The 72,089-nt window shown below is 42.9% G+C and overlaps 2 protein-coding genes across 2 annotated transcripts; both read right to left on the minus strand.

Moving 5' to 3' along the window:
• Positions 1-1,050: 1,050 nt before the first annotated feature.
• LOC147888331 (vesicle transport protein GOT1-like) lies at positions 1,051-30,575 on the minus strand. Its single transcript, XM_087392598.1, has 6 exons — positions 30,432-30,575; positions 30,065-30,156; positions 29,898-29,978; positions 29,675-29,772; positions 1,529-1,610; positions 1,051-1,360 (listed from the first exon to the last, which is right to left on the minus strand). The coding sequence occupies exons 1-6, from the start codon at positions 30,460-30,462 to the stop codon at positions 1,322-1,324; spliced, it is 423 nt and encodes a 140-aa protein (XP_087248724.1). The 5' UTR covers positions 30,463-30,575; the 3' UTR covers positions 1,051-1,321.
• A 31,864-nt stretch (positions 30,576-62,439) lies between these two features.
• Positions 62,440-63,661, minus strand: LOC147888332 (uncharacterized). Its single transcript, XM_087392711.1, has one exon. The coding sequence runs from the start codon at positions 63,596-63,598 to the stop codon at positions 62,885-62,887; it is 714 nt and encodes a 237-aa protein (XP_087248837.1). The 5' UTR covers positions 63,599-63,661; the 3' UTR covers positions 62,440-62,884.
• Between the last annotated feature and the right edge of the window lie 8,428 nt (positions 63,662-72,089).

The following is a 72,089-nucleotide window of genomic DNA, read 5'->3' on the forward strand; positions in this document are numbered from 1 at the left end:
AAACAAATGCACAAAATTAGTGCCTAAAGTTGGTGAGGGTCAAAACTTTGAAGTAAAGATAAAAAAATTAGGGCCCAAGGTACCCAAAGATGAGACTTATGTCTTTGAAGCAATACAACCCATTACCTAATGGAAAATAATCTTGTCAAATTTGACAAAGATGTACCCATAATTTCAATCACGTATCTAGTAACGCATGTCTACCTAGTACCACATAGGTACCTAGGTTAACAATGATACAAGGTCACTTTGAAGCAATGCAACCAATTAGCAAATGAGTAACCAAACTTTCCAAATATGCACCCATAATCTTCAATGACTTATCTAGTAGTGCTTGTCTGTACCTAGTACCACATGTACATACTTAGGCTCATAATCACAAAGCTCAAAGCCTGCGTGGACATTTGTGCACACATTGCAATTTAGACTTCTAAGAAAATCACATACACCCTAGCATCTAGCCACCGCGTAATTGTTTAATGCATGTTCTTGTGAGCTATAGGATCCAACTACTCTCTAGTTTCTACCATCATCAAAGATAAAGCCTTGCACTATGATATGCCTTGCCATCCATCCTCTTTGGCAACTAAGCCAACAATGTAATCAAGGCAAATGTGTAGGGATAGTTGAGGAGCTTACACAAGCTCAACTCAAGAATTAAGGCAATTAAATTAGCTGAAGTCAAGGCTGCCAGAAAGGATGGAAAATGGGCAGTTTACCGTGAAGGCGTAGCCCTAATCAGAGAGTTTAAATCAAAACCAAAAGACTCTCTGTCTTAAACTGATGTATGGCTGATTACTCTTTCAGACTATTATGTAGGTACTCTAAATAAATTGGGGTTGCTTTTGCACTCCTTGGGAGTTGCCATGCGCCCTCCCTAAACCAGATGTACTAGAGGGTTTCTTGCTGTCCCATAGACCTTTTGGTCACCAGTGGACGTTAATAGACTTTCTTTCTTTCTTTCTTTCTCTCTCTCTCTCTTCAGCTTCTAACGAAAGCATCTAATAAGCCTTTACCAAATAAGCTTTAAATCTAACATGACTCTCTTAGGTATTATTGTATGTATTCAGCTGCACCAAAAATTCAAACTTTTGTTTGAAAGACTTTCAAATACTTACAAAATTACAAAAAACAAAAAATGATGCTGCACAAAGAATAAGAGTGACTTCTTGACTGTGTTTATGCTCGTGTCTTTTTGGGTTCCCGAACATAACCACTTGACAATCCCCAATATACTTCGGTAAGCTGCTCACCTCCCAGCTCATTCTAATCATTAAAATTATTTACACTAGTTGCCCACTCTTGTGAGTCCCATGCACCACTAAACTGGTACTCGGCGCTGCCGAAAACGATTAAAAAACTGCAAATGCAATATCCACATTAACTTAGCAATGCATGCATCAAACCTTGCAAATTCAAAGACAGTACTAATGCAATAATGCATGTTAAGATAAAAAACAGACTCCAGGGGCCTTTTTCAGACGAACACACTGACAGTAACACTAAAACAAAACGTGCAGGTGCTCACTGATAAAAAGAAAGGCTGCTGAAAAAACCAGCCAATCACTGGAATTTTGGACAGGAAAACCATCACTGTGGGCATAAAACCACTGCACAAACAACACAGCAGATTGTCAATACTTCCGTGCACTGTAATTTAAAACATGCCATCTTTTCAACCTCTGTACTGTCTATCTAAAGGTCCAGACAAGATACCACACTAGCATAATCCATTATTCTGATGTTAGAAAAAGTATGCTCATACTACACCAAAAGTTCATGCAAATAAAATCCTCAGCCATCAGGCCCTCCAAAAGTCTCTATCAAATGTCACAAGGGTCATGATGTCAACCGTATGCCTCCAGAGCTTCGTTAACACGTGCTGAGGTACTTTGCTAGTTGTCAAAGTCATCTAAACCTCACTTTATTTGAAAAAACTTGGGATATGTTTAAGGATTATATCTAAGAAGAATAGGAGATGCTGAGAATGTTGGAAACCTAAGGTCAATGTCCCAAATGAGGAGTACAATGGAGCTTGATACCTACAAGATGTTGGGGGTAGATTGTGCCACAAGGGCAAGGGACAGCAAACAGGCTGCAATGTGGTACGTCCTCGTGGGGCAGCCACATCGGCCGCCAAACCCACCAGATCCGGCTGTCCTACAGTCCTGCATTAGCGCTGTGAATATGCCCATCACGGGCAGGCTGTGGAGCTGAAAGATACTCAATGAGCCCATCGAGCCAAGGGGGGCCTACTTGGGAAGGCCCTTGCACATCCGGGGATGGACCTGACCAGTCGGCAACAGCCTGGAGCTGAGCAAGATTGAAAAGCAAACCCTAACTGACTCCCCTTTTCATGTCTATCCACATGTCCTCAGCCCCGGCCCGAACCACTACATAACGCCTTTCATGTAGGCCAAGTTAGGTGTGAACTAACCCTCATTAGCTTGGGATGTCACATACACTTTCAGCACAATCCAATTCCCAATGAGGAATGGACTCTTGTGAAGGACAAAAGAAAACAGAGTATGCACCGAAAAACGTTTGCAAGTGAGCTTATAGGAGACAAGAAAAGTACCCCATCCACGCACATCCACCTAACGCACCATCTTTCAAGCCCAGACCCTGTGACTTGTTTTTGAGATCCATATACGTGTTGTCATTATTTCTTGTTCTCACATTCATGGAGAAAAATCCGAGTGTTCATGTTATCTGTGGGTGGAGCCCATCATTCCACTGTGTGGGTAGTGAGGTATATGCTGCCCTTTTATCTCTAACAATCATCTCCCTCTATGAGATGTAATAAAAACCATCAATGGATAAAGCATACAAGCACCACTCCAGGCACGCATATATACTCCCTTTTTTACACTTTCCTGTTTAAAAAGAGTCCTTAGGCTAGACAAGATACAAACCATAAAAAGCACCTTCCGAGAATGAAACCTTTCTCTAACTAAAACACAACTTTAATATTCAATTCGCAGCAAATCTGAGCAATTACCATTTCAAATACTCGCAGAAAAGTCAGTTCAGCAAGAAAAACTTAACGTTGAAGCTGGAACTTGAATCGCAAAAGAGGAAGAGAAAGAAATTTTATTAGAGTCTTCGGAAGACCGATGGGTCTATGAGACTGAAAGAAAACCTGATACAAATCACAGTAAGGGTGGAGCTACTAAAACGAGCATCATCACCCGTGCTGAATCCCAGGTCTGATCATACATAATCAAATACATCTGAGTATGACAATGAAAAGAAAAAAGACTGGAGCGGAGAGGAATCCTCTGTATGTCATGTCACCCTAGCTGGTGCATAGCCGGAGAAAGAGCACAAGGTGCCACACTAGGGGCCAAAAATAACCCCCCTTTCTCCCCCGAAGGTCTTTATTGCAATAGAAACTGTTACAAGCTTGCTCACAGGAGAGCATGAATCTCTTACAACTTGGAATCTCCATCCGAATTCCATACAAGGAGCAAGATTGCTCCCTCATTTTATAAACTTGGCACACAACCGAAAAACTAGGCTTTTTTAGCCAAAATAAGCCAGCTTTTCCTAGAAACCAACAGCTTTCTCATCCAAATAGGCGATCTCCTTGCTTTTAGCTCCATGGGCACTTTCTCCCCAAAGTTGGATGCTCCATATCTGCTCTTCTTTCGTGGCACCTGATTTTTGTGCTTTTCCTCTTACAACGAGGGCCTTTTTGCCCTCTCCAAGGTCCTACCACAATATCCAACACACTTTAACCCATCAAAGGTTAGCTAATGCATGCATTCTGGTTCTTGGACTAACCCTAGTCCCTTGTGGGCATCCCCACAGAGCTTACTAACCAATGTAAAACAAAGGAAGTAAACTTGCTCTAGTCACCTGGGAGAAGTAGAATTGCGTGACATCCACCTCGACTTCTAATTAGTTGTCCTCAACTGAACAGGTTCCTATAAATACTATACTATGAGAACAACTCCTCATCCACCTACTTGGCATCTAGTGCCAAGAAGCTCTTGAGCTTCACAAGATATCTGCTAGTAACCTTGTCTCTAAGCACTTTCTTCTCTGTGTGGTACACAGTCTGTTCTTTCTTGGCAAAAATCCATGCCTTGCTTTCTTGGCAAACTCATGCCTTTCTTTCTTGGCAAATGCATGCCTTCCTTTCTTAGCAAATACCTGCCCTGCTTATTCTTGGCAAATCCATGCCCCTTTTCCTTTCCTGTGGAGTTGATTGCTGCTTCTTTGGCTAACAAAACCCCTGCCTTCTACAATTATGCCAGTGGAGGAAACCCATCAGTGCTTCCAAAAGATGCATACTCTACTTTTGCCTTAACACCTTCCTTACACAATGATCCTGGAATAAAACTAGCTGTCTCTTCCGAGGGTTATGATTCTAAAATAAAACTGGCTTCTTCCAAGGGTTCTGTATTTCCCCTCAACTTCTTTAGCTGGAAGTTCTTCTTTTTGCTTGTCCATATCAGCCGTATGAATGAGCATAAAAGCTCCAAATTCATCTCCAATTAGTAAGTCCCAAATAAAGGGAGCCATAGAATTGAATAAACACTTGGCCAATGAAAATCGCATCTTTCAAAAGCAATTTTGCTTTTTGTGATAGACCTCTCTAGAATAGGAGAATGACTTTGGACCACAAAAGCATTGCTTTGCTTTTCATGACCAAACTGCCCATAACATCTTTGAATCCACTTTGTCCAATGTCAAGCTGACCTTAGACGATCTTAGAGATGGAAACACCATAAAGCACGCAATAAACCTTGTAGATTTTCTTTGCTTTCTGAGAATGATGTAAAACTTGTGGACAATGGTGAGAAAGTCTGATATCCACCCTTACCACGGATCATACAAGGTCCAACTGTGTATTTCTCTCCCTGAAAGATATCCATACTCCTTTGTAATGGCAAAATTGCAAGTCCATAATCTTGGCGAAATAGAAGAAACTGGTTCCATAATATAATTAAGATATTATAACTAAAACTTCCAGAGCTTGAGATAATATAACTCGAAACAAATAGCTGTGTGAAAACTGTTTTGACACCCTCTTAACTGAAGTCTTGGCCTTGAGATAAACTTTTCAAACCATGCTTGAACTATAAAAATTCTCTGTTCTTGAAACAATCGGCCGACTACACACAAGGGTCAAAAGAAACTAATCAAAATTAATAAGCATTAATATACTTAGCCTTTTGATATTCTTTCCAAAATATTGTTGGTCACACTTAGTTGAAACATCATGGAGATTCCCATGAGTCGATCCATGCTATAAGTAGGAGAATTCTGGCATGAAAGAGATTTTGCCTAGTATCATAGGAAAACTCAGACATATGGTCATCCTCGTGCTCCATCTCCATACCAGAAATCAGCATGCCTGATCTCCAACTTGCAGAGTTATTGGTGAAGGATAAGGTCCCATCTACCCATCTAGCTTTACAGATCTCCTCTTACTGGGTCGCTTAGTGCTAGAACTTCCACATTCAGTGAATTCAGCAGGCCAAAAGATTTCGGTTTACTTGTTGATCCACAAAGTAGTCTGAGCAGAATTTAATTCGCAATTCTGCTAATCTTGATTACTGGCTCTTTGTCAAGAAATCAGTATAATATTCAATTGCTTTTTTGGACAGCTCCAAAAGCCACAGTAAGAAGCTCACAATTCCAATCACTTAGGCTTGGCACTGGGGTACATGCTGATGAAGAATCAATCCTCCTCAAAGCATCATCAAATGATTGGGACTGCAAACAGGTGAGAACTTGCCACAAGAAATCCGCCAAGAACTAGAAATGGCCAGGAGCTCTAAATCTACCTGAGTTTGCGCTCTCTTTCTTTGCTGATCACAGGGGCCAGATGGCGTTGACACAGTTGAGTGGAAGCCTTGGACTAAATCACTGCTCCTTATCCAAATCACTGTGCAAGCTTACGGGTATCTTGATTGCTGGAAGAAAAAACTCTCCTTGATTCTTGTTGGTGGCGCCTTTTAATTCTTGGTCGCAGCAGATCTCCACAACGCTTTGGAGCATAGGATTGTCATTACCATGGAAAGTAACGATGCCATGCTCTGACACCACTAAAACCTTTCTCTAACTAAAACACAGTTCAATATTCAATCTGAGCACTTAGCACGCCAAAAAAGATTTCGAATACTGGCTGGAAACTCAGTTCAGCAAGAAAAACTTAATGTTGACGCTGGAACTTGAATCGCAATAGAGGGAGAGAGAGAGAGAAAATAGCCCGTCTTTTCCTAGAAAGCAATAGCTTTCTTATCCAAATAGGCAATCTCCTTGCTTTTAGCCTCATGGGCCCCTCTTTCAGGCTGCTTGCTCACTTGCCGTGTGCTTTCTTGTCACAATCCCAGCACTCCTGAAACTTCTGATCTGCAAGCAAACACAAGAACACACCAACGTCAGAAAACTGAGCAAGCTGCTCACCACCCAACCATGACATCTACGAGATGTGATCTCGAATCAGGAGATGTCCCCTCCGAGCCACAAGTTGAGCTACTGGCACGAACTCCCAACCAGATCCCAACCAGCCTGGTGTCCCATACCACCAGGTGGCGCTGTGAAGCCTGGGATCTGCTGCTGGGCCTTGGGCTACGCTATGATGCAGGCGCGCGTCCGCGACTCAATCCAGGATCAGACCTAGCACCTGGGAACGAAACTTGCTCCCATCGGCTCTCTGAGAATTGAACCTCTGGCCCCCTTATATAGACTCGGGCCCCAAGCGCCAAAAATAGCAAAGACCTCTAATTGGTTCGTACCCTTGCCACTCAACCCGAGAATCAAGCCTGCCTAACTCTAAGCCTCCCCAAGCTACCTGAGCTAGTCTTGTGTACCCAGTACACGTCAGATACCAATCTGTGCACATGACATACTTCCCGTCCTCTAAGAACTCATTCCTGAGTTCGCTAAAAAACCCGGGAATGTTCTCTGGAGGTTCTGTAATGTCTCCCATGTTGCATCCTCCTCAACACGATCCTTCCACTTGATCTTGTATTCCGTGATAGTTCTATTACGAATCTGTCTTTCACGAAATTCAAGAATACACTCAGGTTCGTGTGGAATAAAAGTTAAATCTGTAACTTCTATTATCTCTTGAGGAGACACAAGTTGATCATCCGCACCCAGTAACTCTTTCAGTCTACTGACATGAAATACTAGATGTACTTTAACATCAGGAGGCAATTCTAGTTTATATGCAACTGGTCCCATTCGTTTAATAACCTTGAAGGGACCACAGTATCTGGGGAATAACTTCGGAACCAAACCAGAACTTAGGCTCTTGGATTCCTTGGGAATTCGCAGATATGCCATCGTTCCTTCAGAGAACTCTCTAGGTGAACGATGTCTATTAGCATAAAATCTGTCCCGATCTTGGGCACTTCTAATAGACTCCTTGGCAAACTGCAACATTTCCTGCATGTCTAGCAAGAAGGTCTTTGCAGCATCATTTTGGATTCCCTTTAACCCAACCATAACTAGTGACTTAGGTTGAAACCCGTACATAAGCATAAAAGGACTGTAACCAGTACTCGAATGCTTTACACTGTTATAAGCAAATTCTATCATAGGTAGATAATCTTCCCATGAAGACTGTCTCTTAGAAACATATGCCCGAAGCATATCTTCAACCAATTGGTTGACCTTCTCTGTACTACCATCGGATTGTGCATGATCTGAGGAACTCATACTTAGAGTAGTTTCTAACTTCTCAAAAACAAGCATCCAAAAGTTACTTGTAAACTTCGAGTCCTTGTCACTGACTATGTCAGAGGGCAAACCATACAACTTAAACAAGTGGTCCACAAACTCGTGAGCCAGCTGAACAACTGAAATAGTTGTTCTAATAGGTAAGAATCTAGCCATTTTGGTCAGACAGTTGACTATGACCCAAATGGAGTCATGACCCTTGCGCGTTCGAGGCAAACCAGTAATAAAATCCATGGAAATACTTTCCCATTTATTACGTGGAATTTGCAATGGCTGTAATAAACCCGCGCTTCTAAGGCGTTTTGCCTTAGTAACCTAACAAACCCGGCAACCTACTACATAGTTTTCAATAAATGCACGCATCTTAGGCCAATAAAAGGTATGCTTCACATGGGACAGAGTCTGATGTATACCCGGATGTCCAATACTAGGGGCATCATGACACTCCCAGAGAATCTTGGATCAAGGTTCCAGAACATCTGGCACACAAATATTTCCATTCCGGAACAGCAAGCCGTTCCTAATCATCCACTGACCTCCCGCCGCCTGTACCGTAGGTGGCACAATCCCTGAGTCCTGGTCAACCATGGAGCTCCCATCCTGGACTCTCTGCCAATAAGAACTGAAATGACTATCAATTGCGCAAAGCCCTCTCAAGGATTGAAATAGGTCTGAGGATATTTCCGTAAATGACATAGCATTTACAAACTTGACTCGACTTAAGGCATCCGCCACACTATTCAACGAACCCTTTCGATAACATATTTCAAAATCAAAATCTTGCATTAATTCTGCCCATCTAGCTTTCCGTCCCCTCAATTCAGACCCATCACACACATACTTAATTGACTGATGATCAGTCAATACAAGAAACTTCGAACCATACAAGTAGTGTCTCCAAACCTTCACTACATACACGACTGCATAGAGTTATTTTCTAGTGTGGGCCAATGATATTGGATGTCGTCTAGCTTCTTACTCTCAAAAGCTACAGGTCTGCCCTCTTGGAATAAAGCTGCCCCAATCGCAAAATCGCTCGCATCAGCCTCTAAAACATAAGGCCGGGTAGGATCGGGTAATGCAAGAATAGGTGCTTCCTTGATAGCTAACTTCAAGGCTTCAAAAGCCTTGTTCAATGCATCATTCCAAGAGATCGGTTGCGTAAACTTGCGTCCACGACCTTTCAATATGTTTATCAGGGGTGCCGTGATGTGTGAATAATCATGCACAGACTTCCGTAGAAATACCGTAAATCCTAGGAAAGAACGAAGTTGTTTCACAGTCTGAGGGATCGGCCATTCTAAAACCTTCAGGATACGATCCAGATCAATGCTAATACCTTCAGAAGAAATCTTGTGTCCTAAGTAAATGATCTCCTTCATAAAGAAGTCACATTTACTCATCTTGGCATAGAGCTTATGCTGTCTCAGAATAACTAAGACAATCCGGAGGTGTCCTATGTCATCCTCGAGCGTTCGGCTATATACCAAGATGTCATCTAAGCACACTACAACGAATATGCCCAGAAAATCTCGGAACAAATCGTTCATCATTTGCTGGAAGGTGGCAGGAGCATTGGTCAAATCAAAAGGTAATACAAGAAACTCGTAGTGGCCATACCTAGTTCGGAATGCGGTTCTATCTATGTGTTTAGCATAGATACGGATTTGGTGATAACCCGTACGCAAATCAATCTTAGTGAAATACTTCGCTCCGGCCAAACGGTCTATTAGATCATCGGAACGAGGTAGAGGGTATCGATTCTTAATTGTCACTTTATTCAATCGTTTATAATCTATACACATTCTCCATGTAGAATCTTTCTTCTTTCTTGAGAGAACAGGTGCTCCCCAAGGTGATTTACTTGGGTGAATATAGCCCATATTCAAGTAATCCTATAGCTGTGAAGCTAACTCATTCAAACTGGCTCATTCTATAAGATGGAACACTAATAGGCTGAGCCCCAGGTATTAAGTCTATGCAATGATCTACTGCCCGTTCTGAAGGTAAACCTTCCGGCAGTTGAGCAGGGAATACATCCATGAAATCATCTAACAACGTTCTCAATTCACGGTGTTCAAAGACACTTAAATCATTCTTGTTACTAACAGAGACAACAAATGAAGAAAGGGGAATCAAAACACACTTATAGACATCATAATGAGAAGTGTTTAATATATTCCGAAGCTGCATCACACATACAATAGGTCCCTGAGAAGAGGGAATATTATCACACTGAATACAAAATTAGGTGTCCTTATCCAAAAAAGAAAGAGTATGTTCCTTCCATCCAATCCGAATATCGTGGGTTTTAAACCACTCTATTCCGATTAACAAGTCCACATGCTCCAAGTGCATGACATAGCATGTGAAGATCCACACTTTTCGAAAATGGAAATGTGTGCAATGCATGCAGAATTTGAATGCCGATTGGCCCTCCAATGGGGAAGAGCGCCCTCGTGAGAGTACTTGTTTCTTTTTCGACCTACATGCAAGGTGGGAGAGAGATGAAGGATGAATGCAATCTGGTAGAAAGAATGCTACGTGAGATTTACAATGAAAGGGTGATACCCTTTCATTAATGTCCCTTGAGATCACTCAAGTTCCATCTTCCCATTTACACCTACCCTTAGCCTATGACCCATGCGCCTACCATTCAATGCACTCTAATGCACCCTTTCCCTTTCCTATTGCCCCTAGGACCTAGACACGTGTGTGCACATCTTTATTACTAATCATTGGCCAATGTTACATAGTTTTTGGCGGTACTATTTACACCGCTTGATCGATCATAAATACAAACATATAACCGCACCATCAAATTGGCGCCTAACAATAATAAAGTTCTAATGACTATTAATTAACTAAATAATCATTTCTCTTGTCATGACACTCCCTCCTGCTTGAATGAGCAGAAGTCCTCTTTTGGATTATTGCTTGTCTCTTCCTCTTATGTGCACTTTCTCTTGTTACTTCTGCCATTGCATCGCCTCTTTGTAATCTGCGAGTATCTGTGGAAAATCTGTAAAGAATTCTTCTTCCATCCATTGTGCATCACTAGCTGGCTGGTTTTTAAACTTCAGTAAATACATATATCTCTTCTTTCCACGAGTACTCTTCTCTTTATGGTACACGATCTGTTCCGGAGTAAGAACTTCAGTCCCATCTTCAAGTTCAGGTTCTTCTTGATGCTGAATATCCAAAAACGCAGAGGTATCGCCATGGTATCTCTTCAAATTGCTCACATGAAAGATGTTCTTCATACGCCAGTGGGCTGGTAACTTCAGCTCATACGCTCTGGATCCTTCTTCTGGATATAAAGCTGCTGAAATTTGAAATGGACCATAAAACTTCGGTGCTAGCTTGACATGTTGGGTACTTCCTCTCACTGATTTGATTCTTCTTTTATCAATCTTCAATAAAACCCAATCATCCTCCTTGTAATAAACTTCTTTTCTTTTTTTATTGGCTGCCTTGGATTGTTGAACCTGGGCCTTCTTAATATGTTCTTTTACTTGCTCAATAACCTGTGACATATCCTCAGCAAACTGGTCAGCAGCAAAAATTCGCTCCCCCAAGTGTGTTATTGGAGTGGGTAAACATTGCCCATAGATGATTTCAAATGGGGCTTTCTTGGTGGAAGTATGTACAGTGTTATTATAAGCAAACTCTAACATGGGTAAGAACTCTGGCCACCTTCTAGGTTGGTCATGGACATAAGCTCGAAGTAAAGTAATTATGGTTTGATTGGCATTCTCACTTTGTCCATCTCCTTGAGGATGGAAGGCTGTAGTAAATTTCAGTTTGGTTCCAAGATTCTCTAATAGAGCTGTCCAAAAGTTGCTAATGAAACGGCCATCATTATCGGATACAATGGATTTTGGTAACCCATGTAACCTGAAGATTTCCCTAATGAATAACCTTGCTGTTTCAGGAGCAGACAACTCTTTTTTACAGGGAATAAAATGAGCTTGTTTACTCAGCCTATCTATAACAGTGAAAATCTGCTCAAACTGACCAACCTTGGGGAAACCAGACACAAAATCCATTGTAATGTGTTCCCACCTTTCCGAAGGAATAGGCAAAGGCTGCAAAAGACCAGCAGTCTTACTTGTGTCAGATTTAATGCGCTGACATACGTCACATTGTTGAACAAAGGTCGAAACTTCTTTGCGAAGTTTAGGCCAATGGAAGTATCTCTCAATATTGTCAATGGTCCCTCTAATGCCTCTATGTCCAGAATATGGACTCGCATGTAACTCACTCATGACTAGATACCGAAATGTTTTGGGTACACATATGGCACGTCCCAAAAATAAGTATCCATCCACGATGGAATAAGCCTCTAAATCCCCAACCTCATTACGCTGAATCTTCCCATAAATGTCAGCGAAGTCCTCATCTAAAGGATAAGCTTCAACCATTGCTCCTAATGATTTCTCCTTAATCACAGAAACGTGATTAACTTGGGGCCGTCTACTCAAAGCATCAGCTACTAAATTCTCCCTTCCTGGCTGATATTCGATATTTGGTTGCCCAAAGGATTGAATATATTCAGCCCATTTGATTTGTCTTGAAGAGACAATGGGTTGAGAGAACAAGTGCTTGATACTTTGATGGTCAGTCTTAGTCTTGAAAGCAGAACCATATAAATAATGCTTCCATAACTTTAGAGCATGAATGACTGCCAATAACTCCTTCTCATACGTGATATATTTCAATTCAGCCCCTTGAAGTTTTCTACTCTCATAAGCAATGGGATGCCCTCCTTGCATCAACACTGCCCCAATCGAGGTACCACTTGCATCCGTACATACAACAAAGAACTCTTTGTCCATGTCCGGAAGTGTTAACACTGGTGCAGTCACCAATGTTCTCTTAAGCTCCTCAAAAGCTACTTGGTGAACCTCTCCCCACTCATACAAGGAATGCTTCTTCAACAAATCTGTTAGTGGGGAAGCAAGACGTGCAAAATTCTTAATGAATCTGCGATAATAACTACACATCCCTAGGAAGGATCTCAGCTCATGTATGTTTTTGGGTATTGGCCATTCAATTATGGCCTTGACCTTTTTAGGGTCAACCCGAATTCCCTCGGCAGACACAATGTGTCCCAAATACTCTATTTCTGTCTTGAAGAACTCACTCTTCTTGGTATTTAGGAACAATCGATCCTTCCTTAGGAGCTCCATCACCTTAGCAAGGTGATCCTTATGCTCTTCCTCATTCTGGCTGAACACTAAAATGTTATCGAAAAAGACTATGACAAATTTTCCCAAGTAGGGTCGCAAAACCCTTCTCATCAGCCTACTAAAAGTGGCTGGAGCATTAGTTAGGCCAAAAGGCATGACCAAAAACTCATAATGTCCAGTGAGAGTGCGAAAAGCAGTCTTATGTTCATGCCCAGCTTTCATACGAAGTTGATGATAACCAGATTTCAAATCCAATTTGCTAAAAACTTTAGCACCTTTAAGCATATCCAATAAATCATCCACTCTTGGAATCGGATACCGGTTCTTAATCGTAAGTTTATTCAAAGCACGGTAATCTATACACATACGATATGATTCATCCTTCTTCTTAACCAATAATACAGGTGCTCCAAATGGAGAACTGCTTGGTCGAATCAGGCCTTTTTGCAACAGATCTTCAATTTGTTTTTCTACCTCCTCCATTTCTATCCTGTTCATCCTATATGGGGCTCTACATGGAGGGGAAGCTCCTGGCTCTAAGTCTATGGCATGATCATCTTCTCTCTCCATGGGCAATTCAAATGAGTCATCTCTTGAAAATCGATCCTCATAAGCTCTAAGGAACTCATTTCTCTTCCGATCTTCTTTTGAGATATGAAGATCTCGTGAATCCCGTATATACACAAGATTACAATCTACCCCTCTTTTTACCAATCTTTTCGCTTGGGTAGGAGTAATCAATGGAATTGTATACACGTCCCGATCCCCTACAATCCTTATGTTTTCATCCTTATGTACAAAGCAACAATGATGAGTATGAGGATGAATAGCAGGGTTAAAATCATACCGCCATGGTTTACCTAGTATCATGTCAACGTCTTGTAAAGGGGCTACTAGAAAATCCCTTCGATCTCTATATTTTTGTATACGAAAAGGAATATTTCGTACTATGGATGTGTCTTCTTCATTGTGTCCCCTAAAAGCTCCTGAAAGCGACATGTTTTTTATAGGTTCTGGTTTAAGATGGAGTAATTTTGCCAATCTATCACTTACTAAGTCATAATTACATCCATCATCTAGGAGAACCACTATTCTCTGTCCATTCACGAATCCATACACCTTAAAAAGATCATGAGGCCCAAAGGTATTGGCTGAATGGACAGCATTCACTATTGGCTCAATAGTCACAGTAGATTTCGAGGGTGACAAAGTAGAAGCCTCACCCTCCTGCTTGGATGCCTTGGCTTTCCCTTTTATTGAATTCGTCTTGGCAATCTTAGCCAAGAGAACGGGACACTTATGCCATACGTGCCCTGGCTTATGTTTCTTACAACCGAAACATTTTCCTTCCTTAATCAACTTCCTCTTCTCTTCGTCAGTCATAGAAGGAAATGGCACCCATCCAGGACGCGATTGACTGTTCACATTCCTTACAAGAGCTTTACCCTTCCCTTTATTATTCTTAAACCGGTTTGGTTTCCTAAAAGTGGGTATATTATTGGTCTTAGATGATGACCCATACTCCTTATTGAAGGGTTTACGAGGATTCAATTTTCTCTCGGCTATTTCAGCCAGCTTAGTGAGGTCCTTAAGCGTGGTCGGGTTAAACATTTCAACCTCGTACCTTACTTTTGGGCTTAAAGCTGCTAAATACTTCTTTCTCCTATCTTCCTCACTCTTTTCGGGTAACTCTAGAGAGAGTTTCCAAAATCTGGCTGTAAAATCTGCATTACTCTCATTATCGAACTACCTAAACCTCTCCCAACGAAAGGTTAGGTTCTCTTCATGCCTCGGTGGCATGAAAGTGGTTTTCAGTTGCTCCACAAATTTAGCCCATTCATGAATAGGCTCTTTTCCTGTTTGTGACAAGGACCACCACATTAGAGCATCCTTCTGCAGATGCAATGTGGCAAGAGCAAGCTTCTCTTGCTCGGTCTTGTCTTGATGGGCAAAGTATAGCTCAAAATGACGAATCCAATTGAGGATTTTGTCAGCCTCCCTTGCCCCATCATATTTGGGGAACTCAATTCTCTCTCGCGGTTGGAATTTGGACCTCTTAGAAGGGTTACTCAACTCTTCATTCCCGAAGTTTAAAGTCCTCTTAGTCCCTAATCTTGTCATAATGGACTGCTCAATCATATTGCTAAGCTGGAAAACCAGCTTATCAACAGGAGTCTCCTCTCTTCCTCTTGCACTTGGATTAGAATCCATGTGTATTGGGTTTTGAGTTGAAGGCGTGAACTCATCACCTTGTTCTTGGCTGGTCTCATTTCTTCTTTCATTACGAAAGGAGAACTCCCTATCAGGAGGTTCTTGAAGGAGAGACTGCTGTAAATCTATTTGTGGGTTATCATACTCAAGATGTGTATAACTCTCACCTAATCCATCCTCTTCAAGAGGGGGTGAAGGTGTTCTTTCTCTCTCTCCTTGGGGTAATGGAGGAAAAGGAATAAGTTCATTGTTATATGTCCCTTCCCCTTCCATTCTTTCCTTTTAGTAATACAAGAGAGAAAATGTCTTGCTGTAATTTCAAAAAAGAAGGTTTATTTTACAGCAAACTTCAAGTGTTGTAGAGGTGGTGGTACTTATCCAACTCCCGCTTTGTTTGTGTTGAGAAGACACTTAAAATCACCTCCTTTCCCTTCTCTTTCAAGCTTTTCTTCTTGTATTTCTGCTGTAAACTGGTACGCTCCGTTTGGGCTACTTGTTTTGAGCGGATTGGAACTCTAGATACCGTTATAGGGATTACTTGATGGGTGGATCACTCCCTTAAAATCTTATTCCGATCCGACTTCCGGTTAGGTAGAACGGGAATCCCTTTTTCTCACGGTTTAAGGGTACATTCACATGATGTGGGGGGGGGGGGGGGGGGGGGCAAAAGAGAACACCCCGTTCGCCGTTCGCCGTCGAAGGCCAAAACTTTTCAGAAAAATCCCTTGTCTCAGGACCTCAAGATCGGTCAGTCGTGATCCTTTTCCGCCAACCTCTCTTGCGACTTCCGTCGTTCGCAACTGTCGCCCTCTTCTCGTCCCGCTCGTGGATCGTCGCTGCTCTGATACCAAATGTGAAGATCCACACTTTTCGAAAATGGAAATGTGTGCAATGCATGCAGAATTTGAATGCCGATTGGCCCTCCAATGGGGAAGAGCGCCCTCGTGAGAGTACTTGTTTCTTTTTCGACCTACATGCAAGGTGGGAGAGAGATGACGGATGAATGCAATCTGGTAGAAAGAATGCTACGTGAGATTTACAATGAAAGGGTGATACCCTTTCATTAATGTCCCTTGAGATCACTCAAGTTCCATCTTCCCATTTACACCTACCCTTAGCCTATGACCCATGCACCTACCATTCAATGCACTCTAATGCACCCTTTCCCTTTCCTATTGCCCCTAGGACCTAGACACGTGTGTGCACATCTTTATTACTAATCATTGGCCAATGTTACATAGTTTTTGGCGGTACTATTTACACCGCTTGATCGATCATAAATACAAACATATAACCGCACCATCAAATTGGCGCCTAACAATAATAAAGTTCTAATGACTATTAATTAACTAAATAATCATTTCTCTTGTCATGACATAGCACGTAAGAGCCGCTGTGTATTCTTGAATCCGGATAGAAAGTGCTTCAATCTTGCGATTCCAAAACTGCTTCCCAGCTGGAAGCTGCACCTCATAGGTGTGATCGCTAGGTATCGTGGACAGCCCCATCTTTTGCACAAGTTTGTAATTAACAAAGTTGTGAGAGCTGCCCAGGTCAAAGAGAATGTGAACTCTTTGGTCCCTAACTTCTCCATAAACTCGGAAAAGATCATGGGAACCAAATAACGAAGTATTAAAAGTGCAATTACAAGAAAGTGGGCAGGTAATGACATTTACAGAAATACCTGTCATCGAAACTTGATTAGCTCCTTTAGCTTTGGTACCCGGACCCGCTTGGAGCTTCGGTCTCGACGCTTGTTTCTGGTTCTTGCGCTTAGGACAATCATTCTTAGTGTGGCCCCGCTCCTCGTAGATGAAGCAACGTCCCTCTTTCTTTAGCTTCAAGGTACGAAGGAAACGGGCACGACCATTCTTCGCCTGAGTCAAATGTTTCTTGGAGGTGTTGTCTATAGACTTCGACTCCCCGGTACCAGTGGTAGACTAGAAGAACTTCGTCTTGTTCTTCCCACCTGTGTCGGCAACTGTGGTTCCCTTTGCACTGGCCATGGTATCATCATAAATGCGCGCGTAATTCATGGCCTCTTGCAACGTGGTACACTTGTTCTTGATCTGTAACTTGTACGAGTCACGCAAACCATCCACAAAGAAACCTAACAAGGTCACTGGATCCATCTTTGTAGCTCTGGTCTACAAATCCCGAAACCTCTGAAGATAAACATCAAAAGTCAAATTCAGCTTGGACATATCGAGGGCTTTAAGCTTGCCTACGATATCGTAATCTTCCTCCTCCTTCAAAAACTCTTTCATGAAGACCCCTTCGAATTCTATCCATGTTGCAGGCTTGGGTTGGAGTTCCTTCCACCACAATAAAGCCTTTCCTGACATAAACCCGGCTGCAAGCTGTATTTTCTTGTCATCTAGGTAAGGGTGAAACTGGAAGTGTACTTGCCACTTGTGCAACCAAGTGTCAACAACCTCCTTGGTACGAGACTTCTGATCTCCGGGAAAAGGATCTGGAGTGAGTGATGTTCGGACCTAACACTGAAGCCATGGCATCCACATGCGTGAGCGCTTGAACAATGCTAGTCAAAAGTGTGAGTGTAGTCTGAATCCCTTGGAGTTCCTGTGTCAACCCCGTTTGATTCGTGTTAACCTGCTCAAACTTTCCATCAGTGTTAACCTGCTCAAACTTTCCATCAAGAGCAGTGGTGAATTCACTGAAAGCCTTTTTCGTAATCAGATCATCGTATAGACCCTGGTCATCCTCCGCATGGTAGTTCATATCCTGGTCTCCCATCGCAAGCTCAGGGTCTACAGAATCAGCCATAACTGAATCGAATCTGATGAAGAAAATAGGCTGAGAGAAGAGAAGGGACAGGTGGGCTCGAAACTAGGAGACTGGAACAGAGAGAAAATCTGACGAAACAGAGGGGGATGAGAGAAAGAGGCTGGCTGGTCGAAAGAAGAAGGGGCTGGCGGAGGCTGTCAATCCAGGAGCCGAGCTCCTTGCTGGCCTGCACGGAAATTTGCAGCAGGCGGTACCTGAGAGTGGAATCGTCAAGAGGAGCGTAGAGGGGTAAAGACTTGCGCACAGGTCATGATAAGGGGAGGAGCTGCTGCTGCACTATGCTCTAGGATAGGTGGGCGCAACTCTTAGAGAGTTCAGCTGTCAAAAAAAACCCACCCTCCTAAGTTGGAGGGGTGGTGCTTTTTTTAGCATCCAGACCCCCCCAAATTAGCACAACCTTGCCTGCTCCCTGCTCCCACCCTTGGCGCACCCCTTGGCTGCGAACTGCTCCAATGAACTGCTCCAGCCTATGGCACTCTCCGGGTCTCTGCTCAGTCCGACCATACCTGGGAGCAACTGAAGCTCTGCCTCAGCCCATCGCTTACCAACGATCAGCCCATATCTTCACTCCTACGAGCGCTTCTCACCTACAATCTCTCTCCCCTGCAATCAAGCACTTGCAAGGTAATGAAGATGAATTTCGAAATTAGGGCATACCTGGAGAAAAAAAATCATCCAAAATTCTCGCAACAGAAGTTCCTACCTCAGGAGTTGGCTCTGATACCAATTGTCACAATCCCAGCACTCCTGAAACTTCTGATCTGCAAGCAAACAAAAGAACACACCAACGTGAGAAAACTGAGCAGGCTGCTCACCACCCAACCATGACATCTACCAGATGTGATCTCGAATCAGGAGATGTCCCCTCCGAGCCACGAGTTGAGCTACTGGCACGAACTCCCAACCAGCCTGGTGTCCCATACCACCAGGTGGCGCTGTGAAGCCTGGGATCTGCTGCTGGGCCTTGGGCTACGCTATGATGCAGGCGCGCATCCGCGACTCAATCCAGGATCAGACCTAGCATCTAAGAACGAAACTTGCTCCCATCGGCTCTCTGAGAATTGAACCTCTGGGTCCCTTATATAGACTCGGGCCCCAAGCGCCAAAAATAGCGAAGACCTCTAATTGGTTCGTACCCTTGCCACTCAACCCGAGAATCAAGCATGCCTAACTCTAAGCCTCCCCAAGCTACCTGAGCTAGTCTCGTGTACCCAGTACACGTCAGATACCAATCTGTGCACATGACATTTCTCCCCAAAATTGGACGCTCCATATCTGCTCTTCTCTTGTGGGACCTGTTTTTTGTGCTTTTCCACTTAAGACGAGAGCCCTCTTGCACTCTCCAAGGTCCTACCACAATATCCAACATACTTTAACCCATTAAAGGTTAGCTAATGCATGCAGTCTTGGACTAATCCTAGTCCCTTGTGGGCATCCCCACATTGCTTACTAACCAATGTAAAAAAAAGGAAGTAAACTTGCTCTAGTTAACCAAAGTCGACATTCTTTGGGCGTAGTCAATAATCAAAAAGATCTCTCGTTATTTCGTTAAGTACCATTGCATGATAGAAATAGTTAACAAAGACCTATCTATACCACATATCTCCCAATATTTGGACCCATGGCATCTGACAAGCATCACTCTCACTCCTTTGTATTTGGCCTATGCTTATGAGGCCATATGTGCCATATTTTTCATATTCCCAAGAAAGTATGCAAGTTGCTTTACACCCTTGAAGAACATCATCAATGCCAAATGTGTGAAGAAAGGACACATCCTTGCTCTCAATTTCCAGCAGATTCACATCTGCGACCAGCAACGCCTAGTAAAACAGCCTAATAAGGCATTGGAATGCCAATCATGTATCCTTATTTTGGCTATTTACATCTTATAATTAACGTCGTCTCTTTTCATTCATATGGTATATTCTTGGCACGCATCTGTTGGAAATACAATCCACACTTTAGGAGAAATAGTTGTTGTGTTTGAATCCTAGCCTTGGTAAGAGACATTTCCATAAATCAAATAGACAACATCCATCAACTTATGGTTTTGTTGGAACAGTTTGGATGGCTAGACCAATTTGTCGAAATCTCTGGTGAATTTTGCTCATGCATGAGCAAAGTCAAATGGGTGACCTCTCCAGAAGAGGGAGGTGTGGATGCCCCCATCGAGATTTCAACATGGTCTCAGAGCAGTTCACATTCAAAGGTGTAAGAGCCCAGAAAACTGATTGAGCTCCAAGGACCCACAGATCGACACACGAGTGGATTAGAGAGGTTATGTTCAAAGAAAGAAAAGGTAAGCAGAGCTTGCTATCTGTCTAGTATCTTTCAGGATCCAATGGCTTCAAAGATGCTATTACCCAATTTTAGGAAGAATGCCAGCTGGACGAGAGAAATTACCGGATCTGGAAGGTGAAGATAAGAAGCCACATGCTGGCTCGAAAGCTTTGGAGGTCGCCATACGGGAAGAACTAAACTCGAGAATCTGGTGGATAAGTAGTAAAATATGATGACCAAGACAGTGTGGAAGAATGGGAAGAGGAGGTTGTGGAGGCGTTATCTCCTATCATTACCACCATGTCAGATGCAATGACTATGCACATTCATCTTCAATGAAGGCTTGGACTATACTAAAAGACCTAAACAAGACAAAAAACACTGGCTGAATGATGGAGGAAGGAGAGCTGATAAGAAACCATTTGTCATGACAAGCAAAATGATTACTTTGTTAATTAAAAGATATTATAATGTTATTACAGTATGTGCCAATTTGGTGGTGTGACATATATTTGTATTTATGGACACCCATCTAGATTGATATGGTGGTGGGTCATATGAGTAGATAGGGCCAATTGAATTGGAGCCACTACTTTCAATGGCCCCAAATGTAGACATGTAGACATATGTGTGTATCTATTATGGACACCAACCAAGATTATTATGACAGTGGTTCATCTAAGTAGATCGGACCCGTCGAGCTGGAGTCACTCCTTCAGGACGGCACATGTAACACTTAGTTATCAATGAAATAAGCACCTAGGTCGAGGTAGACACATTAGAGGCACTTTTAAAAGGTCCAAGATCTTCAAGGGGAAACCTTAGTCATTTAATTGGACTAAGTGTATCCCAATTGAGTAAATGAGCTACAAAGAGGTGTGAGACTAAGTGTATCCCAATTGAGTAAATGAGCTACAAAGAGGTGTGAGCCTCTTCATTTCTCATTGTGTGCCTTCTTCTTCACATTCACTCACATCACCCACCTTCACTGCACACATGTTGCATGCATTGTGTGCTTGAGCAAGAGTCAACATCATACCACTCCAAGGTGCTCTTCCTCGTCAGAGGGTCATATCTTGTGCCACTTTCTCTACCCTAGACCCTACACTCTTGCATGTTGCCTAAAATCACAAAGATGAACAGCATTCAAAAGCGTTCACAAAAGAGAGTGTAAGAAATCCTAGATTTACTATATTTAGAAATGTGCTAAGGAGTAGAAAGAAGACTGAAATAGCAGAGAACAAAGAAAATTTGCAGTTGGGCCTCTCTTATAGAGAGAGTGAAGAGTCAAACATGAAAAGGTGTGTACTCCAAAGTGTATGTGGCTCACACACATACAAATCCACACACCCACACATACTTGAGCACCCATTTATACAAAGTCTTCGTACTGAGTTTTTGTCGGCACTCCGGAGGTGAGGGGCAGACTCAACCATGACGAAGGCTAGCACTAAAGGAGAAGGCCAATCAAAAAGTAGTCCAAAATCTCTTCATTCAAGCTACAACTGCTGTGAAGTCTAAACGATTTCATTTTAGTCTCTCCCAAACGAGCATCTAAATCTAGCTGATAGGGCAACGCACCATTTAAGATAGAAAGAATTATCGCAATACCAGTAGGCCGCAACTTGGACGAAAACTTCACAAGGTGAAGTTTGCATGTCTGCTAATACGGCAGAAGCATATACCTAGATGAATCCAGGAACAATCCCAAACTCATCCTCTAAAAACACAATATAGTGCAGTTTCAATCTCACGATAGTCACTCATAAGATTGAAAACCATAAACTCCATCACGCATAGCAGGGACTAGCTACTATGACATCCCCACTGACATCATCAGTACCCAACAGTGGGAGTAGACCATAGTATAAAAATATGCTCACACACATACAAATCCACACACCCACACATACTTGAGCGGTAGGCATGAACCATAGCAAGAAACTCCTTATCATAAACTGGGTATCTAGTTTGGATATTAGAATGTTTATGGTTGTCATCTGCCTTCTTGCATCGAGACTGCTCCTATAGCGATGTCGGAAGCGTAAGTCCTGACCTCAAATGAAAGGTTTGGGTCAACAATAGCCATAACAGGTGTGGTAGTGAATGCTTGCTTGAGTTGTTCAAAACTATAATCTGTTTCGGGAAGCCATTTGAATACTGCCGTGCTTTTCAAAAATTCGGACATAGGAGCTGCAATCTCGGTTAAAAGTAGACCTTTGCATGGTAGAAGTTTGCCAAACCACAAAAAGAGCGAACATCATGAACGTTCTTTGGAGTAGGCCAATTTCGAATTACCTCGACCTTCTTGGGACCCACAGAGATGCCTTGGGCTGAAATGACACGTCCCAAATATTCAAGTTGGGTTTTGAAGAACTCACTTTTCTCAACGTTGATGTTGAGAGAATTGGCGTGGAGAACTTCGAACACTTGGTGACGATGTTGTTTGTGCTCATTTAAGGATCTGCTGAAGAGGAGAATGTCATCTAAGTAAACGATGACGAACTTGTCCAGGAAAGGCCTGAAGATATCGTTCATTAATGTCATGAATGTGATCGGGGCATTGTTTAACCCAAAAGGCATGACCAAACATTCATAGTGTCCATACTTTGTTCGAAAAGCTATCTTGTACTCATTGCCTTCTTGTATGCAGATTTGATGATAACCCGAGCGAAGATCAATCTTTGAAAAGTCTGTTACATGCAAAAGTTGATCGAAGAGGTCATCAATGCAAGGCAATGGGTACTTGTTTTCAATGGTGAGCTTGTTAAGGGCTCAATAGTCGATGCAGAGGCACATAGACTTATTCTTCTTTCCACAAGTATTACAGCAGATCCGAAAGGGCTACAATAGGTCGGATGTGACCTTTGTCGAGTAGTTTGGCCACCTGTCTTTGGATTTCTTCGTTTTGTGTGTAAGAAACCCAATAAGGAGGTTTTGATGGTGGATTACTTCCTGGAATTAGGTCGATTCGATGATCCACTAGTCGTCAAGGTAACTGCTGTAGCAATTCCTATAGAAAAATGTCCAAATAAGGCTGGAAAAAAGATTGGTTGAGGTACTTAGGAGGATCCTTTTTCGTTGTCTCCTCAGCTGCAGTAACCAACGGAAGTGCAGTTTTAACTTGTCATTTATGAATCCACTTATTAACTTGTAAGGGGGAGGCAACTGGTGTTGAAGGTTAGCTTGATAAGTTTTCCTTGGTGGACAAACTGGATTGTATGGCTAGTTCGTAGTCGTAGAGCCAATGTTGTCCGAGGATGACATCGTATCGAGAAAGGGGCATGATGTCAAAATTCAACTTGTTCATCTAGTGCTGGATACAAAAGGACAGGTTTTTTACCTTGGTGTTACACAAGAAGGTGGTTCCATTAGCAAGTTCAATCTGATAGTCCCGGGAACTTGGACTAGTGGTCAATCGAAGTTTTTCAACCATAGAACTAGCCAGAAAGTTATGAGAACAGCCACTATTGATGAAGATAGTGACCGTTCTTCCACGAATCGATCCTTGGACACAAAGTACTTGAGTGGCCATGGAAGGTTCGGGGTTGCTAGCAAGGCTCATATGAATGGTATTTGCCACTCCAACAGCTTTGCCTTTATTGTCTTGTGCAGGAGTAGCATCTTCGGATTGGGAAGTGGTAGCTTCCATGTTTGAATTTTACTTGGGTCTTTTTAGACAATCGAACCATCTATAGTCGCCAAAGCAAACGGTACAAAGTCCTTTTGTGCTGAAGCCGTCCGAAGCCGCACCTTTATGTTGCTAATGACGGTCCTTGCTTTTCAAAGAGGAAGAGGCACGATCCTTAGAGGAGTGCTTCTGTTGGGATACAACATAAGATTTATGGGATTTGTTGGGATCTTGAGACTGTCGAGTAACTTGATTACCCGATTGTTTTCTGAACTTTGAGTTATCCTCAGGGCGAGAACCCTTGGCTCGTGTAGAGTTGTGTGATTTGTTAGAACCCTGCTTCCCGGTATTCTAGAAATCTGTAATACGCTCTGCGTAAACAATAGCGCCAACAATGGTGGTGATGTTTGCTTTGAGGACATCAATGTATAACGAGGGATTGAGGCCTGAGATGAAAGCACGGAGACAATCCTTGTCAGTCAAATTGTCAATCTCCAGCACTAATTTGGTGAACCTCGAAGATGTAGGAAGACAGGGAGCCAGTTTGCTCCAACTGTCGAAGTTTTAAGCGCTCTTGGAAGTCCGCATTGGCAAGTATGAACTGCTTCATGGAGCACGTGTTCAACACGTTCCCAGGTTAGCACAATTTTGCCGTCCTTTAAGCATCGTTGCCACCAAAGAAATGATGTATCCTTGAGGAGGGAGGCTGCCAATGCAATCTTCTTGCCTTCAGTAAGGTTGACAGTGTCAAAATACATGCGCATTTGGTGAGCCACTAGTCAACTGTTCGGCGATTCCGTTGACCAATGTAGGCTTCCGGCAGTTTTATGTCAAGTCTTTCTTTTTAAAGCTTGAAGTAAATGGTAGAGGGCACAAAGTTCAATGTTTTCTACCTTTGGTGGAATCAGGTCCACATAGTCGTCGGGTGGCGTCTCATCATCCTCTATGGGTGTGGTACTGTGAGAATCCTGGAGCTATTGGACTTTCTGGACCAGGTCTAAAATGTTGTCCTGAAGTTGAGAAATATGGAGTTGAAGTAGTGCTTCGCCATGTAGAATCGCTTCAGGAGAGGTTGGACGCGAGCGGTTCAACATGTCAGAGGTCGAGCACGACTGGATTGTGCTCTACTTTGTATCATATTTGGAGGAGGGTCCGGGCTGCTCCCTATAATTGCTCATGCTGGATGGGGCAAAGGAGGCAAGATGGAACCACTTGTGGAAATCTGGCAAAGGAGGTACTGAAGGAGGTAACACAGGTGATGCCAAAGTGGGTGTTACTACACGCGAGAGAATAGAAGTTGGTTGCAAAGTCCACAGATTTAGAAGAGGGGGGTATCCACAAGAGGGAGAGCCTTCAGAATCGAAATACTGTCCTTGGGAAGGGGAACCCTACCCGGGAGAATATCTGGGAGCTGAAGGAGGTGGAGAGTACCTTGGAGATGCTGAAGCTGAGGGGTAAAAGTCTCTCCAAAGATGGACAGCAAACTTGTGGGGAATATCGGGTTCTAGGTATCGACGTGTCTCGTGAAACACAACCTGGACTGTGCTGAGGAAGTAATGAAGTTGAGGTGCCTCACACAAAAGGTATAGTATGTGGTCCAAGTCGGTAGAAGCGCTGATTGTGCAATTTGAACACGATTGGGTGCCAAGAGATGCCGAGGTGTCCTTGAAGGGATATCAGGGGCATTACCAAGGGTTTCCATTTGTAAATGAGGAAATGTTCATTTGCTGTAATTTTGTGAGAGGAAAGACAGCAAATATGTGTTGAGAGAACGTCCTTGAAAAAGAAAGGAAACAGGCCACCTGGCACCAATTATTGTCTACCTAGCTATTTCTGAAAGTCGTGTTTCAGCAGTGGAATATGGTATGGAGAGGGTACAGCATCAATTGCGAATTAGAGGGGGTCCTGATGTTGAGGTAGTTGAAGTCTCCAAATTTCGAAATGAGGAAGCATCCAAAATCAGTCCTTCTGTGGTAAGATCTGTCACCAGCATGTATCTCAAACAGCCAGGAAGGATCTCAATCAGTTTAGAGAGGCGAGATCTTCACCCGAAAGGGTACTGGAGAGGCGGTTTGCAGGAGAGGGCAGATGCATTGAGCTGGCACAAGTTTCCTGCATTGAATCTGTTGCATATGCCTCTGTGGCCTAGGAGCAGGACTAGGCCTTGCTGGTCGGAATTAGAAAGCAGCAAAGGTCTGTTGCGCAGAGGCAAATGTGGCGAGAAGAACCAGGCTGGTCTGGTCACGATTGAAGGGCAGCAAGGGATGCTGGTCAAAGGCAGCCTGGCAGGTATGGCGAGATGAACCAGAGAGGAGACAGGTGCTGCAAATTTCTCCAGGATATGCAAGCGAAGGTCACGACCTGATGGCGAGAGGGTGACGAAATCCCGGCCGAATGGAGCGGAGAAAGCAGACGGGAATTCGTAATTTGTTTTTGTGATTTGATTTGCTTATGATTGAGGTGGTGGTTGCCAAAAATTAAAAGGAGGATTACATGAACCCTTGCTTTAACCTAGGGTTAGGCCTTGGGCAAGGGGCTGTTGTCCCTTTTTAGCCCCCTAGGGACCCTTTTTATACGTGGGTGCTTGGGCCCAAAGGGTGTACCTATCCCAAGGGGTGTGACCAGTGGAAATAGGGGTGCCTTTTCATGAAGGGGTATGTCCCTTTTTAAAAGAGGGGTGTCCCCACATGAAAGGTGTATCTTTTTCACGAATGGATGTGCCCCTTGGGTGAGGAGTCAAGGCTCTTCATTGACAAGGCACGTCCATTGGCAAAGAAGGGTGTGTCCCTTGGTTTGGGGCAGCCCAAGCACGTGAAAAGACAGAAGAATTGACGTGCCCATTCACATCAACTAGTGCTGTGAGATAGATAGAGAGGGCACTAATGACTTAGGTGGGTTTGGCGAAAATAAAAAAATTTACGCTCATCCTCTCCATCTCTTCCATGCACAACGTGCGTGGATCTCCTTCTAGCGGAAGTAGAGGTATCAGATAGGCACTAGAAGGTGAGGGGCATTTCCTACAGGCAGGAGCGAAATACGCTCTGATACCACCGTAAGAGATCCTAGATTTACTATATTTAGAAATGTGCTAAGGAGCCTGAAATAGCAGAGAACACGGAATATTTGTATTGCTTGAGTGTCTGTATTGTGTCATCAATACAGTTGGGCCTCTCTTATATAAAGAGTGAAGAGTAGCACATGAAAAGGTGTGTACTCCAAAGTGTATGTGCATGAAGAGTATGTACCCCTTGTGAAGGGTGTGACCCTTGATGAGAGGGTACATTACAATGGTAGTCTCTTCAATAGTATGTCTCTCTTGGGAATGGTTGTGCCTCATAGCAAGTGTCCCGTCGAAAGGGCATACCTTTCCATAAGTGTCCATTTATCAAACCATCCATAAGGTTTTAAGAAAGGAATATGTCGCAGATCGTGACAAAGAGAGAGATCTGCATTCCACCATTTTTCAATTGATTGAGGTCAAACTCTACTAATCATTGATTCTTCAAGCCAACATCTACTTTTTTATGTGCAACGCACTGAGTTTGTGCAACAACAACAGAAGCAATATTACTCTCAAACAACATAAGCAATAATCAAAGCTTATCCTAATGAGCTTTCTATCAAGCCCTTTTATCAACAGCTTTTATCACTCAAGCGACTTTATCAACAATCATTTGAAAAGAAGCAGTGAAGAACACTTGCTCCTCAGCAAGCACATAAACACAAATCAGCTTGCATTACTAATGCTTACCATGCTTCCCAAGAGCTTCAGGGGTTTGGTCACCACACTAACCACTGCAGAGCAATCAAGGCTACTCAGTTTAGAGGAGCTGGGCCTGATGCCCATGCAAGAGAAAGACAAGGAAAATAAGCATGGAGACGGCAGCGTGTAGGACAAGGCCATCCTTGTGTTAAGCAAAGGAAAGGCAAACAAAGGTAAACCTGGACAAGGTCAGCCCGAGACTGATGGTGACTTCAAAAGAGGCGGGGGACTCTTCAAAAAGTTCTAATGTTACAAGCCTGGACACATAGCAAACGACTGCAGATTGAAGAAGGCTGATCAACAGAAGAGGAAGGAGGACCAGTCACACAAGGAAGAACCAATAGCCAATGTGGGGTTGGTTTTTTGTGCTTGCCACAAGCAAAACAAAGACAGTATTTGCAGACTGTCGGATGACCTTCAGAATGTCAAGCATTGAGTGCTGGTGCATTGATTCTGATTCCTGTCCAGAGGACAGCATTTGTCACTCAGGACAAGGCCAACACTACTGAGGAGGAAGATACAAGTGTAAACACAGATTGCAGATTTCAAACTCAGAATGACCAAGACTGTTGCATGGCTCCAAATCACAGGAGGATGGCACTCAGGAAGTGAGCCATGCTTGCTGCAAAAGCAGGCAACAAAGAGAATATATTCATTCCAGGGTATGTATTCTCACTATTTTTTCATGAATTCAGCAAGCTGTTTGGGAATGTTTGGTTGGCCTGGAGTTCTGAACAGAAAGAGACCCATCAGACAGCCAGAGGGAGTAGTTTCAAAGTAGAGGGGCATGCTAGTTACCAGAGGGTACAAGCGTGCCATGTCAAGAGACCTTTGATGATGTGTACAGAGCCACCACACCTTCCCTCTCTGTTAACTGAGATATGGGATTTAATTTAAGATTTACAAAAAGACATGGAGAAGGAATTGGAGCACTGACATTGAAGCACTGTCGGAAAGTTTTCACCTAAACATATATATCTTTTAATTTATTTTTTTGGTATTGAGAACTTCTATATTTCTTCTAGAACTCCATCCTCTTCTATCTTCTTTCAAACATGACACTTTCAACCTCAATGAGATTTACTCCAGTTGTTAGTTTGCAGGCAACTTGCCACTCCTTCAAAGCTCTGCCGGGAACACAGACTAGCAACGTTCATTGGATGATACTTTTTGTTGCATGATAGAGACTACCGCTAGCTTGCCTATACATGCACATGTCATACTTCTTCTACGGACAGCATACAGCTTGCACGACTTCCAAAAAACAGTGTAACATGAAAGCGTCTGCATATGATAGGGTCAACTGCCCCATCTGAAAAGAGTATTTTTTTCTAGTTCTTGGAACCTAGTTGGCTATGTACGAAGAGCCCAAACGAGCCTAATACATAGATCCACAATGGAATGCCTTAGCTGGTGTGGGTGCCAGCTGCTAGCTGCCGTAGGGGTGCTGTGTTAATCTCTTGCTCAGGGTTGCCACCCAATGAATGCTTTTATAGGCCCAGCCCCACCAACCCATAGTTGGCCTGTTTGGCAGACAAGCATGCTGGTGAACATCCATTAATGGCCAGCCAAATGTCCCTGCTGGCCAGCTGAAGTGCCAAATGCCAAGCTTCCACATGCACACCCTTGCCTGCGTGCTGTGCTGTTGACAGTTGTGGCTGCCGATGCTGTCCCTGCTGTCCACGTGTGCTAGCCACAAAATGACTATGTTACAACCACTTGCAACCCAAGGTGCTCGAGCGAGGTCACCAAAGGACCTCTATATCTTCCAGCAACTCACAGTGACCAATAGGCCTAATTAAATGATCAACCCATTCTCCCACTACAAGGCTCACACGAGGGAATGTGCCTGAGGCAAGAGGATGTCATCATCCTGGAGACAGTGTACGTGAGACTCTTCTTGAAAATGGATTGAAAGGATCATACGAAAGAATAAGTCTACTCCTCTCACTGTTTAAATTTACACTTAAGTTGTTTCAAAAGCTGTTAGTCTTTAGGGTCTCCCTGTAAGAATCAGGTATGTACGGCCTCTCACATTTGCGAAGAATGTCCATGCAAATAAGTTGACAAACAAAGGCTTCTTACCTGAACAAAACAACAAAGCCATAGGCCTCAATGATCATACCGATGAAAGCCCATCCAACAATCACCAACAAAAACCCTACCAGAAATGAAATAGACCCCTGCAGGAATAAATCAAGTAGTTCCCTAAGTTCAGCATTGAAACATAAATGACAGGCACAACGCTGCAACCCCTCGTGCAAGCTGTAAAGCGAAGGATAGCAACTAAATAAAATCGCGAAGTTACCTTGTAATTACTGCGCTTCACGAAGAAAGCAGCTGTAGACTTGAGACCTATGGTAAGAGCCAGCCCTGATAGGAAAAGGATCTGATTTTCATTTTTAAACATACAAAAGTCACTAAATGCCCGAAACGAAATGGCATGCAAGCAGTTACAAACAGAAATACACTGACATTGCCCATCGCCAGAAGGCCCTTGTCCAAGAAGAAAATCACTCCCAAAATAGTGAATAGTATGCCGAAACCAGTTAACCCAATCCCAATTTCTGCAGGCACACGGTGACAGTGAGCCCTCCTACTTTTTGTTATGAATTGCACCACAGCCAAATTACGGAACTCTAATATATATGTTTCCTGACAAGTTCATCAACTGTGATATCTATGAGACAAACAAATGAAGCGAAGAAAACATCTTGCTCATAGGATGTTCCAGGAACCGATGGTGCGGTAAAAGACCGTGCCCAAAAAAAAAACAGGATATAGTCAAACGCATTTTCGAAGAGCAAGCAAAATTCTTCAGAACCGAAGGAGAAAGGCTTACTTTTGCGATCGTTCATCTCAAATGTCAGCATGGCTACCAGAAGGGGAGCCCCAACGACAGGCAAGGGTCAGGACTCAGCTCTGGGGAGGGAGGAGAGCAAAGAGTAGTACCATGAAAATACTTAAAATTAGAGTTGACTTAGACTCTTTGTTTCTTTTTTGAGTTTGACTTAGACTTTACCACTAACTTGGTTGTGGTAAGCACTAAGGGTGTTTTTACACACTATGTGCGCCCAAGATGCAATAAATGCATTTGAACGGTGGGCGGGCTGAGGGCGGGCAATCTTGCTCGCCCATGACGGGCAAGCAAGTGTGTAAACACCCTAAGCACTCCCGTAGATACTTGTTGGCACATGTGGCAAAGACAGAACTTCTACAAGATAGCACAAAGATTTTGCAAACTCTCATGAGAATCCAAAGAAAGGGCCACCATGTCATCAACAAATAACCGAGAGCACATTTGAATCCATGATGGTAATAACCCCCCTTGATAGCTCCCTCATGCACACCCCTTTTTAGAGATAAATCAAAGGGACAGTACATAATGCAAAGAGCAACAGTGCTAATAGGCTTCCTTATCTAACCGACCTGTGTAACTCAAATCTTCCAACCGCACCACCATTGAGGCAAACCATTGCAGAGGCATTCCTAAAAAGTGCTCCCACCATCTTACAAAACCCAAGGATGAAACACAACTTCTCTAGTACTACCAACACAAAATCCCATCTTGTTCTATCATATGCTTGATCAAATTCAAATACTAACAAGACACACTTTTGTCTAGTAGCTACATCATAATCCAATATTGAGGAAAATTTCAAAATGTTTTCAAATATATCCCTAGCTTTTATAAAGTCATTCAGCTCTCTATCTACCACCTTCATGCAGACTTCCCTTATTCTAAAGGCCAAAGCCTTAGCAATTGTTTTATAAGAGGTGTTCAACATTGTAATCTGCCTCCAATCCCTTACCTTCAATCTGTTTTATCTTTTAGGAAACAACTTAATTAGACCTACATTCACATCCTCAGAAAGCATACCCCTTGACAATGTTGAGATGCCAATTTATTCAAAATCATTCTTTAAGACATTGTAGAAATCCATAAAGTACTTTGCCATGAATCCATCAAACCCTGGGGATTTGTCATCCTCTAAAATATCCAAAGCTTCCCATAGTTAATTTTCTATAAAGCGTCTCCTCACTGAGCCAACTTCTCCACCTTCGGTTTAAGAGCTTAGAACTCTTGTCCTATGCTTGACACCATTCTCACGTAAATCCTTCTAGGCTTGTATCAACTTCTTGTCTCGCCACATCCACACATAACAAGTTCCATGCCTCCTCATTAGAAAGAGCCAAAATTCCTCCAACAAGCTTCCTAGTGACCATTTCTCTGTAGGACCTTTGCTCTCCTTTCACGGACTTCTCCTCAACAAACTCTACCCCATTCTCTACCTTCCCTGCTACTTTCTTGCCCTCCAACTCTACATGTGAGCAATCCTTAGCACTAAGGCTGGTATTTCTAGTCAAAACTTCACACACCACCTTTTGCCCTCACTTTGGGAATCTTTCCTTGAGATGACTATAATAGAAATTGTATTTCTAAAATTTCTTACTATGGACATTATTTTATTTTTAATCAAGTGTGAGAATGGGAAAGCATTTCATAGGAGTGCACCGGATGTAGCAGGGTCCTAGTGGATACTTTGTGTGGTTTAGTTGGGGACGCCTAACTAACCTATGATTTGCCATGCTAGATGGTCGGTATTGTGTGTGATTCTATGGTAATACTGTTGCTATTGTTAGTGGTGTTATGTTTGATTATTGTACTTTGAGTGCAATTATATAAGGATCGATTGATACCAGTTTCTCCTTTTGTCAATTGATTTTAATCTACTCTCTAGACTAATTCCACAAGCCTTGACCTCTTACAATTCTAGAAAAGTAGGGGAGAGGGAATTAGCTATTAGCCACTAATCTATCTCCTCCCCCATACTAGGGTCTATCAACCCTCTAACATTAAGAGTCAAGAATGAGGCTATTTTACTTGGCATTCTTTTTTTGCCCCTTTTTGGCCCTGGGGTTTGGAGCTATTGACCTGTGTAGTAGTTGCTTTTGACTCTCTCCTTTTGTGCTAAACCACAATAAATGCTTTACCTTGACTAGTGTCTCTGTTACGAGAATTGGAATTATCCCATTAATTTAATCCTTCAGTATTTAGTTTAGTAAGATCCAGCATTTTTGTTGTGCAGCTGATGCATGTGTGCTCGCTATTCTATAGTGATGCATGTGTGCTCCTACATGGCTGGATATATGGCTGCGGCTGTATGAGTGTGTAGCATTGTGTGCACCACTTATACGATGATGATATGTGTAGCATGTGTGTACCATCTGTATAATTTTATTCATGCGTAGCATCAGGTGCACCATGAGATGGTATGTGTCGCATGTGTGCACCATTCATCTGTGATTTATTGATTTCGCATTGCTATAATACTGAAAGGCTGATTGATTGTGGTGATTAATTCCAAGGTTATCTTATGCTTGAAATATTTCATTACTATTGATTGTGTGAATCCAGGGGAAGAGTAATTGATCAGGCAATGGCATCTGGCAAGCATGATCCACCATATTTTGGGTGCGTAGTGCAACTCCAGTGATGCGAAGATGAATAAGGTTTGCCTAATTTTTGATATTACAAAAGCTTATGTACATACTTGAATTTTGGAATATTAGTGACTTGGCTAAGTGAATAAACTAAAGTTAGAAAAAGCTTTATTTTTAGAAAAAGCCAGCTATTCTAGAAGGTGGATGGGCTTTTTGTAAAAGGGTGCATGGAGGAAAGCACAGAGGCTTTTCTATGATTTTTGCTCAAAAGCTTTTGGAGGAATACACATAAATACATAGGAGGTGGAAGGAGAGCACCACTCATATGGGGGGAGATTGTACCCAGCACGCTTGTTCTGTCTCTTCCGTTTGTGAGTTTTGAGAGTTGTGCATATTTTCGAAGAGTGTTGTTGTGTTTTTCAAGGATTTGTAGGTTTCGCGAGTGTTTTCCGTCGTAGTGGTATCAGAGCCAAGGTTTCGTCGTCCATAGCACGGGAAGCACCTGCACCCCACATCCTCGAACAAGAAACCACAGCACGCATCAGATTGCAAACACTGCGTATAAGAGCAGAACGAAGTTCAAAGCAGTAGAAGAGAACAGCGCAGAACGGCTCATAGGTAGGAAAACGTGCGATGAAGAAAAAAAACACAACAAAAGAAGTCGGCCGTACGTAGACAGGTCGAAGTCTGTGAACGCACACCTGTGCCTTAGCTCCTCCAAGCATACGACCAAGGTGGCGACCAAGGCATAGTCCTTGGCATACTTGGCATTGAAGGCACTATTGGCTGCACGTGAGGAAGCCTTGGGAGATTGCTCTTAAAACTTCCCGGGAGGTCCCCCATCTCGGAACTATTGTAGCTCAAGTCCGTTTAACAATTGGTGACTATCACTAGGTCAAGTCACTTTGTTACTCTATTCTTTGAAGTTCCTAGTCATAAAGATATCCTTCAAGGCAAAAGTGCAAACAAGGGAGCAACCCAACGGATTTTGGAAGAGAAGAATCTCAAAAGCAAGTATTCACAAGAGCAGGAGGCAGTCTACAAGTGTTGCTTTGCTTTGTACCTTGCAACGTGGATTCACTTGTTGGAATCGTGTGAGTTCGAGAGCCCACAAAGATACTATTTGACAAATAGCCACTTTCAAAGCTTGGAAACTGAATTGAGATAAGTCTTGTGTTTGTGTGTATTTCCTTTCATAGTGATTTCTTCTTTGCACCATGCACATACTTAACTATGTCTGGAAGGTGTATTCCATCAGAGATAGGTTAGTTCAACACCGATGACACTTACTGAGGAAGAATGGCGAGAACGCTATCAGCATGAGAAGCAACAATGTCAAGAAATTGAAGATGCTCTACGCCAAGTAATGACAACTTGAAAGCCACCTATATCGATTGAGGACGAGGAACCTATACGCTTGGATGCATGGAAACATCATGCATGGGACCTTAAGCAAGAACTTGAGTACATGCGCAACATGTGCAACACGCATAAAGCCAACAAAGAACGCGCAAATCGAGTGTTAAAAGAGATGACTGAAGTCACAAAGAAGCATATGAAGGACAGAGATATTTAAAAAAGTGAAAGCAACAAATCATCAGACACCAGTGATAGTGAGCGTAGAAGGAGCAAGACGAGACATCAAAGGAAGAAGAAGCGACATGTGAAGACTTCACTATGATGACATCATGACACTACTCCTTCACACAAGTCCAGCGATGAAGACAACATGGGAAAGGCCATCTTGAAAGCACTCAAGCTTCGTGATAAGAAGAAGTCTAGTAAGACTAATCGCAAAACTTTTTCTTTTCCAAAATATGATGGTAAAAGAGATGGACAAGCTTTACTTGCATGGATTAGTTCTTTCAATCAATACTTTTTGGGAGAACGGTACGAAGAGATCAAGAAGGTAGAACTTGCTGCCATTCACATGACAAGCAGTGCACAATTATGGTGGAGTGTGGTTGCTAAAAACACTCATGTTCCAAAGACATGGGAAGCATTCAAAGATAAAATCAAGAAGCCTACCTACACAATTTGAAGAGGATACTCGCAGGCAATGGCAAAGATTGAGGCAGTTGGATACTGAGAGTGTGGATGCATACACCGAGAAATATCTTTCCTCTCCACTTCAATTGCAAACTATTGAGAAAGTGTCCCAAAAGGAGCAATGTCATACCTTTGTTGAGGGTTTATGCCCTACTATTCATGCTGATGTACATATGCTTCGACCATCTACAGCTTCTGATGCTATGGATTTGGCATTAGAGTCAGAAAGAAAGCAGGGAAGAAGCCTTGCTACTCGCACCCCTCGAGGAAAGAAGTGTACTTCATACTTCAAGCAAGAGGGTGTAAGTGGTAAAGTTGGTAGATATAATGGTAAGTCTAATTGGAAACCTGCTAAGTCACGTATTAATCGAAGAACCAAAGAACTTGTCACATGTTATGAATGAAAAGAGAAGGGACACTACTCTTATGAATGTCCAAAGAATCCATTTGCTACACACAAGATAGGTACCCAAGCAAAGAATGCTACCAACAATAACGGAGGCAATGGAGGGAGAACCAATGGACGTACCAACGCGGTAATAGTCAGCGCAACAACTCCGCACAGATCAACTACATTGATGATGGATCCCATGATAAATCTTTCAAGCAAGAGGGCGAGGATGAGGACAATGACAGTGAAGATGCCGACTACACCCCTTTAGGTAAGTGTTATTCAGGTAATTTAAGTGCATCTTATTTTCGTACTTCTTTGTTACATATGATTGCACTACTGCACAAAAAAGAACATAGTGTCTTATTTGATGATGGAAGCACCCATGATTTCATTTCGCAACGTTTAGTTGAAAAGTTAGTGTTCGCAACCATCAAAACAAAATATAAAGTCAAATGAGCTTTTCAAGGATTGAATTATAATTGTTTGCAAATGGTTAAGGATCTTGAGGTGACTTTAGGACCATTAGTTGAGAGTTGTGATTTCTTAGTCGCTCCTTTGTGTGAGCACGATCTCATTCTAGGGATGCCTTGGTGCGTCGATCATAATGCCAAACCTGATTATCTTGAACGCACCATTACTGTGACTCAAGGCATTGAGACTATGACTCTAGAATGCGACAAGAATCTTCCCTCTTGGCCTATATTGTCACATACCCAAGCTAAAAGAGCTTTGCGCAAACGTGAGAAGACATATCTGGTTATGGTCAATAAGATTGAGGCTAGTCCTGAGACTAAGAAAACTAAGCAAGAGACTTTGGATTCTTTTCTAGCTACCTATGACGACTGCTTTATGGAAGACTTACCCCCTCGCCTACCTCAATCTAGACCTGAGGATCATAAGATTGACCTTATTCCAGGTAGCGCACCACCATGTAAATCACCATATAGACACAATCCTATTGAGCAGCAAGAGATTCAATCCCAAATAGAAGATCTTTGGCTAGAGGCCTAATTCGACCTAGTAGCTCATCATTTGGGGCACCCGTTCTTGTCAAGAAGAAAAATGGAACTTTCCGAATGTGCATCGATTATCGTGCCTTAAATAAAATCATAGTGAAAAATTGATACCCCATTCCAAGAGTTGATGATCTACTCGACAAGTTGAAAGGATCCACAATCTTTAGCAAGATCGATCTTAAGTCAGGATATCATCAAGTGAGAGTGATCGAGCCCGATATTTTCAAGACTGCTTTTAGAACCCAAACTAGTTACTGAATTTCTTGTTATGCCTTTTGGATTGACCAATGCACCTACCACATTTAGTCAAATGATGAATTGTATCTTCCTACCCCATCAAGGCTTTGTGGTAGTTTTCTTTGATGATATCATGATTTATAGCAAGAGTCGGGAGGAACATGAGAAACACTTGGATCTTGTTTTCTCTCTCTTACGTGAGAACCAGCTGTATGCCAACCCGGAGAAAAGCGTTTTTTTCCAGCTTGAAATTGAATATCTTGGACACATTATTTCAGCTGAAGGCATTTGAGTAGATCCCAAGAAGGTAGAAGTGATAGTAAACTAGCCACAGCCTAAAGATATCCATGAGTTACAATCTTTTCTAGGTCTGTGTAGTTTCTATCGCAGATTTGTTAGAAATTTTGCACACAAGGCAGCGTAAGACTCATGCTTTCTCTTGGGGTGAGCAGCACACTTTAGCTTTTCAATGACTTAAGGGTGCAATGACGCACACACCAGTTTTGACCATGCCAAACTTTACGAGACCCTTCTTTGTCATGGTTACTGATGCTAGTGGATAGGGTTTTGGGGCTGTGCTCATGCAAGATAACCATCCAATTGCATTCGAGTCACGTAAATTAAAACCAGCAGAGCTAAACTATTCCACGTATGATAAAGAATTAGCTGCTATGGTGCATGCCCTTAAACTCTAGAAACACTATCTTATGGGTTTCGAGTTACTCATTAAGACTGATCACTAGAGTCTTAGACATCTCCTTACTCAGCAGGTGATCTCGGATCGGCACATTAAATGGGCTGCCTTTATTGACAACTTTAAACCGATGATCCAATATCAACCAGGCAAAGACAATGTAGTTGCCGATGCATTGAGCCATCGACCTAGCATAAATAATATCTCAGTCATCGAGGGAGACCCTTTCGAGCCTATGAAGGCGGACTATCCTATTGATCGAGACTTTTCAGAAATCTGGCATAAGATTAAGCAAGCTAATAGCACCCCTACGACCTCGTATTCCATTCATAATGACTATCTATTCTACGAAAAGCGCTTGTGTGTCACTGTACCATTTCAACGCTTGGTACTAGAAGAGGTACATCAGCCACCCTACATGGGACATAGAGGCGTCACTGCTACGTATCAGACTGTAATTTAAGATTTTTTCTAGCCTAAGCTTAAAGTTGATGTTGCAACTTTTGTTGCACAATGTCTTATTTGTCAAAAAGTCAAGAGCTACAAGGGCAAATATAAAGGTTTACTTATGCCATTACCAATTCCTGATGGCCCATGGGAGCAGATTTCTATGGACTTTATTACTGGATTTCCTATGACTCGCTCAGGTTTTGATATGATTTGGACTATCATTGATAGATTTAGCAAGCAAGCTTACTTTATTCCTTGTAAGAAGACCTTGACCGTAGTTCAGGCTACTCATTTGTTCATCAAGCACATCTTTATACACCATGGCCTTCCAAAAGTAATCGTGTCAGACCAGGATAGTAAATTTTGTAGTAACTTCTGGACTGCACTCTTTGACAATCTTGGTACGAAGTTAGATTTTTTCACTACTTTTCATCCCAAGTCTAATGGCCAAACCGAGGTCACACAAAATACTATTTGTGACATGCTACGTGCTTACGTGTTTGGTCAGACAGGCAAATGGGACAATTTTATACACATATTACAATTTGCCTACAATAACACTAAGCACTCTGCTACAGGCAAATCTCCATTCCAAATTGTCTATGGAAAGACCATTCCTACTCCATTGACCCGCCTTAAGCACCAAGTAGAGGATGTTGATCGATTAACTTAAGATTTCTCTAGCATTTTGGCCACTGTCAAAAAGAATATCGAGCATGCTCAAGGTGTGTATACTGCACGTGCAAACAAGGGTAGAAAGAAAGTTGTATTTGCTGAAGGTGTCCTAGTCATGTTACATATTGAGAACCGCAGGCTTAAGAGTATTGAGACACACCCTGTAGCTGATTGGAAAATTCATAATTCTTTTCATGTGCACCTCTTGAAACCTTTCCATGGAGACCCACCAGTTCGACCTATTTTAGATAATGCACCATTACTTCAAGGAGAAACCCAGCTCTTAGAGCCAGACAAGATCATTGATCAACAAATCACTCAAACAAGACATGGAAACTCGTATCCTATTTATCTTCTTACATTTAAGAACCACCCCATTGAGGATGCTAAGTGGATGCCCGAACGATATTTTCACCAGTACCCTGATTTATTGACTACTTTTTTGTCGTGCAATTGAGGGCAATTGTGATTTCAAGCAAGAGGGATGTTATGAGAATTGGAATTATCCCATTTAATCCTTCAGTATTTAATTTAGTGAGATCCAGCATTTTTGTCGCGCAGCTGATGCATGTGTGCTCGCTGTTCCGTAGTGATGCATGTGTGCTCCTACATGGCTGGATATATGGATGCGGCTGTATGAGTGTGTAGCATTGTGTGCACCACTTACACGATGACGGTATGTGTAGCATGTGTGCACTATCCGTACGATTTTATTCATGTGTAGCATCAGGTGCACCATGAGATGGTATGTGTCGCATGTGTGCACCATTCATCTGTGATTTATTAATTTCGCATTGCTATAATACTGAAAGATTGATTTATTGTGGTGATTAATTCCAAGGTTATCTTATGCTTGAAATATTTCATTACTATTGATTGAGTGAATCCAGGGGAAGAGTAATTGATCGGGCGATGGCATCTGGCAAGCATGATCTGCCATATTTTGGGTGCATAGGCGCAACTCCAGTGATGTGGGGATGAATAAGGCTTATGCCTAATTTTTTATATTACAAAAGCTTATGTACATATTTGAATTTTGGAATATTAGTGGCTTGGCTAAGTGAATAAACTAAAGTTAGAAAAAGCTTTATTTTTAGAAAAAGCCAGCTATTCTAGAAGGTGGATGGGCTTTTTGTAAAAGGGTGCATGGAGGAAAGCACAGAGGCTTTTGTATGATTTTTGCTCGGAAGCTTTTTGGAGGAATATACATAAATACATAGGAGGTGGAAGGAGAGCACCACTCTTATGGGGGGAGATTGTACCCAGCACGCTTGTCCTGTCTCTTCTGTATGTGAGTTTTGAGAGTTGTGCGTATTTTCGAAGAGTGTTGTTGTGTTTTTCAAGGATTTGCAGGTTTCGTGAGCGTTTCTCGTCACAGTCTCCTTGACTTCCTAGAGTACCTTTAACCTAATCCCCTATTGATTATTCCTCACTGATTTCTTCTCCTTCCATGGCATCCTCTCTATTGACATCATCCTCAAACTCTTTGGACTAGCGAGATCCTCTCATCATGTCATATTTAGGATCCTGGCTATTCTTGGCTTCTTTAATAACCTCCTTATCCCTAAGAGGTTCAAATTGGTTTTTGGAAGAGGAAGGAGAAGGTACAATTTCTTTACCTTTTTCCATGTTGCCCTTGGAGGAACCTCCTATCTAGTGGTCTCAGGCACTGTAGGAGCCTTAAGGACCCATTTTTTTATTGCAACAACCTACTTCTGGGTGGATCGAGCAGCCTCTTTGGGCTTTCCTCTTTTCAGAGGACAATTTTTTACCACATGGGTAGAAATACTACAAAGGAAACAAGAATTGTGCAAGTTTTTGTACAGCAATGGTGGCTGTTCTCTGAAAGTACTGCCATTTCTATTCAAAACTACTAAAGTCTTGGGAAGCTCCTTTGCAATATCTAACTTGATGGAAACCTAGGGATTACCTCTAGGATTGATGAAATTCTTATGTTCTACCCCAATAAATTCTTCTCGTCCATAGCACAACAAGGGCAATTGATTACACAAGTATAATGGGAGCTCTACCCATACAAGAATTCTGGTTGATGTGGGGGCATCAAGACATAATTCCTTAGTCCACCATTCCAAATATAAAGGCTACTTCTAATGTTCCAAATGTCATATTGGAGGGATCTAGCTACCATTTCATTTCTCTCAAGCAAGAATACATTAAACATTTCTTAAAAAATCTAACATTGAGCACATTCATGCCCAACCTGACCCAATTTGTTCTAATCCACATTTCAATGAAGGCCATTGGGGGTCTGACTCTTGGTAGAAATCCTACTAGTGCATGGATACTCAACCATCTCCCACAGCATCAGTGAGAAGCTTATTAATAAGAAAAGCCATGATGGACTTACCGCAGCACTAGATTGTTCACCCTCATCCAAAGTTTGGCATGCTCTCTAGCAATTGATGGCATATTATCTCCTACTCCCTGACTGTCCCCGCGCGCGATGAAAAATTCACTTTATTATCGCTAGGGGAGGGTAAGCCTTGCTTGTTTGGAGTTACTCCCAGCTTTTGAGAGATCGCCATTTGTGGATCTTCCTCATGTGTGACCACTACTTGTTGTGGTACCACCTGTTGTGGCTCCTTTGGCTCTATCTTGACCTCTACCTCTTCCACTGGTTCCTGCTTCACAACCACTATTTATTTGCCCATTATTTGAGCTTTGGAGATGTCTATCATCGGTTGCGGCTCTATCTCTCTTGGCTCCTCCTTCACCTAATCTAGTAATTACACTAAATGTAGCGGCGCCGGTTCCTGGAGACGCAAGTTGTCTTGTTTCACTCTGTCTGAAAGCTCCTCTTCTGAATTGGGGAGATCCAAAGGACACGGCTTGGTGTAGGTACCCTAAGGACCCATTTGCATGGGCAAAGCTAGAAACATACAACGATCCTGAGGGGTGGCTAAAGAAGCCTCCCCTCCGTTTCATAATGGAACTAGATTTGCTAAGAGCCGCATGGGCGTAGGAAGGACAAATGAGTCCTCCACCTCTGCCTCCCCAGCTCCCAGCAAATCTAGTTCCATTATGAAACGGCATAGAGACATCGACTTCAACCACAATAGGAAAAGCTTGGCCTTTAGCTAAAGTAGGAAAAGCGGTGTCTTCTTTGAGCTCGAAGTCTTCCAAAAGCAACAAAGGGAGCAAGTCCTTGGATCCAGCGTCTTGTCCTATCCATGGAGCAGAGTGACCTCCGTTTAGAGCATCAAAAATCAACATCATGCAAGCCATAGCGATGGCTAATCTCTGGTTGGGGGAAGGGCTAGTAGCGGCGGTGACTAAGAAAGTGACTATCACCATCCAACCCGCTACCTTCTCCATCCTCCATCTCCAGCACTTCGATCTAAACTCAGAATTTCAATGAGCCATTAGGCACAAACCAAGTTGGTCACAATGCTCCCCAAGAGATACATAAATATATTACGTGATGACATTTATGCTAAGCAAGAGGGGGATACGTGGATGTTAGCTAGAAGTATAGCTCCTAGCTTTGATAATTTCTTTGTGATATTGCGTTTATGGATAATGAAAGAAGATTGGTATGCCAAAAAATATCTTTAATGTATTTTCTGGTAGCTAAAGAAAATACATATAGATTATTACTATCTACCAAGGCATTAAAAAATGTGATTAGACAATGGTGTACATGTATTTTTCTACTGGCCACAGATTAATACATGTCACTTATTGTTACTCACATAATTAGGAAAAGATTGTTTCTCAATATCATACTGGTATGGGACAGTATAGATATGGATAAATATGACAAATATAATGCTTAGACCTAAACCAAAGTAACATAAGCAATGAATGGATGCGGTATAGTAATTTTTATTGGTACAAGATAACAATAATGATAATCTCTCATAGGTTCTAAGTTGAATGAGAACGTTTATGTCAAATATTTGCTCAAGTTTAAAAACCATCCAAGAGATGATGCTCAGTGGATGCTTGAGTGGTCATTTTAAGCTTTTCCAAACCTCATCAATTCCTATAATCAAACATGCAACTGAGGTAAGCTGCAATCCAAGAAGCTGTGGGGGTTAAAGGTCACTATGCCTTTACCTCGGTTATGTACAATACTCAAACACATATATAAATGAATGAAAAAAGAAGATTAGGGTGTTTTGCACCCACCAAAACTTGTGTGGTTCTCTGTCTCTCTCTCTCCCTCTTCTGTTCTTGCTTCCATTGAGAGCACTCTCAACTGGTATCAAAGCCTGGGTGATCTAGCTGAGCGTGCGTGAATGCATGGAAGCTCAGCAGCTCTGTGGGAGGAAGGAGAAGCTCTGTGGGAAGCTTTGTGGGTGACTTTACTTGCATCCGAGTGTGTAGAGACCTTGGAGGAACCTTTGGAAAAGTCACTTTGGCTTTGCGAAGTGGTTTTGAGAGCCTGTTAAGTGTTTTCAAACAAAAAGTCGTTTTTTAAGCTTTTCCCTGTTCCGTTCGACGGCAGAGACTCCATATTGACTTGTAGAGGCAACTATTGCTTGCTTTTGGTGTCCACTTCACTTTAGGAGCTTGGAAACACCTTCATTCTTGAATTTGGGATCATTTCATTAGATTTCTAACTCACTGTGTCAGTTCCTACGTTTTTCTGCCCGGGTGTTGGAACTCAAGTTTGGAGCAACCATTTGCAGATCTGTTAGTTCCAGTGGACTCACGAGGTCCTAAAACTTCTATGTTGCTCATCATTCGCACTCTGGTGGAGTTTACAAACAGCTCTGTTTCCAAAAACGTTTTTCAGTCCGTGTGTTGGACCCAGTGATTGAGACCAAGTTTCCAAAACTGTCTGTCCCATTGCAAACTGGACGCCCAAAGCCCCTACCTGTCAGTTCTTGCACAATTCGGTGGAGTATTTTCAGAGTTATAGATCTCTGTGTATTCGATTTCGTCTCTCTGTTATGCATTTTTCATTCTAAGGTTTTGAAACCTTAGATTTATGCCACATGGCAGTGGATAAGTGTTGACTCCCATTTCTCACTCATCGGTTGGGATTTTGGAGTTCCGGCAGAAGAGAGATATTTGCAGATTTTCTTGCTGAGTCCGATTATGCAATGGCGCCCATGTTTTGAGGCATCTCAGGTTCTATTTTCAGTAGCGGCCTTTTCCGTGGGACCATGATTTCTTGAGCATACCTTATGCAGATCACTCTGGTTGCAGTTTGAGCCATGTGCGCTCATTCGTGGTGTGCATTGGGTTGCAGTGGATGATCTATAGGCCATTTGGATGCATTGCGATCGTTATTGGATGCGCTAATAGGCCCAGATTACCTTGTGGGATGCTATTTTTGTGGACGCTTTGCACATGGATGCTCTTTTATGTTGAGGGACAGCTTTGACACATTGTAGGTAATGCACTGATAGTGTTATCCTCTCTTGGATGAGATATTATTGATGCATATGCCCATGGACGGTGTTTATGCTTGAGCCATTTGGCACTTATTGGCATTTTGGATTGCCATTGCAGTTGGCATTTTCTTTTGGGCCAGATTTGCTCATATGGATGCATAGTACATGCACATGAGTCAGCTGCATCTTTTGATGCTTTGAGCTTTGAGTTTTGGTGATATTTCAGTCTATTGTGGCATACACATTTGGGTGCACCTGGTATTTAGTGTGATTCTCTCTTACAGGCACTAGCATTTGGGATTTTGCTTTATTTGCATCATGGCATCCTCTTCCATGTCTAAAAAGGAGTTTTTCAACATTAAAAAGTTTAATGGGACAAACTTTTCTTTGTGGAAAGAATAGATAAGAGATGTGCTTATTCAAAAGAAGCAGATTAAACCCTTGGCAGGGATTGAAGCTAAGCCTGCAAATATGTCTGAGGATGATTGGAATGAGTTGGATGCATTAGCAAAGTCTACTATTAGACTTCATCTTTCAGAGTCAGTTTATTTCACAGTAGTAAATGAGTAGACTACGGAAGATTTGTGGAAGAAATTGTGTGCCACTTATGAGAAGGAAACTGCCTCTAATAAAGTTTACCTCATGAAGAGGTTGTTTGTGAAGGAAGGGGTCTCCATTGCTTCTCACTTGAATGAATTCAATATTATTTTCAGCCAGGCTCAAAAGATGAATTTTGATGCGGAGACTAAGGCAATATTTCTCTTATGTTCATTGCCATCCTCATGGGATACCTTCCGTACAGCTGTCAGTAACTCTGCACCTGGTGGAGTGCTGAAATTTGATGATGTTGTGGGTAGCTTGTTGGCCGAGGAGATTAGACGGAAGTTTATGGATGGCAACAAGCAGGATGCAGCCTTAAATGTGCAAAGGGGCAAATCACAGTTCAGGGGGAAGTCCCAAGAAAGAGGGAAGTCTCCTAGCAAATCCAGGGCACGGAATATTGAGTGTTACCACTGTGGCAAGAAGGGCCATATGAAATAGAATTGCTACAAGCTGAAAAGAGAGCAAAAGGATAAGAAAAAGAATGCAAATTGGGGTGCAAATCAGAAGGAAGAGAGTCCAAGGGAGGACAAAGGAAAAGTGAAGATCGAGGAGATCAATCCAGTCACACATGATAGTGACAATGATGTTCTCTTCATGTCTAGTTTATCTGTAGAGTTGCTTACCACTTCAGATGATGCATATTCCCAGGATTGGATTTTGGATTCTGGTGCTTCATTCCATGTTACTCCCCATAAGGAATGGTTCTCCACTTATGGCAGTGGAAAGATAGGTTGTGTGCATCTTGGAAATGACTATGCATGTGACATAGTGGGAGTAGGTGACAAAGTTTTCTTTTGCAAATGGGTCTGCATTTATTTTGAAACATGTGAGACATGTGCCTAAGTTGACCAAGAGTCTTATTTCAGTGGGTCAGCTAGATGATGCTGGTTTTCACACCACTTTTGGCTTTCAGAGTTGGAAAATTCAGAAGGGCTCTATGCTTTTGGCTAGGGGTGCCAAGTGTGGGACTTTGTATCCCTTACATGTATCAGGGGTATTTGATCATGTTGTTGCAATAACCGAGCAACCAAGCACTTCTTTGTGGCATTGCAGGTTGGGGCACATGAGCCAGAATGGAATGAAACTCTTATGCCGTTTGGGTTATGTACCGCATTTGAGTTTCTCTGATTTTGAATTTTGTGAGCACTGTCTCTATGGGAAGCAGACTAAATCAGCCCATGAAAGAAGGGGAAAGAAAGAGTTTGAAAAGCTTGATTTGGTGCATTCAGACGTATGTGGTCCCATGCCTACACGGTCATTAGGCGGGGCTGAATACTATGTGACATTCATTGATGATGCAACTAGGAAAGTGTGGGCTTATGCTATAGCTCGGAAGAGTGATGTGTTCTAGGTATTTTAGAAATGGCTGGCCTTGGTTGAGAATCAGTCAGGTAGAACGCTTAAATGCCTACGGACTGACAATGGTGGAGAGTATCTCTCTCATGACTTTCAGCATTTCTGTGATACAGGTGGGATTAAGAGGGAGCTCACATCCCCTCGTACTCCAGAGCAAAATCCAGTTGCAGAAAAGATGAACTGTACCATTCAAGAAAGGTTGCAATGCATGCTTTCCAATGCAAGTCTTTCTGGTGGTTTTTGGGCTGAGGCAATGAAGACTGCAGTGCATGTGATCAATAGATCACCTAGTAAGAGTTTGGATGGTGGTATTTCTGAAGAGGCATGGAGTGGCAAGAAGCACTCTTACTCTCATTTGCATATATTTGGGTGTGAGGCATATGCACATGTGCCAAAAGAGCTTCAAAAGAAGCTAGATCCTAAGTCTAGGAAATGCATCTTTCAAGGTTATGGTGAAAGTGGAGAGATGGGCTATGATCTCTAGGATCCAGAAGCAAAGAAGATCATACGCAGCCATGATGTAGTCTTCAATGAGAAGAAGCTGCATAAGGCACCCATGAGGGATGTTGAAATGAGGAGAATCACTTTCCAGGATGTGAATCCACCTGCATATGTTGATAGACAGCAAGCTGTCCATGCACCAAATGTGCAAGAAATGGTACCACCAAATACTCCCACAGGTATACAATCAAGGGTAGATGATGGATCATCTATTGGTGGAAATGATGAGCCAAATGTGGTTGATATGCAGGTGGGACAGCAAGCTGAAATGCCCTTGAGAAGATCATCTAGAGTGTCTAGACCGCCTGATAGGTTTGTTCCAGGGGTAGACTATGTGATGCTTACTAATTGCGGGGAGCCTTCTTGCTACAGAGACGCTATGATGCGCGAGGATTAATGCAAGTGGGAGTATGCTATGCAATCAGAGATGAGTTCACTTATGAAGAATAAGACTTGGGACTTGGTTTCTTTGACACATGGAAAGAAAGCATTGCCATGTAAATGGGTCTACAAAATGAAGGTCACAGGTGATGATGTGCCTAGGTACAAGGCCTGTTTGGTCGCTAAGGGGTTCAAGCAAGAGAAGGGTGTGGACTTTGATAAGATATTCTCTTCGGTTGTGAAGATGACCACACTTAGATGCATGCTTGGACTAGTGGCATCAGAGAATATGGAGCTTATGCAGATGGATGTCAAGACAGCTTTCTTGCATGGGGATTTGCATGAGGAAATTTACATGGTGCAACCGGAAGGTTTTGAAGAAAAGGGCAAAGAACATTTAGTTTGCAAGCTGAAGAAGAATCTCTATGGTCTTAAGCAAGCGCCTAGAGAATGGTATCAGAAGTTTGATGCTTTCATTCGGTCCCAGGGTTTTAGAAGGAGTGAAATTGATCACTGCCTCTACACTAAAAGGGCTAAGGATAATAGCCTGATAATCCTGGCACTATATGTGGATGATATGCTATTGGCTGGCAAGAATACTTATGAGCTAGATGCATTAAAGGCCAAGTTGCATGAGGCCTTTGATATGAAGGATTTGGGACTTGCAGGTCATATTCTTGGGATGCGCATCACGCGTGATCGAAGTAGGAAACTCCTTTCACTTTCACAGAAGGAGTATGTTACAAAAGTATTGCAGCGTTTCAATATGGAGGGGGGGAAGGCAGTGAGTACTCCATTGCCTCCATATGTGAAACTGAGTCATACAGATAGTCCCAAATCACATGAGGAGAGGGCCATGATGGCCAAGGTTCCTTATGCATCAGCAGCTGGGAGTCTTATGTATGCTATGATAGCTACTAGACCAAACATTGCGTGTGCAGTGAGAGTTGTTAGCCGGTATATGGCTATTCCAGGAAAGAGGCATTGGGAGGCAGTTAAGTGCATCATGAGGTACATGAAGGGTACCAAGGAGAAGTGCATCTGCTTTGGTAAAGGATACATGCGTGTACTTGGGTACATAGATTCAGACTATGCAGGGTAGGTGGATAGTAGGAGATCCACTTCTGGTTATGTGTTCACCTTTGCAGGTGGTGCAGTGTCGTGGATGTCTCGCACAAAGAAGTGCGTTGCTTTGTCTACCATAGAGGCTGAGTATGTTGCAGCCATAGAGGGTTGCAAGGAGGCTATATGGCTTGATCGGCTAGTGGGAGATTTGGGGATTCATACAGGTGTACGGACATTGCATAGTGATTCCATGAGTGCTATTCAGCTAGCACAGAATCCGGTCTTTCATGCAAAGACCAAACACATTGAGGTCAGGTACCATTTCATCAGGGAGGTACTTGAGGACAAGCGCATAGAGCTTGTCAAGGTTCATACAGATGATAACCCTGCAGATATGCTGATGAAGAGTCTACCTAGTCAGCGGTTTGAGTATTGTCGTGTATTGATGGGCATTGGATAGTATGCGCACTAGTTGTTCTCCCTACAATACTCAAACACATATATAAATGAATGAAAAAAGAAGATTAGGGTGTTTTGCACCGACCAAAACTTGTGTGGCTCTCTGTCTCTCTCTCTCCCTCTTCCGTTCTTGCTTCCATTGAGAGCACTCTCAGAAGCGAATGTCACAAAATTGTATTTATGAAATTTCTTGCGATGGACATTCTTTGTTTTTAGTCAAGTGTGACTATGGCAAAGCATTTCATAGGAGTGCATCGGACATGGCGGGCGGGGGTCCTTAGTTTAGTTGGGGACGTCTAACTAATAATTAATGTAATTGGCGGCTCGAGTACAGGTGATGGAACTACTTAATTACAAGGATTGGAATTAGTGCGAGAGATACCTATTGAGGTATCGCATGATGCATAGCATATTTCATTGGTATTGTAAAACCTTGGGCAATATTAGTGATAAAAGTCATAAACCGTTTTTGGATAAAGCAAGACCAAAGTGGCTTTGTAAAAGTAATCCCCTACTGTGGTGAAAAGGATGTTTTTGGCTCTTTGCCTTGGAATATGCAATTATAAATACTCTAGATGGGAATCTAGAACCACCATCTAGAGGGTGCAAATTGGACCCCATCTCTCTCTCTCTCTCTCTCTCTCTCTCTCTCTCTCTCCCTTTGTTATTTTGGATCATGATTTTAGTGGCCTATAACTTTGTAGACTTGGAATTTCAATTTTGGTTATGAAGACCCCTCAGGCATGCAAGCAAGCATAGCACGTTACACTTCCTCACGTCGAACATGCAAGCAGTCCTGCAACTCCACATTTTGTAGCTGTTGGCGAGAGTATATTTAGTTATGATGATAGTTGGAAGATTTAAATTTGGGATTTTGAGTTGCCTTTGTATGGATTTTTTTGGTTAATTTTCAACCTTGTTTAATTTATATTTCTTTGTTTGATTTCATCCCTAAGATCACATCACTTGTGAAACCACTTATGGTTCAAATCATGCAATGTTTCAAAAATAATCCTACGCGAAAATGTTTTTTAACTCATTGCCCAGAACTGCAAAAATGAGCAAGGAGGCATTTGCTTTTATTCCACTCATTCTGTTAAAATCTCAAAAAAAGGCATGAATGAATGAGTGTTGTATCCAAAAAGAGGGCAAATATACTCAATTTAAGTTCACCCCTTGTTTCCTTTCCCTCTTTCTCACTATTTACTAGCAAAGGGGAAAGATTATAAAGAGAAGAGAATGTCAATGTCGTTCTTCTTATTTTCCACCTTTAGTTCGCATCTAGATAGAAGCAATGAACATGAGTTTTGCTCCTATAGTGTTTTCGAGAACGCTTAGAAGATAAAGTGTAGAATTAATGAAATGTCAAAAGTTCATTCCTTGTCACTTCATAATGGGTCTAATTTTCTTTAAAATTTGTAACTCACGATCTACAACTGCTATGGGCACACTTTTTGAATTTTCTCTTTTAGAAAAACGGATGTCTTCACTATAGCCTACCCCCTACAACTTTAAAAATATTGATGGTGATATTATTTCATTGCATGATTTGAAGTATGTTCATGCATAAAAATTCAAAAAGGTATTAGTATCAGCTCGCCTGACCCTATGAAAAATTAAGCAAAGTCATTAGTTACTGTATGGCTAATGTGATATTAACATAGCGTATTAGTATCCCTACGGATTATTAATTTGTGAGTCCCTTCTTGCCCCTGCGAACTCTCTTGCCTCTGCGGAGCCTCACAGTCTCTCTCACACCCCTTGTCTTAGTTCTTCCTTCTCTCCTCTCCCCTCCCCTCCTCTCTCTCCCTCCCTATCTCCCCTCCCCACTCTCCTTGGTAGAGGCAACCACGGTATGTGGATGTGATGGCGAGTCCTATCGCTCGAAGGGTTCATCTCCATTAAGTCGATCCAACTGTGATACATGCCCTCGTTGAAGATCCCTCACCTCTCCACTCTACCCCTCTCCCTCTCCTTTCCTTGCCCCTACATGTCCTCTTCCATGCCTCCTCTCCTTGCATCCCTTTCCCTTGCCTCTCTGCCCTCCCTTTTTATCTACTAGGCTAATGGTTGGGAGCACTCTAACCTCCCCATTAAGCTTGCCTTGTCTCACAACCCTTGGTCCTTGATGCCTTTTCTTTCCTAAGATCATGCTTTTGATTTGCCTTAATATTGCATATAAAGGCTGGTTTTCATGAGGAATCCAAAATTTATACTTGACTCTTAGTGTTGAGATGGAGCGAGCAAAGACGATGACTTAGGTTATGTTAGGTGAAGTTAGTCTAGTTTCTACTACAAGTTAGTTTATATTGGTTGCGTTAATGTATTTTATTAAGCTGTGTAAAGTGCGCTTACCTTAACATGAATCAATGTGGATTAAGGTGAATTTAGAACTTCTAGATTCAATTATTTTTGTGACAGGGAATTTTGATTGGCTAGTTCAGTGGTCGACTGAAATTAGCGGGTGGGTGGAGTGAGATACGTGCTGCGATGGGTTGTGGTGGTACGTGCGATAGGTTGTGGCGCTATTTGTAATGAGATTCCATCCACATCTTCCTCGTGCCAGAATCTATCTTAGCATTGGGATGGAATTGATCAAAATGGCAATGTGCCAGGGAGTAGACTTCATGCTTCCAACATGAGGTCGGAGAATTCCACTGTTACCTTGCTACAAAGTTGGAGCATCCTTCCTCGCCAAAAACCTCAATTCGCCCTTCCCAGCAATTGCAAAGCGACGATGAAATCACTTCCATTCATTCCTCCGAGGTAAGCATTGTGTGCCTCACAACTGATCTTGATCGGAAGAGAGACCTAAAAAATGCTACCTAGTGAATTTCGTCCGTGCTAATAATTCAATAAAGGCCAGGATGCGTTCTCAAATTTCCCTGACAACAAAGTAAGCCATCGCCACTTCTCCTATTTCACACCTCTCTACTTTTTGCATCAGAAATCCGTCGATGGATCATACGGAGGATTTCTGCTCAGTTTTGTAATGCTTTGTATTTTGAATCTATTTTAGGGCAAGCCTAGTGAATATCATTCACCTGGTGTTCAAATTTCTAAAAAAGTATGCCAGAAGGACATGGTTTACACATAGTAGGGAGGAGGGCGAGGAGGTTATAAAGAGCCACATCCTCATTGCTGCTCTACTTTCTACTTGAATCCACATCAATACACAAGCAAAGAACATGAGGGGAATAGTGCCTCAAAAATTTGAAAAGAATTTGCTAAAAGCTTATATAGCAGAATCAACTTTCACATAAGCTAAATGCTAGGGATATCTTTCGATGGCTTGACCTTTGGAATCCTATCACATCGAATTGGGAATTCATTCACATAAGCTGAATGCTAGGGGTATCTCTCAATGGCTTGACCTTTGGAATCTTGTACCATAGAATTGGGAATCCATTCCCAATCTGACAGTTCGTTTTTATCTTTTGCCGCACGAAGCCCAGTTCATACGTGCTAATTTTCTTAGACTAAAAGTGTGGTAGCCTATAAGTCCTACACTTTGTTGGCCTGTGGATTTCAAGGGTTGGGTAATGGACTACAGAAAGGCAAGTCCTCTCCTTAAGATCAATGATCTTATGCTACGTGACGCTGGTTTCATTGCTCATTGACAGGCTTGGAAGCTTTTCAGCCCCCCTTGATTCGTTGGTGGTGTGGAGGTGCCGACTTCCCAGAGTTTGGATGGCCACATCATCCCTCTAGTTAAACTTTACATGCCAATTTTCTACCAAAAACCGCTTCAACAAATGGAAACATATTTCCAATTTGTTGTTTCTGATGTGTGGCTTTGCAGAACCATTTCCATTTGTTTTGGAACTATCCAATCACCCGGTCGCTTTGGCATACCCGGGCACAAATTCTCATCCCACCAAGGTGGAAGATTGCTTTGTTGGGAGACCCCTCCTTATTGATTGAAGCCCCCCCAACTAGGGCCGTCATACTTTCCCACTTGGCACCACTTTTCACATTATTTGGTGAAAAACGACATTGTATATCAACATAGAAAGCTTCCTTTGAATTTTCTCACACACTATTACATCTATTGGCTTATTTCAAAAAATAGAGCATTGTGCTTAATATAGATTGCTTACATTCCAAAACTAATATTTCAATACTTAATGAGTTTTGAAATGTTAAATGTTAAAATTAGTAACTAGAGTGCTTGTCCAGCTGGGCTATCTTGTTTTTTGCTATCTTGTTCAATTGCATGTAACCTTTTTTAGAGATGTTGTTCGGAGAAAGACAAATTCCTATTCTTTGCATTGTAAGCAAATCTATTGTCATTCCACTTCGAGCGAACGACGAGGAGATGTATTTCAGAAATGTATAAATAATAAATCTAAACGAAATTGAGCCAGAAGCATGCAAGTGTGACAGGAAAAATCCAAACCCAAAGCTGCATTGCATGTATGACAAAAGTTCCAAGACCATTTGCAACTTCATTGGATCCCTTTTTTCGAAGGCACAAATGTATATTTTTTGGGTCAAATTATGTTCCTACGCTTTAGGAAATAGTACTTCCGCGCTCTGGCCGGATGGCCCTCGAGCGTGTTGTAACCTAATGGACCTACTGTGTTGTGGCTCCTTATGTAGTACTGCTCTAAAGTTCGTGCTTTGTCTACGGTGTCTGTTGTTTCCAAAACTTTGATTTCGAAATTTTCTTCAAAGGGCTTGTAACGTTGCAAGTCCTCTTTCATTTTCGCCGGTGGTTTTTTATTGTGCTGTTTGATCCTCTGCGGCAGGTCCGTCGTGCTCCCTATGTACTTTCTGTTGTTGGGCTTGCACGTGATGCAGTAGACGACGAGGCTCGCGCGATTCCCTTGCGCGGGCGCTTCAGTGGAGGCTCCTCCTTCATCTCGAGGCTCGCGTCTTTCAATGTCGTACCTGCGAAAACATTGACAATTACGTTAGTCATCGAGGTTTTCGGTCTTTTTTTTTCATTTGACGTCCATAATAGAATGCATTTATTTACTTGCCCTGGTTTTTCTCTGTTGCCGTGAAAGGATCGTTTCCAATCCCGAAACGCTCCTCGTATAATTCCCTGTCGAAAATATACGTTAGCTTCTCCATTGTCGTCACCGGGTGCGTCGCGTCGTGCGTCCCTCCAAATTGTTCCATGAATTGTTCGAGTATAGCTATTGCTTGATCGCGCGTCGTGTCCCTCAGCAACTCCAAGGATACGTTGTACCCGTAATGCAGCAGCTCGCACGCATACGCTGTGATCCCTTTTGTCTTCGTGTCTAGTAGCTTCTGCCCCTCCAAACTTTCCATCATCCTATCGGTCTCATCGAACTCAATGTCAAGCTCGACAAGGATCTCTTTGAGGAGTCCTGCAGGAGAAGTGCAATCGATGATGAGTTTTGTTGTTCTTGCAACTCGTTAATTCTTTTTCTCAATTGTTGTGTTTTTTTTAAATTTTCGGAAGCATTACGCACCATTTGCGAATCTCAAGCCTCCCGGCTCTCTTTTAGCTGGCAAACGCCTATTGCAGTTGTCAATGAAGTCGCGTAGTTCTGCATACGTGTTGAAGCCGTTGATGTAAGCTCCCGGACGTTCTCCTGCATTGTTTGCTAGCCGGAATTGCTTTGTGGTTAGGAAGAACCTCCTCTTTGCTGCTGGAGGTTTTGTTGCCTTCGCGTTGCTTTTGTATAGCGCAAATAGCTGCTTGCAGGCACGACTTATTACACCGTCTTTTCAAATGAGCCGTCTTTTTAAATCTTCAAGAAAAAAAGATTCTTTCACGCTGGTGGAATTTACCTTGTCTGCGTCCATGTCTTATGCTGCAATGTCCCGAGCTTTATGATTCTCTGCACATGTTCTCGACAACAGACAAGATATTAAAACCATTTTCCTTGCACGCATGTTTGACGCAACATATTCATGACTTGCCTCTGCCTTTTTCAATCTCTGGTAGTGAATACCTTTATGCGCGTGGTTGTGTTGTCGGCTGTGAGAACTCTCGTGGAATTGGTCTAAATATGTCTGGATGTGGGCAATGTAGTATGCGCAGCCTCGTTCTCTCAGTCACTCTGGACAACATCACGTATGCCAGGCCAGGGGCAAACACTCCTCGGAATATGAGCAGCGCTTTGTTGGATATGGTTGCGCCTTGGGATTTGTGTCCCGTGATAGCGTATGCTAGGGTCAGTGGAAATGTGGACTTGTGGAACCATTTTCCATTTATTGCCTTTCGCTGATGCTTCGAGCGTCGTAATGTGAGCACGGCCGCTGTTGTGTCCACGACGACAGTGATACCGTTGATTTCTCCCCTGCTAGTTGCATTGATGCTCTTGATTTTGCACATTGCTCCATTTGCGGCACCTATTGCGAGGTCGATGTTTTCCGTTATCATTGCCTTCGCCCCCACGCAAATTTTTCCTATCTCGTTGAAGCTTTTGTCCTCCAACCATTCTTTGAGAGCTGGTTCGCTCGCGGCGTTACTGTGTATTTGAACATGCACAATCGTCTCGGGAGTGTTGAATTTCTCCAGAAGCTCATCGTTGAAGGTAGCGACATCGACTCTGTGTGTGCAAATGATGGTTGTTTCGGCATCGACGAAGTGGCATGCACCTTCCTTGTCGACAATGCACTGTCCCAAACAGTCGGAAATCTCGTCAGTTGTGGGCGTCCTGAGTCTTATGGTATGCAAGAATGCCAGGAACGGCATGTCTCGTGCATGTCGCACCGAGAATTGCATGTGGTACATTTTCGCTGCAGGCCAGTGCGCGGAGGACGTGATGTGGCACGGCTCGCAGAGATCCTCGCGGTGTTTGCAGACTGGTGGTAATTGTGCCAGGTCTCCAAAAATTATCAGCATTTTGTGTTTGAATGGCTCATGCAATGTGCCATTCGTGACATTGACGATTTGTCTTACCACGAGATCGAAAGTCATCCTTGTTAGCATGGACATCTCGTCAATGATGATCGCGTTGGCTTCCTTGATTGCGAGGTGTCGTTCATCCGTCTCATGGATGTTCAGTGGGTATTGACTGCTGCGCACAGGGATCTTGAATTGGTAGTGTACAGTGGTTGCAATCCCGCTCAGCCGCGTTGCAGCCGCCCCTGTTGATGCACAGAGTATTGCCGTTTTGTTTTGCGCTACCAGATGCGAAACATAGTATCGTATCAAGAAGCTTTTGCCGCTACCTGGTGTTCCACAGACAACGTGTAGCCCCGAGCTTGTTGAAGCCAAGCTTTCGAAGACTCTTTGTTGTTCTACTGTCAATGCGGCATTGGCGACGGTGCGAAACTCGGCCATTTTTTGCAACATCCTCGCGCGTGTTGGCCCTTCGACGGTTTGCTGGTCGATGTTAGGCGCTTCCATCGGGCAGTCTCGGATGATCGCAACCTTTTGCAATATCATATTGATCAACTGGTCCGTGTGGTCAGTCGCTAGCAAGTTCCTTTGCGTGTATTCGGTCACATACATCTCGAGGTCCTCGTTGCTCAATATGAGGCCGCGCATTTGGCATTCGACAAAGTAGGATCCAGCTGTGTTGGCAGGTGATATGAGCTCCGTTTCATTCCTGAAGCTGAGTTTTCGCAAGAGCACGTTGTAAAAGTACCCCTCTGGTTGATGTCCAGGGTGGTAGTCAGTGAATCTGACTACTCGCTCACATTTTGCGATCCTGTTGCCGAAGAGGTCAAGACCGACCGTTCCACGTTGCGTTTCCTTGGGCTTTCGTATCACATATTGCCTATGGTAATCGTAGAACGTGCTCTCCTCGATGACGCTCGGTCTCCCGCAGTATATGTCGACCGGGTGCAGGGTGACGTTGTTGTTTCGCGAGACGATGCGTTGTCTTAGAGATGGTGGCGAGGAGTCGACATAGTGAACGGTCTCGCTCCTTGTGATTATTGGTATCTGCATGCAGTTTAGCGCGGCCTCTGTTGGAGAGGTTGGTTTTGATAGGAGGCTCGCGGCGATGAGTTTCAGCTTTACTTCATCGAGATGTTGCAATCCCAAACGTGAGGCGTCTTCTGAACGGATGTTCAGTTTGCCCATTGGTTCAGATTTCATCGCGTACTTGAGGAGGTAGTGAGAGATTGAAGAGTTTGTCACCCGCTGTATGTTCATGTGCGCACCCCACAACAGTAACACGGAAGGGTGGTAGGGGACGACGTTTCGGTGCGCATGTCCCGGCCGGTAATACAACCAACGTTGCGTCAGAGGGTCGAGGATGGGTTCATATTCTGGTTGTGTTGCGAAAGGGAAGCCGTGCTTGCAACTGTGGTGTGACGGTCCGACATAGCACGCTTTCCTGCATACGTGCGATTGCTTTCTGAGAACTAGTTCTCGCAGCCTTGTGTTTCGAGGATCCAGGGACTCGTCCCTGGGGACGTAAGCTGCAATCTCATTTGCAATTCGCCGACGATCATCATGGTGGACCCACAATATGACATGGGCGTGTAGGGAGCCCCTGTTTTGTATCTCATAACGAACGACATGGTGTTGTATTCGGCCAAGCAGACCGTCGGATGAAAGCAAATGCTTGCGCATGAACATGTGGAAGCGTGCGTGGAAAAGTGCCACGCATTCAACAGGACAGTCCTTCCAAGTGAATTGCGCATTATAATGCGTTGCGATGCTCTCGATCACATTAATTTCTTGCCACCGTGTATCGGTGACCTCGTCTGCAGTGAATGTCAGAAAGAAATCTGGGAGGCCCCAAGCATCGACCATTGTTATGAGGTCCTTCAGTTGCCGTCGATGCCACGATGGGGACCCCGGCATTGTTGATGGCATGCTGTAGCGAAGCACGTGTCTCATTGCGTCTTCATCGGTCGTGGCAGGGTTGGCTTTCCTATATTGGTCGATGTCTCGTTGCAAGCATGTAGAGTTGCTTGAATTGGCAATCATCACTGCCTGTTTTAACTGGAACATGATCAACAGGTACGGCTTGTAGAGCGTGTAGATAGAGAATAAGGTGCATATTCTCATTTTCACATAGTTGCTGAACTGTATGCAGCCATCATAGTAGCCCCGTCCGAAAGGGAACAGGAATGGGAACACTGCTGACTCCATGGTTATGTCAACGCACGCACTACCAGCTGCTGCTACTCCGTCGACGTGGAATAAAGCGACCCTCTCTGAAAGCATTTCTGTACCCCGTAGCTGTATGGAGGCAAACTCATGCTTGTCCCTTGCATCAAAGGCGCGACGGTTCGCGGGGTCCACCATGTTTTGCAAAAGCAGGAGCTCAGGCTGAGATTCCGCTATTGACATTAACTCGAAGGGAGCTGTCTCATCGTGTAGTTCCAAGATACCTGCAATGGTTTGAGGACTCAAGATGCACATACCCATCTTGATGTCCGCACGCTCTGCTAAAGAATTGTACTTGCGCAATATTGGATTGTTCTCGATGTTGTATGCGAGCACACCTGACAGCTCGTTCGTCACGATTTCTTGAGCCGAGCTTAGTGGGACGTTTCGCCAAGATATCAGAGGATTGTCTAGAAGTGACCTTCGATCGAGTGTGCCACGAGCAATCGCATTTGCAGTCGTGGTAACTGAAATGGATACATCTATGATGCTTAGCAGTTGCGTGTGGAGGTGGTTTGTTTTAAGCAACTGCCGAGAGTACTGTGGCATCAGCCGCACAATGTATCTGCTCCGTTGGGCATCTCGTGTGCAGCTTTGGCATTTCCAGTAAGTCACTTGCATGCCCATATTCTCGCAGGCATCCAAAAGTATCATGTTTCCGAGTGCGGCGGTGTGGCTTGAGATCCCTATGCCTTGCGAAGAAACGATCCTTTGGTTTGCAGACACTAGCGTGGTTATGCCACAGACACTGCAGATTTGAAGGCTAGAGAAAATAGCCGCGCAATTACTAACCCATTGCTTGTATCTATCTGCGATGGTCAACCACGATGACGTAGCTGGCCTCAAGGACATCTTTCTTGATGTTATATCAAGTTGAATAGCTCGATCTCTGGCTGCTCTGAGTGTAGACGAATGGTCATGTTCGAAGGAGTTTCCGGTGGTCATTTCTACATCGTGACATGAATCGATGTCTTATGTTCGGGTTTAAACACCTACATGGATTAATAATAAAAACCATCCGAAACTTTGCTACAATTTCACTCACGTGGTTTTGTCTAAACGCAACAGGAAAAACAAAATGGACTGAACATCTATCTTTAGAAGGTGAAAGAATTGATAAAATAAATTGAATCAAGCATGCTACAATTTCACTCACGTGGTTTTGTCTAAATGCAACAGGAAAAACAAAATGGACTGAACCTCTATCCTTAGAAGGTGAAAGAATTGATAAAATAAATTGAATCAAGCAAATACATTTTGTTGTGCGTACCTTTAGGAGAAGAGACTCGTTTGGAGGCTGCAAACATCTCGAAAACAAAAGTGTTGCAGACATGATTAGTATGTTGGTCGAACCAAGCAAATGTAATGTTCCCTTGCGGAAACAGAATGTGCGAAGAAGTGTGCGTGCTCAAGATGAGGAGTAAAAAAAAAAAAACCATACGTAATGTATGGTGGAGAGCCGGCACATGTCTCTCCAAAAATTTTATATCATAGGGGAACGTGCCATCCCCCCGTTTCGAATAGTCACCTCCAGTGTTGGAGGTGTAGCGCATTAATGCGGACCATAGCAACAAATGGCGCAGATATGTTTCAGAATTGAAATGACCGTACATGCTACTTACGTGGAGTATCCTTTGTGACGTCAACAACTCGAGGAGAAGTCACCTATTTCTTTGTTGGAATGTTGGAATCTGAAAAACAATCATGATTAGTCAATATTAATTCATTGAGATGAAGTACATCTCGCAATAGGAATCTGAGAAAAAAAAAAATATTTGTTTGTGGTTTTTCTGAAGCTCATCCGCGAGACGAAAGCGATCGAACAATTCCAATGGACGGGAGCGATTGGATAGAGTAAAAAATTTCAAGGACAAGTTTCAGTACATAACAAAATAAAGGACATGTAAGAAAAAGCTGCGACATGTGTCTTTGCGACGACCTATGGAGCTTAGGACAACAATTTACACGACTCGACGTTCTTGCAAATCCTCTCTCTGTCAGTCATGCTATGCATGCATAATTGGTTCTTGGATAGTCGAGTGATCACATGTAGCTACTTTATTAGTATGCACCCATCAATAATTGATGAGCGGCCATGGCATCTTCCGTTCATGTTTGACACAGATCATAATAAGTTGATACTCGCCGGACTTTCGTGGATCAGGATCCTGATTAGTTCCACGGGCTCCGGTGCAGTGCCCGGCGATGCGCTCGAAAGCCCGAGTCGCCCATGTATCCCCTTGGACAATTCTGAAGAGGGCTTAAAAATGAGAATGGAGGATTTAAGCCCCTTGCACCTGGTTCATTGGCATCACCCTTTGTGGGCCATGTATCCCCTTGCACCTGGTTCATTGGCATCACCCTTTGTGGGCCAGGCAGTCTCACTAACGATCACACTCAGTTCCAGGTGCCCACTCCCTTCCATGGCAAAGTAGAGGGCATCCAACTGTGCACCAAAAAGACTAGTATATTGCAAGTTTGTATTGGGATCAACCACAAGCGATTTGAACTCAAAAAGAGCGTAGTCCAGGGGCAATGTGGCTGGATCAGCAGTGTACGCCAGGTAAGGGTAAGCGTTGATCATGAGAACAGACCCAATGGATGCCAAGTAGTCCAGCAATGGCTTCATGAAAGAGTTGCATTACCCAAAATCAATTGGAAGGAAGTGGCTCGTGTGTACGTTGTTGGTCGCTCTCCTCAGAGGAAACGACTTCGCTGGTAGGAGGAGTATCGTCCAGAAGAGCCCTCGATGATTTTCAAGTTTCAGCAATTTGATTTCCACCTGTGGACTACATTCATAGGGATGGCAGGTCCGTGAAGATATTGGATTTTCTTATCCTATCGAGAGGTACGAGCGGGAAAGCCGAATGAATCGAAAGATCCATGTTCGGTTTGGGAAGGGACCACAGATCTCTGGGAACCGGAGATATATAATCTACTTTCATTGACCAATCTACTGGAGAATTGTAAGGGAACAATCTTGAGTACTATTCGTGACGCGGAGGAACGTTATAAAGAGGCTACCGAAAAACTCAAGCAGGCTCGGACTCGTTTGCAACAAGCAAAAGTGAAAGCGGATGAGATCCGCGTGAATGGACTCACGCAAATTGGAGGGGGAGAAGCGGGATCTCGTTGATGCGGCTGATGAAGATCCAAAAAGATTGGAGGATAGTAAAAATTATACTATTCGTTTTGAAAAACAACGGGCAATTGAACAGGTTCGGCAGCAAGTCTCTCGCCTTGCCTCAGAAAGAGCTCCGGAGAGTCCGAATAGTCGTTTAGATGGTGAATTGCATTTGCGCATGCTGGAATTTGGCCTCTGCCATCAATGGGTTAAGCTAAAGCATTTGTTATCACATTGGCCTATTCCGGGCCATGGAAAACGCAGCTGATTAGCTTCCGTATTAGCTTCCGTATTCGACCCGGCGAAATTAGCAGTATTATTCGCAAACAAATTGAGGGATATGTTCCAGAAGTAGAGGTTGTCAATACCGGCACCGTACTCCAAGTCGGAGATGGGATCGCTCGCATTCATGGTCTTAACGAAGTAATCGCTGGTAGAGGCCAAATTCCAGCTTCTGAATCTAGACCGATTGAATCCCCTTATAAACGAAAGGAGACGAACGAACAGGCAAACGTACGACGGGGGTTGGCCCCGCGGAAGTACAAACCACAGTCACGAGTGGACAGGCGATGGAGAAAAGCATGAGAGGCGGTGGGTCCTCTCTGCTCCGTAGAATCAGTGGAAGTTTGTCGGAGCGAGGAAATCGAGGGGGTTTGAATTTTTTTGGGGAAGGAGGGAGGCAATTGGGAGAATGCTAGCAAGCTCTGGGTGTGTGTGTGTGTGTGTAGCTGCAACAGCAGCAGGGAAAAGCACGGTTGGAGATGAGGGTGGTGGCGAGTGGGAGACGGCGGAGTAGCTGGAGCGGCTGCAAAAAGGCGGTGTGGATGGAATGTGGAGGATGGTTGGCGAGGGAGATGGCGATGGAGTTAAGGAGGTAAGAAGCTGAAAAAGCAGAGGAGATAGAAGACGAGGAAGATGGCGATGCAAAAGCAGCTGAAACAGGAGAAGATGGCGATGAGGAGAGCTCGCGAGCTTCGCACGGAGAGTGTGTACTGAGCTGCAGAGGAGCGGAAGCAGCTTTTGAGGGATGATGGGAGAGCGAAGGAGATGATGATGGAGCTCCTGTTGAGAGGAGATGGCGATCATCATCTCGTTTGCAGAGTTGTGTGCATTCGTGTAGAGAAATCCGAGCTTCGATTCTCGCAAACTAGCTCGAATTCTATATAGTAAGCTCGCATGGCGAGCTTTTCCTGCACCATTTTCGTAGCTCACTACCTCCTCGCAGTTCACTCCTAGCTTCCATGGCTGCTCCACCTTCTTCCTCCCTCTCCTCTTCTTCCGCATCCTTAGTAAGAGATTCCGTTGCGTGATCCTTGGTGCGTTGGGATTTCAGAATCCATATGCTGACCCGAGAAGCATAGAGAGGACGATAAATTCGTGCAGACAATGTTCATGAATCAAATCGGAACAGATTTGAGGAGCTTACCCTCAAGAAGAAGCAGTAGCTCCAGTTGCAATCACGCCAAAGTACCTGGGAAGCGATGATACCACATGGACGTTGCAGAAATCTATGGGCAGAGGGGGAGGCTATTTTAATGGCAAACAACAAATTAAGAAAAGCACATCTATTAAAGGCTTCCTACATCTCACGGTTCCTTTGAAGCCACTTGGCTGCCTAGGATTTGAGATTTCTGAAAATCGTCCTAGTGCTGGCCAAGTAAAGATGAATGGTGTTCAAATCTAAAAGAGTTCATGCACAAATGTGCAAATCTCTTATGTATTGAGAGACAGATAGTGGAGAGAGTCCACTAAGTGCAACAAGAAGTTTGTTCATAAAATGAGATAGTGGAGAGAGTCCACTAACTTCAACAACAAGTTTGTTCAAAAAATGTGATACATTTAATTTTAACTCTCATTTCCATTCCTCTCTACTTAAGGAGGTCGCACCCACATAAAATGAAGAAATATGTTTGATTTTTCCAAAAGTTTAGAGAAACAAAGTAAGATTATTGTAGAATTTTGAAAAAATTGTCATATGGGAAGATATTTTCCCTTTGTAAAAAATTTCAAAAAACAGAGAAGCTTCTGTATCTTCAGGAGCCTGTTCCTCTCCGCTTTATACAATCGCTCGCTTTGTACAATCAATGTTCAATCAAATCCTTCGTGAGCTACTTCTTCCTTTATTCGACACCCATTTTTGGGTCCAAATTCCCTCAAACTTTCGCGGGTCACCAGAGCTAGATGCAAGTAAGATCTCGATCACGTCGCCAGGACGCCTTTCAAATGGGTGGGTATCTTGGGCACGAAAGACTCTCGATCATATCGCGAGGAAGCCTTGCAATTGAGTCGGTATCTTGCGTAGGAATGATCCTATAAGTACTTTCTCACTGCGGAAAGGAGAACAAAACATGGTGGCTTTGCTTGTGATTGAACAGAGATCTGGAACCGAATCACATCATTCATGGCAAATTTCTATCTCCAACGACCTTCACGTACAGATGTCTGCTGTAGTGTTACGAGAAGCTTCCGTTTCTTCAGCTCCATCTCTGCAAGGACGGAAATTGAGCTCAAGGAGGGGAAGTGTGCGAAGTTGTGTCTTTGGAGATCTGCAAGGAATTGTCTCCACAGAAACTTCCCAGGCGAGACCTGCCCCTCTTTCACGAAAGACCGAATGAGCAGCTTCCTGTTGATAATGACGACCATCGCGTTCGGAAGATAGATCTACAGCCAATCTAGAGGCGTCGGACTCTGTACTTGTGGCGTTCTGATTCAGGAAGCGGTCGGCATGCACTTGTGAAAAACCTAGCTTGAGATCCAAGCTTCCATCCTGCTGCAAACCCACCTCGTCTTTCGCCGACATTTGTACGGGCGGCAAATCGTCAGACGCAGCACTGCTGGTTTGCTTTGCGGCCGGCTCTTCCGCGGGGACGTCGAAGTTGGTCTTGGCCTTGACGCCGCGCAAAGCCCAGGCGGCCTTATCGTAGGCGCGGGCAGCGTCCTCAGCGGTGTCGAAAGTGCCGAGCCACACTCTGGTCTTACGCCAGGGGTCTCTGATTTCTGCGGCGAATTTACCCCAGGGACGACGGCGGACGCCACGGAAGTGAGCGTCGGGGGGGGGGGAGGGGGGAGGGTGGCGATGGTGGGAGGGGCGGGGTTTACGAGGGGAGACGTGGGAGAGCATGGAGCTGGTATGGACAGCCATGAAAGAGGACCAAGGAGAGAGAGCAAACAGAGAAGTCTTAGAGCAAAGGTGGTGAAGTGAAGAAAAAGCAAACTTATTGAGAAGACGATGGAGGCTAAAGAAGCTTTTGTGAATGTATATATAGAGGCGAGGGCGGGCGGTGATGAAGGGCGGTGCTGCCACGTGGGTCCGCTTTAAATCAGCGGTGCGGCGGTGCCTACGCCGCACTGGGGCCGCCGTGGCCTCGCCCGACGCAGCCACGTGGCTCCCGGCGGCGGCGCGTCCGACGGGCGGCTGCCGAACGTTCGTGATGAGCACGCCGCGTGCCGCTGACGTGGCTGCCGGCCGCCACCAAGAAAATCAATCATCCAAATTGGGAGGGCGGGCGGGAACGCGGTTTCAATCTTTGAACCTGCGGGCCTTCGTTAACGCGTTCTATTTGACATATCATCAAATACCCAGCCTTTTTGCAAATTTCATCAAATACCCACAATTCACACGGTTCCAATGGTGAACACTCCACATCCCTTGTGCCCACTTTTGCAACAAGCTCGACACACCCAATTATTTTCAAGGGAGAACAAGGGATCCTTTCAGCAAAAGGCAAGGCATACGTCCACAATAAAACTTCTTCATAGCAATCTTTTACCCCGTACGCCTTGAGAACATGTCATACTTCTTAATTGATAAAGCATAGCAATATTTGAATCTGGAGGCCTTGTCAACACGTCATACTCATCAACACCTAGCCTACTACACTTTTCCAATGGTGAACATCCCTAGTGCCCACTTGTGCAATAAGCTCGAGACACCCGAGCTTTAAGGCCCTCCAACTCAAAAGTAATGCTTTTTATGCCAAGATATACAAGTGGGAGGCACATCATTCAATTGCAGTGATCTTATGGATCCTTCATTTGACTTGCTCAAAGTCCAACAAATGTTCAAAAAAGATAACATCACTCATAAAGAGCAACATGATATCCATTTACAAAAAATGGCACAAATGCAAATCTTGCATAATTGCTTATGCATCATTTACTCATCCATATTAAAGGAAAGAATAAGTTGGTCGCGAATAAGATTTTAATAGATGTATCTATTTGTAGGTTTGTAGACAAAGAAAGAAAAGGAAAAATAGTGTATCATTGATAGCCCAGAAGTTGTGAAGCAAGACCTCATCCCAATTAAGCAAAGTAGGGGTACGACGCATCCATTGTTAATCCATATGCTTATAAGAAATTGTAGAAGTGGAATGAAGCAAATATTTTGTGTTTTAAAAGATAGTTGGCAGATGCAATCCCACCTTATTTTAAAATGGTTAAGTGAAAACTATTTTTGAAAACAAAATTGTGAGCCCATTTTGTTCTTGTATACATTCTCTATACATTACTTGTTCCTATATGGAGTCAAGTGTTACACTTGGTAAATGTTTAATCCAACAGTGGTTGTGGGCTACAAATAAAGTTCCCATAAGGCTACCTTGGAATCCATTGGTACGGACCTTAGAATATAAGTGATTACAATTAACATATGAACATATATGGCTATTTGAACAATTAATGTATATGAACATATATGGCTATTTGAATACATCTAATGTATGCTGCTAAATTAATGTCAATGCTTTTACTTTTCTTCAATATTTGTGCTAAAGTGCTCAAAACCAACATAGTGGTTGCAACCAACACAACCAACATGGTAATTATTGTTTCATTCAACATGCTACTTTCTCTATAAAGACTACCTTGAAAACCCAGAGGGGGAGAGAGGGGTTGCAGAGGAGAAGAAACGAGGGGTAGAAGACATGGGGGTGAGGGGAAAATATGTAGGGAGGACATACATCTTTATGTAATGGGTAATCCATATTAACTTGGGAATAGTCATGCATGCTGCATGGCATAGATTGTCTCATTTTGAAACTATTTAGTGGTTGCAATAGAATAGGTAGTTCACTACAGCTACAATCGACCCTTCAACCTCATGGATGCATGATTTGCATGATTGCTCTGATTGATTGTTTGACTTAGTATAATGGATTGAGTGCATGAGGTATCTTTTATCCTAGTGACTGGCATTATTAAAAGAGGATCAAGTATTTGTTTTTAGATCAACAAGATTCAAGTCTATGTCCAAGTTAATATTAAGTAAACCTATGAACTCCTTCACTACTTTGCATTTGAGAATATAAACATTTTTGTATTCTTCATATCCTTCTTTGCGATGATTGAAAATTTATCTCCAACAAAGATAGCATGACTCAAGGCATCATATTTCTTTCATAGAAAGGCCCAGTGGCATTCTCATCATTGTCATTCTCATTGGATGAGAACTCATCCACTTCTTTGCTACCTTTCCTATCCTGCAAGGGGACGAGAGTGTGATACTCTCAACTCTTTACATGTGTTCTACTGATGCATCAACTCCAATGTCCTTGCATGCACCAATAACAAATTTACCATGACATCCTCCTAGTTCTGATTGCACATGGGTCAAGTGCAAAATATCTAGCCTTCGGGAACCTCACCTACAACAAACATGAGTCGGGTACGGTCACGAAACAACCAACGAAGATGGCATATCGAGGGAACGAGGACAACATATCGAAGGAAACGAAGACAGCATATCGAAGAAATGTCCTCATTTCCATCGGGATTTATACAAGCCAGGTACGAGGGAACCCCCCTGGGGACCTCTAATAGAAGCATGGACCATGAATTTCGAATAGGTTTGTTATCATCGATTAGAATTCTCTACACATCACCTTCTTTTATCTCCCAAAATACTCTATTTACCTCCCTTCTTTGAGATAGTACTCAGAATGGCATCCATCAAGGTCCTCAAGAAATTAACATCTGCAACACATTTCAAAGTGGCACTATTTTCCTTCAAGTGTTCATGTGTGATTGCCCTCTTTATAATATCTCCTGCCCCATCATGCTCACCCTTGCATTGACAGAGCCAAAGACGTCCCATGTCATTTTTACTTATGTGATCGACCCTAAGCTAGCAACAAAGGAGAAAGTGAATCAACGTTTGAGTTGAGGCACTACTCCTTCAAACCATACCGAATGTGCCTTAAGAGTATATCCTAATCTTTCAGCAATCTATCATGTATTAAGGGATAATGCTAAACCCACAAAGTGGCATGTCGCTTATCATCTACTGTTAAAAAAAGAATGGTCTTTTTCACATCAATTGACCCTATGTGGCAATACATTATGTGAATGAAAATGGTCACTTGGCTTGAATGCCAATGCATAGATTGAATGTCATTTTTCTCTTTAAATGATTAATTTTCAAAAAATTCTACCAAAAACCACCAGACTATTAGGAAATCCAAGTAGACATTCCTTGAATTGTTCTAACTCCCATCTATATATGAAGTTGTGCTTGATAAAATTTGCAAGATGTGTCTTTTGTAAATGAAGATGGTCCCTACCAAGAATCTTCTTCCATAACATTTCCTTTCTTTTTCTTCTTCTTTCCATTTCTATCAGTGCCATCTTCAATGTTTTGAAATACCTTTATAGAGACTAGCACTTTCTCTATTGTAACCTTATGTGGGAACAATGGCAATCTTTTTATGCCATAGTAATTGCATGTTGCCATGACACATTTGTGATGGAAGGTAGATCCAATTGGTCTCGCACACAATATGGACTCCCCAAGACCTACTATAGTTTTTCACACATGTTCTAAGGATCTACAAGAAAGGGATTTGATCTAACCAACACATATGTCGTAAGAATATTTAAGTGGAACTAGCCTACTAGTGGAACTCTCAATATTTAAGTGGAACTCTACACGTGCCACTCCTTGTCTCCATAGTTTTTGTATGTAGCTCCACCTCCTCATTCCTTATCTCAACACATAAAGTCATCCAGACAAGGTTATCATTTAAGGGGATGGGAGTGCTGTTGATTTTAAGATGTTAAAATCCCGAGAGGGATTGTGTGATCTCATTGAAGGGGGTGCTAGTATTGTTAGTGATGATGGTCCTAGGATGGAAAATTTCCAAGATTGATTTTATGATCGCATTTAAGGTGGTTTCGGTAATGGGAGTGATGAAATTCCTCAAATAGAGAAATCTTTAGGGAGATTGTGTGATCTGATTTAAGGGGGTTTTGGTAGTACCAAGAGTGTTGATTGTAAAATCCCAAGGGGGATTGTGTGATCATAGTATTGAGAGGCTCCTAGAGTCACATGAACTGACATACAAGGTGAAGAAGGAGAGAGTTGACAAAAAAGTAAAGGCGGCAAGCCCCCCAACCCCAACTACCAAAGGCCTCAAGGGGGGAGAAACAAATCATTGCACTTAGGGAAAGCCATAACTCTCTCCCCTTGCATGGTCTAAAGGCCCCTTTCCAAGCTCTTAGATGCTCCCTTTTCCTCCGGTAGATGAATCTTTAACTGTGGCCCTAGCAGTCCCTTTTACAAACCTTAGAAAGGAGAGGGGCGGGTTTGTCATGCTACCCAAGTCATGGGATCCATGGTTTTCCTTGGCTCACCATTGTACAACACTCAACTAGCTGTAGCCATGACCAAAGGAGTTGTAGGATGGGGAGACGAGACAAATGGGTCATATTAGGCCCCAGCCGGCTACCTAAGCATATGAGGCACCAAGCACCACAACCACAACTAGAGGAGCTACATGATGGGGATCCAAGGCCTCATGTACGGGCCTCCTAATGCAAAAATATGACACATTACCATAGCAAGCACCAGGAAGGAATGTATGGGTCAAGGAATGATGGGTCATTTCTTATTTGGCATGACCTATTGTCCCTTCTTTGTGAGAAGCCTAGGGATGATGAGATCAAAGCCTCTAACTATTGCCAAAGCAAGCAATAAAAATGTTGACAAACCTTCCAGTAGCCACCAAAGCAAGCACCATCAAAAAATAAGTCAAGAGGCCCATTGACAGAGGGCTTCTTTTGGGTAGGACACAACATTGAGTTGCTAGCTAGTATTAAATATTACTCTTGTGTGTAGCTTGAGCACTGTTGTAATCTAGCCATTTGGCTCCATGTAATTGAAGGAAAAAATTCCAACAAATTTGTGTGTGTGTGTGTGTGTGTGTGTCTCTCTCTCTCTCTCTCTCTCTCTCTCTCTCTCTCTCTCTCTCTCTCTCTCTCCTCCTCGGCAGCCTCCTCCCTCCCTGCCCACCAACCCCCTACTCACCCCCAGTGACCTGCCTCCTCACCTCCATGTGGTCGTACTCATCATCCTCATTGCCTATTTGATGTTGCACCGATTTGCTACTCCACCCGCTACTACTGCACTTGTAATGGCCCCATCTTTGGCATTGTGGGCCTCTTCTAGGCCTTGTGGATTGTGCCACGGCTTGTCGTGTGGCTATTGGCCCTATTTGTTGAGCCACATGACTGGTGTGAGCAGTCACTAGCTTGGCCTAGCCAAGTTAGGCTGCCTGACACTGCCCCTAAGCATTGTCTAGGGCTCATCTAGCTCCCAAGACATAGTATGGAGTAGGCGTACTACCCCTACAAGGCCCCTGACTTGATCCAAGCTCCATGGCTCCAAATATTTGTTGCCATCACAATTCAGACCTACAAACAGTGGATCAAAGGTGAAAAACACCTCCAAGAAAGCATCAAGAACACTCCAAGAAAGCACCATAACACTTCAAGAAATTTCTTGCGATTCACTTTCAGATTTTTGAAGGTTTCTTGCTGAAAACCAGAAGGGATTTTTTCAATTACAATGCCTACTTGAGGGTTCACAAAAGACACATGGGGCAAACTTAACATATGTCAAACAAGAAAGGGATTTGATCTGACGAACATATATGTCATACAAATAGGAGGACGATGCTCCATGGAGACCAAAATTCTATTGGAACATTTGATTGACTACATTATTTATATAGAGGATTTGAACATGTGCAATACAATAGTAGGTATTTTTGTCCTTGAATTTATGCCCATAGTATGGCTTTAATTCCTCAAAGCATCATTGTGAGATTTGAATAGTTGGATGCATGCTATAGAATGTACTGAATAGCTAAACTTTCCATCGTCAATAAAAATATAATTCAATTTGCTTTTGCATAATACCATGTAACAAACTCTAGCCTTTTGCTCTCTAATTATGGCAGAGCAATGTAGTGGTGGCAAAGTTGGTGTAGGCAAGACCATTGAAGCAACCCATTGAGAGATACATGTGTTGTATGTGGATCCTGATCATTTTTTAAGAGATTGTTTTTTGGTAGTGCTTTGGACCCGGCGTGCTTATACCCATTCCATGAAGGGGGGGGCAACTCCCCCCTAGTGATTATCAAAGAAAAAGGCCATCTTAACTACATCCAAATCATTTTTTGTGCATGCAACATGAATGGGCTATGCATTAGCTTTGGAGATTCAAAATAACCGTGTCTGTCAAGGCACGAACACACACATAGGTTCCTTCTAGCATAGTGGACCATGACCACCACAACAATGGGTAATCTAAGCTTACATCTTGCAAGCCCAAACAATTGAGAAAAAGGAAACTTAGTAGAAATAAGGACATGTCACACCACTGCTACATGATGCTAGGAGCAAGTGACAATGGAGCAACAAATGCAAGAAGTGGAATGTGTAGAATACAGAGTACAGAAAGCACATGTAATGCAAGAGACAAAGAGAAATCAATATATGTGGTTCACCCAGTGTGGGCTACATCCATGGAGAAACAGCCAGTCACGCAGCAAGTGAGAAGATACAAGATACAAGTAGTATATCCACTGCTCTCCTGCTATGTGAGCCACAACCTTATCTTACAATTTTGAACACACAAATCAGATAATGCGATTCTCATCGTCAGGGATAGCTCACAAAACAACAAATTATATATTGCTACACAAGGTTGTTAGCAAAGAAATGCAAGATCAAGTACGACAACAAGGAGCAAAGCATGTCAATTTGTGAAGTGTTGGTGGACTTTATCTAATGGATCCTTTGACAGGTGCTCCACCTATAATTGAAAATGTGACGAGTTTGATTCAATACGTAGGAGATGGTCTTCAAGGCTTACTAGGGTATTGTAAATGCATTGGCCATTCCAATGCTGAAGCACAATTTTCCAAGGTTCACTTGTTGAGAATGGAAGGAGAGAAAAAGATACTTAAAAATAACATGCATAACCTCCAAGAACAACTAACCCAAGAACAAAAAAAACTTGTTGATTCTAAAATTGCAAAAGAAAGGTCACAAGAGAGAATCACAAGATTGATAGACGAGAAGAACAAATTATTGAAAAAGACTTGGTCCATACAAGAGCTTGCTACATTGACTAGGAGATTAGAAAGAATAAAAAGAACCTCTCTAGGTTACAAGCATAGGATCAATCTTGTGCAACCAATGGAGAGCTTGACATATGGTGGTGGAGCCAAAAAGCGCAGGGTGAAAGCTAGAAGGTAAGTATGTTTGAACTATTTTGTAATTATGAAGCATTACTTACAAATGAGTCATTTATGTTTCTAATGTTATCATGATTTTTGCAAAAATTTTATGGAGGAGGTTATTGGAAGAGATTCATCTGACAAACTTTATGTCATAGGTAATGTGCTTAAGAAGAAATAATTAATTTCTATTCTTAGGGATCCCCGTCAGTGTGCATTACGACATGCAATATTACAAGAGATTACAGATGATTCAGAGAATCTCTTGGATCCATCAGAAGTTTTCCATGCATGTGATGCTACTGCCATTACTCGGCAAGGGTACTCAGTTGTATATAATGTCTTTGTAAATGCACTTTGAGGTCAAGGTGTAAATAATCCTTTATTTTCGAGACTAGTATATGTTAGAAATGCAAGGAAAAAAACAAATTTTGCTGTTCAAGATTTGTTGGGTGTATTTATACACATCTCAAAAAGCATGATGTTGGAAGGAACAAACAAGATGAATGGCCAATAGAGCAAAAAGAAAGGAGGACAAACTACCAAAGGGGCAAAGCAAGGACCAAGCATCTTTGAGTACACAGAGCATGACAATGTCTTTTTAGATGAATGTAGGGTCCAAGTTGCAATGGTGGAGTTTTACAATGTGAAAGCATGGGGTAGGTTACAATTATATTGTTTAGAGAGCTGCAATTTTAATTGAAATCTTTTCTAATCATGTAAATCTTATACTCTTTCATAATGTGAAGGAAAGTTAGTCTTCATTATCAAATTGGATGTGCGAGGTTATAAAAGGCCACACGTTGGAGAGAGTTAGTATTACTTTGATGAACAAAGCCCTTGGACATGCCAAAGATAAGAAAGTTAGGGAAGATTTTAGTGTGCAATCCGAACAGCACATTTGGTGGCTTGCCGCATTTGAACTTCCTAAAGAGACATACTCATTCTTGAAATGGGTCTTTGATAGATCTCCAATTCCAAGTGTCATAGATGCCCAAAAGAAAGGAGAGTTGCTTCAAGTTGAAGGGTTTGGATCGTTTAAAGTTGAATGGAACATGGCAAGAGACCTTAAAGCATTGAAGTGTATGTTTGGAATGAAATTGAGTGCAAATG

The sequence above is a fragment of the Dipteris shenzhenensis genome, chromosome 21, assembly GCF_047967505.1.
Source record: "Dipteris shenzhenensis isolate YYH24624 ecotype China chromosome 21, Dip_SZ_1.0, whole genome shotgun sequence".
Classification (NCBI taxonomy): Eukaryota; Viridiplantae; Streptophyta; class Polypodiopsida; order Gleicheniales; family Dipteridaceae; genus Dipteris; species Dipteris shenzhenensis.

What these genes read in the sequence shown, in the direction of transcription:
- LOC147888332 (XM_087392711.1), bottom strand. Translation starts at nt 63,598, where the DNA reads ATGGCTGTCCATACCAGCTCCATGCTCTCCCACGTCTCCCCTCGTAAA.
- LOC147888331 (XM_087392598.1), bottom strand. Translation starts at nt 30,462, where the DNA reads ATGCTGACATTTGAGATGAACGATCGCAAAA. An exon ending in GCCTTCTGGCGATGGGCAAT is followed by an intron (nt 29,979 to 30,064) that starts GTCAGTGTATTT and finishes AATGAAAATCAG; the next exon opens with ATCCTTTTCCTATCAGGGCT. An exon ending in GGCTTTGTTGTTTTGTTCAG is followed by an intron (nt 1,611 to 29,674) that starts GTAAGAAGCCTT and finishes TTGTTTGTGCAG; the next exon opens with TGGTTTTATGCCCACAGTGA.